Below are 72,089 nucleotides of genomic sequence, written 5' to 3' on the forward strand. Positions count from 1 at the left end.
TCACAGGAGCGGTTCAAATCATAGAAAGTTAGAGTGTCAGTCCTCTTGTACTAAAGTCTTCATTGTGACTTTTGTATTAAATTCGGATGCAATTTCTGTGTTTCATCGTCAATAAGAAAGTCCAAGGGATACAGTAAACCTGAAGTGAAGCATCGGAATCTAAAACTTGACTCAAAGGAGAGTTTCAAATCATAGAAAGTGAGAGTAGCCGCCCTCTTTTTCTTAAGTCGCCATTGTGCCTTTTGCATTAAATTCGGATGCAATTTCTGTGTTTCATCGTCAATAGGAAGGTCCAAGGGATACAGTAAACCTGAAGTGAAGCATCGGAATCTAAAAGTGGACTCACACGAAAGGTTCAATTATAGAAAGCTAGAGTGTTAGTATTCTTGAACTTAAGTCGGCATTGTGCCATTTGAATTCAGTTCCGATGCAATTTCAGTGTTCCATCGTCAAAAAGAAGGTCCAAGGTATATAGTAATCCTGAAGTGAAGCATCGGAATCTAAAACTGGACTCACAGGAGAGGTTCAAATTATAGAAAGTGAGAGTGCCAGTCCTCTTGTACTTAAGTCGGCATTGTGTCTTTTGAATTATATTCGTATGCAATTTCTGTGTTTCATCGTCAATAAGAAGGTGCAAGGTAAACAGTACACATGAAGTGAAGCATCGGAATCTATAACTTGACTCACAAGAGAGGTTCAAATCATAGAAAGTTAGAGTGTCAGTCCTCTTGTACTTAAGTCGGCATTGTGCCTTTTGTATTAAATTCGGATGCAATATCTGTGATTCATCGTCAAAAAGAAGGTCCGATGTATACAGTAAACCTGAAGTGAAGCATCGGAATCTAAAACTGGACTCACAGGAGTGGTTCAAATCATAGAAAGTTAGAGTGTCAGCCCTCTTGTACTTAAGTCGGCATTGTGCCTTTTGTATTAAATTCGGAAGCAATTTCTGTGTTTCATCGTCAAAAAGAAGGTCCGAGGTATACAGTAAGCCTAAAGTGAAGCATCGGAATCTAAAACTGGACTCACAGGAGCGGTTCAAATCATAGAAAGTTAGAGTGTCAGTCCTCTTGTACTTAAGTCGGCATTGTGGCTTTTGAATTTAATTCCGAAGCAAATTCTGTGTTTCATCGCCAATACGAAGGTCCAAGGTATACAGTAAACCTGAAGTGAAGCATCGGATTCTATAACAGGACTCACAGGAGAGTTTCAAATCATAGAAAATGTGAGTGTCAGTCCTCTTGTAATTAAGTCGGCATTGTGCCTTTTGTATTAAATTCGGATGCAATATCTGTGTTTCATCGTCAATAAGAAGGTCCGAGGGATAGAGTAAACCTGAAGTGAAGCATCGGAATGTAAAACTGGACTCACAGGAGAGTTTCAAATCATAGAAAGTGAGAGTGGCCGTCCTCTTTTTCTTAAGACGGCATTGTGCATTTGCATTAAATTCGAATGCAATTACTGTGTTTCATCGTCAATAAGAAGGTCCAAGGGATACAGCAAACCTGAAGTGAAGCATCGGAATCTCAAACTGGACTCACAGGAGGGGTTCAAATCATAGAAAGTTATAGTGTCAGTCCTCTTGTACTTAAGTTGGCATTGTGCCTTTTGTATTAATATCAGATGCAAACTCTGTGTTTCATCGTCAATAAGAAGGTCCACGTTATACAGTAAACCTGATGTGAAGCATCGGAATCTAAAACTGGACTCACAGGAGAGGTTGAAATATTAGAAAGTTAGAGTGTCAACTCGCTTGTACTTAAGTCGGCATTGTGCCTTTTGTATTAAATTCGGGTGCAATTTCTGTGTTTCATCGGCAATTAGAAGGTCCGAGGTATACAGTAAACCAGAAGGGAAGCATCGGAATCTAAAACTGGACTCACAGGAGCGGTTCAAATCATAGAAAGTTAGAGTGTCAGTCCTCTTGTACTTAAGTCTTCATTGTGACTTTTGTATTAAATTCGGATGCAATTTCTGTGTTTCATCGTCAATAAGAAAGTCCAAGGGATATAGTAAACCTGAAGTGAAGCATCGGAATCTAAAACTGGACTCACAGGAGAGGTTCATATCATTCAAACTTAGAGTGTCAGACCTCTTGTACTTAAGTCGGCATTGTCGCTTTTGTATTAAATTCGGATGCAATTTCTGTGTTTCATCGTCAAGAAGAAGGTCCAAGGGATACAGTAAACCTGAAGTGAAGCATCGGAATCTAAAACTGGAATCATAGGAGAGGTTCAAATCATAGAGAGTAAGAGTGTCACTCCTCTTGTACTTAAGTCGGTGTTGTGTCTTTTGTATTAAATTCGAATCTAATTTCTGTGGTTCATCGTCAATAAGAAGGTCCAAGGGATACAGTAAACGTGAAGTGAAGCATCGGAATCTAAAACTGGACTCACAGGAGAGGTTCAAATCATTGAGAGTTAGAGTGTCAGTCCTTTTGTTCTTAAGTCGGCATTGTGCCTTTTTGTATTAAATTCGGATGCAATTTCTGTGTTTCATCGTCAATAAGAAGGTCCAAGGGATACAGTAAACCTGAAGTGAAGCACCAGAATCTAAAACTGGACTCACAGGAGAGGTTCAAGTCATAAAAAGTTAGAGTGTCAGTCCTCTTGTACTTAAGTCGGCATTGTGCCTTTTGTATTAAATTCGGATGCAAACTCTGTGTTTCATCGTCAATAAGAAGGTCCAAAGGATACAGTAAACCTGAAGTGAAGCATCGGAATCTAAAACTGGACTCACTGGAGAGGATCAAATCATAGAAAGTGAGAGTGTCAGTCCTCTTGTACTTAAGTCGGCATTGTGTCTTTTGAATTATATTCGTATGCAATTTCTGTGTTTCATCGTCAATAAGAAGGTGCAAGGTAAACAGTACACATGAAGTGAAGCATCGGAATCTATAACTTGACTCACAAGAGAGGTTCAAATCATAGAAAGTTAGAGTGTCAGTCCTCTTGTACTTAAGTCGGCATTGTGCCTTTTGTATTAAATTCGGATGCAATATCTGTGATTCATCGTCAAAAAGAAGGTCCGAGGTATACAGTAAACCTGAAGTGAAGCATCAGAATCTAAAACTGGACTCACAGGAGTGGTTCAAATCATAGAAAGTTAGAGTGTCAGCCCTCTTGTACTTAAGTCGGCATTGTGCCTTTTGTATTAAATTCGAAAGCAATTTCTGTGTTTCATCGTCAAAAAGAAGGTCCGAGGTATACAGTAAGCCTGAAGTGAAGCATCGGAATCTAAAACTGGGCTCACAGGAGCGGTTCAAATCATAGAAAGTTAGAGTGTCAGTCCTCTTGTACTTAAGTCAGCATTGTGGCTTTTGAATTTAATTCCGAAGCAAATTCTGTGTTTCATCGCCAATAAGAAGGTCCAAGGTATACAGTGAACCTGAAGTGAAGCATCCGGTTCTATAACAGGACTCACAGGAGAGTTTCAAATCATAGAAAATGTGAGTGTCAGTCCTCTTGTAATTAAGTCGGCATTGTGCCTTTTGTATTAAATTCGGATGCAATATCTGTGTTTCATCGTCAATAAGAAGGTCCAAGGGATACAGTAAACCTGAAGTGAAGCATCGGAATCTAAAACTGGACTCACAGGAGAGGTTCAATTATAGAAAGTTAGAGTGTTAGTCCTCTTGAACTTAAGTCGGCATTGTGCCTTTTGAATTCAGTTCCGATGCAATTTCAGTGTTCCATCGTCAATAAGAAGGTCCAAGGTATACAGTAAACCTGAAGTGAAGCATCGGAATCGAAAACTGGACTCACAGGAGCGGTTCAAATCATAGAAAGTTAGAGTGTCAGTCCTCTTGTACTTAAGTCGGCATTGTTCCTTTTGTATTAAATACGGATGCAAACTCTGTGTTTCATCGTCAATAAGAAGGTCCGAGGGATAGAGTAAACCTGAAGTGAAGCATCGGAATCTAAAACTGGACTTACAGGAGAGTTTCAAATCATAGAAAGTGAGAGTGGCCGTCCTCTTTTTCTTAAGACGGCATTGTGCATTTGCATTAAATTCGGATGCAATTCCTCTGTTTCATCGTCAATAAGAAGGTCCAAGGGATACAGCAAACTTGAAGTGAAGCATCGGAATCTCAAACTGGACTCACAGGAGGGGTTCAAATCATAGAAAGTTAGAGTGTCAGTCCTCTTGTACTTAAGTCGGCATTGTGTCTTTTGTATTAATATCAGATGCGAACTCTGTGTTTCATCGTCAATAAGAAGGTCCACGTTATACAGTAAACCTGATGTGAAGCATCGGAATCTAAAACTGGACTCACAGGAGAGGTTGAAATCATAGTAAGTTAGAGTGTCAACTCGCTTGTACTTAAGTCGGCATTGTGCCTTTTGTATGAAATTCGGATGCAATTTCTGTGTTTCATCGGCAATTAGAAGGTCCGAGGTATACAGTAAACCAGAAGTGAAGCATCGGAATCTAAAACTGGGCTCACAGGAGCGGTTCAAATCATAGAAAGTTAGAGTGTTAGTCCTCTTGTACTAAAGTCTTCATTGTGACTTTTGTATTAAATTCGGATGCAATTTCTGTGTTTCATCGTCAATAAGAAAGTCCAAGGGATACAGTAAACCTGAAGTGAAGCATCGGAATCTAAAACTTGACTCAAAGGAGAGTTTCAAATCATAGAAAGTGAGAGTAGCCGCCCTCTTTTTCTTAAGTCGCCATTGTGCCTTTTGCATTAAATTCGGATGCAATTTCTGTGTTTCATCGTCAATAGGATGGTCCAAGGGATACAGTAAACCTGAAGTGAAGCATCGGAATCTAAAAGTGGACTCACACGAAAGGTTCAATTATAGAAAGCTAGAGTGTTAGTATTCTTGAACTTAAGTCGGCATTGTGCCTTTTGAATTCAGTTCCGATGCAATTTCAGTGTTCCATCGTCAAAAAGAAGGTCCAAGGTATATAGTAATCCTGAAGTGAAGCATCGGAATCTAAAACTGGACTCACAGGAGAGGTTCAAATCATAGAAAGTTAGAGTGTCAGTCCTCTTGTACTTAAGTCGGCACTGTGCCTTTTGTATTAACTACGGATGCAAACTCTGTGTTTCATCGTCAATAAGAAGGTCCGAGGGATAGAGTAAACCTGAAGTGAAGCATCGGAATCTAAAACTGGACTCAGAGGAGAGTTTCAAATCATAGAAAGTGAGAAGGGCTGTCCCCTTTTTCTTAAGACGGCATTGTGCCTTTTGCATTAAATTCGGATGCAATTTCTGTATTTCATCGTCAATAAGAAGGTCCAAGGGATACAGTAAACCTGAAGTGAAGCATCGGAATCTAAAACTGGACTCACACAAAAGGTTCAATTATAGAAAGTTAGAGTGTTAGTATTCTTGAACTTAAGTCGGCATTGTGCCTTTTGAATTCAGTTCCGATGCAATTTCAGTGTTCCATCGTCAAAAAGAAGGTCCAAGGTATATAGTAAACCTGAAGTGAAGCATCGGAATCTAAAACTGGACTGACAGGAGAGGCTCAAATCATAGAAAGTTAGAGTGTCAGTCCTCTTGTACATAAGTCGGCATTGTGCCTTTTGTATTAAAATCAGATGCAAACTCTGTGTTTCATCGTCAATAAGAATGTCCACGTTATACAGTAAACCTGAAGTGAGGCATCGGATTCTAAAACTGGACTCACAGGAGAGGTTCAAATCATAGAAAGTTAGAGTGTCAACTCGCTTGTACTTAAGTCGGCATTGTGCCTTTTGTATTAAATTCGGATGCAATTTCTGTGTTTCATCGGCAATAAGAAGGTCCGAGGTATACAGTAAACCAGAAGTGAAGCATCGGAATCTAAAACTGGTCTCACAGGAGCGGATCAAATCATAGAAAATTAGAGTGTCAGTCCTCTTGAACTTAAGTCGTCATTGTGACTTTTGTATTAAATTCGGATGCAATTTCTGTGTTTCATCGTCAATAAGAAGGTCCAAGGGATACAGTAAACCTGAAGTGGAGCATCGGAATCTAAAACTGGACTCACAGGAGAGGTTCAAATCATAAAAAGTTAGAATGTCAGTCCTCTTGTACTTAAGTCGGCATTGTGCCTTTTGTATTAAATACGTATGCAAACTCTGTGTTTCATCGTCAATAAGAAGGTCCGAGGGATAGAGTAAACCTGAAGTGAAGCATCGGAAACTAAAACTTGACTCACAGGAGAGCTTCAAATCATAGGAAGTGAGAGTAGCCGTCCTCTTTTCCTTAAGTCGGCATTGTGCCTTTTGCATTAAATTCGGATGCAATTTCTGTGTTTCATCGTCAATAAGAAGGTCCAAGGTATACAGTAAATCTGAAGTGAAGCATCAGAATCTAAAACTGGACTGACAGGAGAGGCTCAAATCATAGAAAGTTAGAGTGTCAGTCCTCTTGTACTTAAGTCGGCATTGTGCCTTTTGTATTAAAATCAGATGCAAACTCTGTGTTTCATCGTCAATAAGAAGGTCCACGTTATACAGTTAACCTGAAGTGAGGCATCGGAATCTAAAACTGGACTCACAGGAGAGGTCAAATCATAGAAAGTTAGAGTGTCGGTCCTCTTGTACTTAAGTCGGCATTATGACTTTTGTATTAAATTCGGATGCAAATTCTGTGTTTCATCGTCAATAAGAAGGTCCAAGGGATACAGTAAACCTGAAGTGAAGCATCGGAATCTGAAACTGGACTCACAGGAGAGGTTCAAATCATAAAAAGTTAGAATGTCACTCCTCTTGTACTTAACTCGGCATTGTGCCTTTTGTATTAAATTCAGATGCAATTTCTGTGTTTCATCGTCTATAAGAAGGTCCAATGGATACAGTAAACCTGAAGTGAAGCATCGGAATCTAAAACTGGACTCACTGGAGATGTTCTAATCATAGAAAGTGAGAGTGTCAGTTCTCTTTTACTTAAGTCGGAATTGTGTATTGTGTATTAAATTCGGATGCCATTTCCGTGTTTCATCGTCAATAATAAGGTCCAAGGCATACAGTAAACCTGAAGTGAAGCATCGGAATCTAAAACTGGACTCACAGGAGAGGTTTAAATCATAGAAAGTTATGGTGTGAGGCCTCTTGTACTTAAATCGGCATTGTGCCTTTTGTAATTAATTCGGATGCAATTTCTGTGTTTCTTCGTCAATAAGAAGGTTCAAGTTATACAATAAACTTGATGTGAAGCATCGGAAACTAAAACTGGAGTCACCGGAGAGTTTCAAATCATAGAAAGTTAGAGTGTCAGTCCTCTTGCACTTAAGTCTGCATTGTGCCATTTGTATTAAATTCGGATGCAATTTCTGTGTTTCATCGTCAATAAGAAGGTCCAAGGGATACAGTAAACCAGAAGTGAAGAATCGGAATCTAAAACTGGAGTCACCGGAGAGGTACAAATCATAGAAAGTTAGTGTGTCAGTCCTCTTGTACGTAAGTCGGCATTGTGCCTTTTGTATTAATTTCGCATGCAATTTCTGTGTTTCATCGTCAATAAGAAGGTCCAAGGGATACAGTAAACCTGAAGTGAAGCATCGGAATCTATAACTGGACTCACAGGAGAGGTTCTGATCATAGAAAATGAGAGTGTCAGTCTTCTTTTACTTAAGTCGGCATTGTGCGTTTTGTATTAAATTTGGATGCCATTTCTAAGTGTTATCGTCAATAAGAAGGTCCAAAGGATACAGTAAACCTGAAGTGAAGCATCGGAATCTAAAACTGGACTCACAGGAGAGGATCAAATCATAGAAAGTGAGAGTTTCAGTCCAATTTTACTTCAGTCGGCATTGTGCCTTTTGTATCAAATTCGGATGCAAACTCCATGTTTCATCGTCAATAAGATGGTCCAAGTTATACAGTAAACCTGAAGTGAAGCATCGGAATCTAAAACTGGACTCAACGGAGAGGTTCAAATCATAGAAAGTTAGAGTGTCAGCCCTCTTGTACTTAAGTCGGCATTGTGCTTTTGTATTAAATTCGGATGCAATGACTGTGTTTCATCGTCAATAAGAAGGTCCGAGGTATACAGTACACCAGAAGTGAAGCATCGGAATCTAAAACTGGACTCACAGCAGAGGTCCAAATCATGGAAAGTTAGAGTGTCAGTCCTCTTGTACTTAAGTCTTCATTGTGACTTTTGTATTAAATTCGGATGCAATTTCTGTGTTTCATCGTCAATAAGAAGGTCCACGGGATACAGTAAACCTGAAGTGAAGCATAGGAATCTAAAACTGGACTCCCAGGAGAGCTTCAAATCATAGAAAGTTAGAGTGTCAGTCCTCTTGTACTTAACTCGGCATTGTGCCTTTTGAATTTAATTCGGATGGAATTTCTGTGTTTCATCGTCAAGAAGAAGGTCCAAGGTACACAGTAAACCTGAAGTGAAGCATCGGAATCTAAAACTGGACTCACAAGAGAGGTTCAAATCGTAGAGAATTAGAGTATAACTCCTCTTGTACTTAAGTCTTTATTGTGCGTTTTGTATTAAATTTGGATGCAATTTCTGTGTTTCATCGTCAATAAGAAGGTCCAAGGGATACAGTAAACCTGAAGTGTAGCATCGGAATCTAAAACTGGACTCCCAGGAGAGGTTCAAATCATAGGAAGTGAGAGTGTCAGTCCTCATTTACTTAAGTCGGCATTGTGCCTTTTGTATTACATTCGGATGCAATTTCTGTGTTTCGTCGTCAACAAGAAGGTTCAAGTTATACAATAAACCTGAAGTGAAGCATCGGAATCTAAAACTGGACTCACAGGAGAGGTTCAAATCATAGTGAGTTAGGGTGACACTCCTCTTGTACTTAAGTTGGTATTGTGCCTTTTGTATTAAATTCGGATGCAATTTCTGTGTTTCATCGTCAATAAGAAGGTCCAAGGGATACAATAAACCTGAAGTGAAGCATCGGAATCTAAAACTGGACTCAAAGGAGAGGTTCAAATCATAGAAAGTTAGAGTGTCAGTCCTCTTGTACTAAGTCGACATTGTGCCTTTTGTATTAAATTCCAATGCAATATCTGTGTTTCATCGTTAATAAGAAGTTGCAAGGTATACAGTAAACCTGAAGTGAAGCAACGGAATCTAAAACTGGGCTCAAAGGAGGCGTTCAAATCATAGAAAGTTAGAGTATCAGTCCTCTTGTACTTCAGTCGGCATTGTCTCTTTTGTATTAAATTCGGATGCTAACTCTGTGTTTCATCGTCAATAAGAAGGTCCAAGGGATACAGTAAACCTGAAGTGAAGCATCGTGATCTAAAACTGGACTCACAGAAGAGGTTCAAATCATAGAAAGTTAGAGTGTCAGTCCTCTTGTACTTAGGTCGGCATTGTTTCTTTTGTATTAAACTCGCATGCAATTTCTGTGTTTCATCCTCAATAAGAAGGTCCACGGGATACAGTAAAACTGAAGTGAAGCATTGGAATCTAAAACTGGACTCACAGGAGAGGTTCAAATCATAGAAAGTGATAGTGACAGTCCTCTTTTACTCGAGTCGGCATTGTGCCTTTTGTATTAAATTCCGATGCAATTTCTGTGTTTCATCGTCAATAAGATGGTGCAAGGTATACAGTAAACCGGAAGTGAAGCATCGGAATCTATAACTGGACTCACAGTAGAGTTTGAAATCATAGATAGTTAGAGTGTCAGTAATCTTGTACTTAAGTCGGCATTGTGCCTTTTGTATTAAATTCGGATGCAAACTCAGTGTTTCATCGTCAATAAGAAGGTCAAAGGAATACAGTAAACCTGAAGTGAAGCATCGGAATCTAAAACTGGACTCACAGGAGAGGTTCAAATCACAGAAAGTTAGAGTGTGAGCCCCTCTTGTACTTAAGTCGGCATTGTGCCTTTTGTATTACATTCGGATGCAATTTCTGTGTTTCATCGTCAACAAGAAGGTTCAAGTTATACAATAAACCTGAAGTGAAGCATCGGAATCTATAACTGGACTCACAGGAGAGGTTCAAATCATAGTGAGTTAGAGTGACACTCCTCTTGTACTTAAGTTGGTATTGTGCCTTTTGTATTAAATTCGGATGCAATTTCTGTGTTTCATCGTCAATAAGAAGGTCCAAGGGATACAGTAAACCTGAAGTGAAGCATCGGAATCTAAAACTGGACTCAAAGGAGAGGTTCAAATCATAGAAGGTTAGAGTGACACTCCTCTTGTACTTAAGTTGGTATTGTGCCTTTTGTATTAAATTCGGATGCAAACTCTGTGTTCCATCGTCAATAAGAAGGTCAAAGTAATACAGTAAACCTTAAGTGAAGCATCGGAATCTAAAACTGGACTCACAGGAGAGGTTCAAATCATAGAAAGTGAGAGTGTCAGTACTCTTGTACTTAAGTCGGCATTGTGCCATTTGTATTAAATTCGGATGCAAACTCTGTGTTTCATCGTCAATAAGAAGGTCAAAGGAATACAGTAAACCTGAAGTGAAGCATCGGAATCTAAAACTGGACTCACAGGAGAGGTTCAAATCACAGAAAGTTAGAGTGTGAGCCCCTCTTGTACTTAAGTCGGCATTGTGCCCTTTGGATTACATTCGGATGCAATTTCTGTGTTTCATCGTCAATAAGAAGGTCCGAGGCATACAGTAAACCTGAAGTGAAGCATCGGAATCTAAAACTGGACTAACACGAGAGGATAAAATCATAGAAAGCGAGAGTGTCAGTCCTCTTGTCCTTAAGTCGGCATTGTGCCTTTGGTATTAAATTCAGATGAAATATCTGTGTTTCATCGTCAATAAGAAGGTCCAAACGTTACAGTAAACTTGAATTGAAGCATCGGAACCTAAAACTGGACTCACAGGAGCGGTTCAAATCATAGAAACTGAGAGTGTCAGTCCTCTTTTACTCAAGTCGGCATTGTGCCTATTGTATAAAATTCGGATGCAATTTCTGTGTTTCATCGTCAATAAGAAGGTCTAAGGTATACAGTAAACCTGAAGTGATCATCGCAATCTAAAACTGGACTCACAGGAGAGGTTGAAATCAAAGAAAGTTAGAGTGACAGTACTCTTGTACCTAAGTCGGCATTGTGCCTTTTGTATTAAATTTGGATGCTAACTCTGTGCTTCATCGTCAATAAGAAGGTCCAAGTTAACAGTAAACCTGAAGTGAAGCATCGGAATCTAACACTGGACTCACAGGAGAGGTTCAAATCATAGAAAGTTGTTAGAGTGTCAGCCCTCTTGTACTTAAGTCGGCATTGTGCCTTTAGTATTAAATTCGGAAGCAATTTCTGTGTTTCATCGTCAATAAGAAGGTCCAAGGGATGCAGTAAACCTGAAGTGAAGCATCGATATCTAAAACTGGACTCACAGGAGTGCTTCAAATCATAGAAAGTTAGACTGTCAGTTCTCTTGTACTTAAGTCGGCATTGTGCCTTTTTTATTAAATTCCGATGCAATTTCTGTGTTTCATTGTCAATAAGAAAGTCCAAGGTATACAGTAACCCTGAAGTGAAGCATCGGAATCTAAAACCTTACTCACAGGAGAGGTTCAAATCATAGAAGGTGAGAGTGTCAGCCCTCTTGTCCTTAACTCGGCATTGTGCCTTTTGTATTAAATTCAGATGCAATTTCTGTTCTTCATCGTCAATAAGAAGGTACAAAGGATACAGTAAACATGAAGTGAAGCATCGGAAACTAAAACTGGACTCACAGGAGAGCTTCAAATCATAGAAAGTTAGAGTGTCAGTCCTCTTTTACTTATGTCGGCATTGCGCCATTTGTATTAATTTCGGTTGCAATTTCTGTGTTTCATCGTCAATAGGAAGGTCCAAGGGGTACAGTTAACCTGAAATGAAGCATCGGAACCTAAAACTGGACTCACAGGAGAGGTACAAATCATAGAAAGTGAGACTGTCAGTCCTCTTGTACTTAAGTCGGCATTATGCCTTTTGTATTAAATACCGATGCAATTTCTGTGTTTCATCGTCAATAAGAAGGTCCAAGGTATACAGTAATCCTGAAGTGAAGCATCAGAATCTAAAAGTTGACTCACAGGAGAGTTTCAAATCATAGAAAGTGAGAGTGTCAGTCCTCTTGTACTTAAGTCGGCATTGTGCCTTTGTATTAAATTCGGATGCAATTTCTGTGTTTCATCGTCAATAACAAGGTCCAAGGGATACAGTTAACCTGAAATGAAGCATCGGAATCTAAAATTGGACTCACAGGAGAGGTACAAATCATAGAAAGTGAGAGTGTCAGTCCTCTTGTACTTAAGTCGGCATTGTGCCTTTTGTATTAAATACCAATGCAATTTCTGTGTTTCATCGTCAATAAGAAGGTCCAAGGTATACAGTAATCATGAAGTGAAGCATCAGATTCTAAAAGTGGACTCACAGGATAGGTTCAAATCATAGAAAGTGAGAGTGTCAGTCCTCTTGTACTTAAGTCGGTATTGTGCTTTTTGTATTAAATTCGGATGCAATTTCTGTGTTTCATCGTCAATAACAAGGTCCAAGGGATACAGTAAACCTGAAGTGAAACATCGGAATCTAAAACTGGACTCACACTAGAGTTTCAAATCATTGATAGTTTGAGTGTCAGTCCTCTTGTACTTAAGTCGGTAATGTGCCTTTTGTATTAAATTCGGATGCAATTTCTGTGTTTCATCGTCAATAAGATGGTGTAAGGGATACAGTAAACCTGAAGTGAAGCATCGGAATCTAAAACTGGACTCACACGAGAGGTTCAAATGATAGAAAGTGAGAGTGTCGGTCCTCTTGTCCTTAACTCGGCATTGTGCCTTTTGTATTAAATTCAGATGCAATTTCTGTGTTTCATCATCAAGAAGAAAGTCCAAAGGATATAGTAAACCTGAAGTAAAGCATCGGAATCTAAAACTGGACTCATACGAGAGGATCAAATCATAGAAACCGAGAGTGTCAGTCCTCTTGTCCTTAAGTTGGCATTGTCCTTTTTGTATTAAATTCAGATGAAATTTCTGTTTTTCATCGTCAATAAGAAGGTCCAAAGGTTATAGTAAACTTGAAGTGAAGCATCGGAACCTAAAACTGGACTCACAGGAGCGGTTCAAATCACAGAAAGTTAGAGTGTGAGCCCCCTTGTACTTAAGTTGGCATTGTGCCTTTTGTATTAAATTCGGATCCAATTTCTGTGTTTCATCGTCAATAAGGAGGTTCGAGGGATACAGTAAACCTGAAGTGAAGCATCGGATTCTAAAACTGGACTCACACGAGAGGATCAAATCATAGAAAGCGAGAGTGTCAGTCCTCTTGTCCTTAAGTCGGCATTGTGCTTTATTTATTAAATTCAGATGAAATTTCTGTGTTTCATCGTCAATAAGAAGGTCCGAGGTATACAGTAAACCTGAAGAGAAGCATCGGAATCTAAAACTGGACTCACAGGAGAGGTTCAAATCATAGAAAGTTAGAGTGTCAGTCCTCTTGTACTTAAGTCGGCATTGTGCCTTTAGTATTAAATTCGAATGCAATATCTGTGTATCATCGTCAATATGAAGGTCCAAGGGATACAGTAAACCTGAAATGAAGTGCCGGAATCTAAAACTGGACTCACAGGAGAGGTTCAAATCATAGAAAGTGAGAGTGTCAGTCCTCTTGTACTTAACTCGGCATTGTGCCTTTTGAATTTAATTCGGATGCAATTTCTGTGTTTCATCGTCAAGAAGAAGGTACACAGTAAACCTGAAGTGAAGCATCGGAATCTAAAACTGGACTCACAGGCGAGGTTCAAATCGTAGAGAGGTAGAGTATAACTCCTCTTGTACTTAAGTCTTTATTGTGCCTTTTGTATTAAATTTGGATGCAATTTCTGTGTTTCATCGTCAATAAGAAGGTCCAAGGTATACAATAAACCGGAAGTGAAGCATCGGAATCTAAAACTGGACTCACAGGAGAGGTTGACATCATAGAATGTGAGAGTGTCAGTACTCTTGTACTTAAGTCGGCATTGTGCCATTTGTATTAAATTCGGATGCAAACTCTGTGTTTCATCGTCAATAAGAAGGTCAAAGGAATACAGTAAACCTGAAGTGAAGCATCGGAATCTAAAACTGGACTCACAGGAGAGGTTCAAATCACAGAAAGTTAGAGTGTGAGCCCCTCTTGTACTTAAGTCGGCATTGTGCCTTTTGTATTAAATTCGGATGCAATTGCTGTGTTTCATCGTCAATAAGAAGGTCCGAGGTATACAGTAAACCTGAAGTGAAGCATCGGAATCTAAAACTGGACTCACACGAGAGGATAAAATCATAGAAAGCAAGAGTGTCAGTCCTCTTGTCCTTAAGTCGGCATTGTGCCTTTGGTATTAAATTCGAATGCAATTTCTGTATTTCATCCTCAATATGAAGGTCCAAGGGATACAGTAAACCTGAAATGAAGTGCCGGAATCTAAAACTGGACTCACAGGAGAGGTTCAAATCATAGAAAGTGAGAGTGTCAGTCCTCTTGTACTTAACTCAGCATTGTGCCTTTTGAATTTAATTCGGATGCAATTTCTGTGTTTCATCGTCAAGAAGAAGGTCCAAGGTACACAGTAAACCTGAAGTGAAGCATCGGAATCTAAAACTGGACTCACAGGAGAGGTTCAAATCGTAGAGAGTTAGAGTATAACTCCTCTTGTACTTAAGTCTTTATTGTGCCTTTTGTATTAAATTTGGATGCAATTTCTGTGTTTCATCGTCAATAAGAAGGTCCAAGGGATACAGTAAACCTGAAGTGTAGCATCGGAATCTAAAACTAGACTCCCAGGAGAGGTTCGAATCATAGGAAGTGAGAGTGTCAGTCCTCTTTTACTTAAGTCGGCATTGTGCCTTTTGTATTACATTCGGATGCAATTTCTGTGTATCATCGTCAACAAGAAGGTTCAAGTTATACAATAAACCGGAAGTGAAGCATCGGAATCTAAAACTGGACTCACAGGAGAGGTTCAAATCATAGAAAGTGAGAGTGTCTGTACTCTTGTACTTAAGTCGGCATTGTGCCATTTGTATTACATTCGGATGGAAACTCTGTGTTTCATCGTCAATGAGAGGGTCAAAGGAATACAGTAAACCTGAAGTGAAGCATCGGAATCAAAAACTGGACTCACAGGAGAGGTTCAAATCACAGAAAGTTAGAGTGTGAGCCCCTCTTGCACTTAAGTCGGCATTGTGCCTTTTGTATTAAATTCGGATGCAATTTCTGTGTTTCATCGTCAATAAGAAGGTCCGAGGTATACAGTAAACCTGAAGTGAAGCATCGGAATCTGATACTGGACTCACACGAGAGGATAAAATCATAGAAAGCGAGAGTGTCAGTCCTCTTGTCCTTAAGTCGGCATTGTGCCTTTGGTATTAAATTCAGATGTAATTTCTGTGTTTCATCGTCAATAAGAAGGTCCAAAAGTTATAGTAAACTTGAATTGAAGCATCGGAATCTAACACAGCCCTCACAGGAGAGGTTTAAATCATAGAAAGTTAGAGTGTCAGCCCTCTTGTACTTAAGTCGGCATTGTGCCTTTAGTATTAAATTCGGATGCAATTTCTGTGTCTCATCGTCAATAAGAAGGTCCGAGGTATACAGTAAACCTGAAGAGAAGCATCGGAATCTAAAACTGGACTCACAGGAGAGATTCAAATCATAGAAAGTTAGAGTGTCAGTCCTCTTGTACTTAAGTCGGCATTGTGCCTTTAGTATTAAATTCAGATGCAATTTCTGTGTTTCATCGTCAATATGACGGTCCAAGGGATACAGTAAACCTGAAATGAAGTGTCGGAATCTGAAACTGGACTCACAGGAGAGGTTCAAATCATAGAAAGTGAGAGTGTCAGTCCTCTTGTACTTAAGTCGGCAGTGTGCCTTTTGTATTAAATTCGGAAGCAATTTCTGTGTTTCATCGTCAATAAGAAGGTCCAAGGGATACAGTAAACCTGAAGTGAAGCATCGAAATCTAAAACTGGACTCACAGGAGAGCTTCAAATCATAGAAAGTTAGACTGTCAGTTCTCTTGTACTTAAGTCGGCATTGTGCCTTTTTTATTAAATTCCGATGGAATTTCTGTGTTTCATCGTCAATAAGAGAGTCCAAGGTATACAGTAACCCTGAAGTGAAGCATCGGAATCTAAAACCTTACTCGCAGGAGAGGTTCAAATCATAGAAAGTGAGAGTGTCAGCCCTCTTGTCCTTAACTCGGCATTGTGCCTTTTGTATTAAATTCAGATGCAATTTCTGTGTTCAATAAGAAGGTCCAAGGGATACAGAAAACCTGAAGTGAATCATCGGAATCTAAAACTGGACTCACAGGAGAGGTTCAAATCATAGAAAGTCAGAGTGTCAGTCCTCTTGTACTTAAGTCGGCATTGCGCCTTTTGTATTAAATACCAATGCAATTTCTGTGTTTCATCGTCAATAAGAAGGTCCAAGGTATACAGTAATCCTGAAGTGAAGCATCAGAATCTAAAAGTGGACTCACAGGAGAGATTCAAATCATAGAAAGTGAGAGTGTCAGTCCTCTTGTACTTAAGTCGGTATTGTGCCTTTTGTATTAAATTCGGATGCAATTTCTGTGTTTCATCGTCAATAAGATGGTGTAAGGGATACAGTAAACCTGAAGTGAAGCATCGGAATCTAAAACTGGACTCACACGAGAGGTTCAAATGATAGAAAGTGAGAGTGTCGGTCCTCTTGTCCTTAACTCGGCATTGTGCCTTTTGTATTAAATTCAGATGCAATTTCTGTGTTTCATCGTCAATAAGAAAGTCCAAAGGTTACAGTAATCTTGAAGTGAAGCATCGGAACCTAAAACTGGACTCACAGGAGCGGTTCAAATCACAGAAAGTTAGAGTGTGAGCCCCTCTTGTACTTAACTTGGCATTGTGCATTTTGTATTAAATTCGGATCCAATTTCTGTGTTTCATCGTCAATAAGAAGGTCCGAGGGATACAGTAAACCTGAAGTGAAGCATCGGAATCTAAAACTGGAGTCACACGAGAGGATCAAATGATAGAAAGCGAGAGTTTCAGTCCTCTTGTCCTTAAGTCGGCATTGTGCTTTATTTATTAAATTCAGATGAAATTTCTGTGTTTCATCGTCAATAAGAAGGTCCAAGGTATACAGTAAACCTGAAGTGAAGCATCGGAATCTAAAACTGGACTCACAGGAGAGGTTGAAATCATAGAAAGTTAGAGTGTCAGTACTCTTGTACTTAAGTCGGGATTGTGCCTTTTGTATTAAATTCGGGTGCTAACTCTGTGTAACATCGTCAATAAGAAGGTCCAAATTATACTGTAAACCTGAAGTGAAGCATCAGAATCAAACACTGGACTCACAGGAGTGGTTCAAATCATAGAAAGTTAGAGTGTCAGTCCTCTTGCACTTAAGTCGGCATTGTGCCTATAGTATTAAATTCGGATGCAATTTCTGTGTTTAATCGTCAATAAGAAGGTCCGAGGTATACAGTAAACCTGAAGAGAAGCATCGGAATCTAAAACTGGACTCACAGGAGAGGTTCAAATCATAGAAAGCTAAAGTGTCAGTCCTCTTGTACTTAAGTCGGCATTGTGCCTTTAGTATTAAATTCGAATGCAATTTCTGTGTTTCATCGTCAATATGAAGGTCCAAGGGATACAGTAAACCTGAAATGAAGTGCCAGAATCTAAAACTGGACTCACAGGAGAGGTTCAAATCATAGAAAGTGAGAGTGTCAGTCCTCTTGTACTTAAGTCGGCATTGTGCCTTTTGTATTAAATTCCGATTCAACATCTGTGTTTCATCGTCATTGAGAAGGTCCAAGGTATACAGTAAGCCTGAAATGAAGCATCGGAATCTAAAACTGGACTCACAGGAGAGGTTCAAATCATAGAAAGTGAGAGTGTCAGTCCTCATGTACTTAAGTCGGCATTGTGCCTTTTGTATTAAATTTGGTTGCAATTTCTGTGTTTCGTCGTCAATAAGAAGGTCCAAGGGATACAGTAAACCTGAAGTGAAGCATCGGAATCTAAAACTGGACTCACAGGAGAGGTTCAAATCATAGAAAGTGAGAGTGTCAGTCCTCTTGTACTTAAGTCGGCATTGTGCCTTTTGTATTAAATTCGGATGCAATTTCTGTGTTTCATCGTCAATAACAAGGTCCAAGGGATACAGTAAACCTGAAGTGAAGCATCGGTATCTAAAACTGGACTCACAGGAGAGTTTCAAATCATAGAAAGTTTGAGTGTCAGTCCTCTTGTACTTATGTCGGCATTGTGCCTTTTGTATTAAATTCGGATGAAATTTCTGTGTTTCATCGTCAATAAGTAGGCCCAAGGGATAAAGTAAACCTGAAGTGAAGCATCGGAATCTAAAACTGAACTCACAGGAGAGGTTCAAATCATAGAAACTGAGAGTGTCAGTCCTCTTTTACTTAAGTCGGCATTGTGCCTTTTGTATTAAATTCGGATGCAATTTCTGTGTTTCATCGTCAATAAGAAGGTCCAAGGTATACAGTAAACCTGAAGTGAAGTATCGGAATATAAAACTGGACTCATAGGAGAGGTTGAAATCATAGGAAGTTAGAGTGTCAGTACTTTTGACCCTAAGTAATCCTTATGCCTTTTGTATTAAATTCGGATGCAAACTCTGTGTTTCATCGTCAATAAGAAGGTCCAAGGAATACAGCAAACCTGAAGTGAAGCATGTGAATCTAAAACTGGAATCACAGGAGAGGTTCAAATCATAGAACGTGAGAGTGTCAGTCCTCTTGTACTTAAGTCGGCATTGTGCCTTTTGTATTAAATTCGGATGCAATTTCTGTGTATCATCGTCAATAAGAAGGTCCAAGGGATACAGGAAACCTGAAGTGAAGCATCGGAATCTAAAACTGGACTCACAGGAGAGTTTCAAATCATAGAAAGTTAGAGTGTCAGTCCTCTTGTACTTATGTCGGCATTGTGCCTTTTGTATTAAATTCGGATGCAATTTCTGTGTTTCATCGTCAATAAGTAGGCCCAAGGGATACAGTAAACCAGAAGTGAAGCATCGGAATCTAAAACTGAACTCACAGGAGAGGTTCAAATCATAGAAAGTGAGAGTGTCAGTCCTCTTTTACTTAAGTCGGCATTGTGCCTTTTGTATTAAATTCGGATGCAATTTCTGTGTTTCATCGTCAATAAGAAGGTCCAAGGTATACAGTAAACCTGAAGTGAAGCATCGGAATCTAAAACTGGACTCACAGGAGAGTTTCAAATCATAGAAAGTTAGAGTGTCACTCCTCTTGTACTTATGTCGGCATTGTGCCTTTTGTATTTAATTCGGATGCAATTTCTGTGTTTCTTCGTCAATAAGAAGGTCCAAGGTATACAGTAAACCTGAAGTGAGGTATCGGAATATAAAACTGGACTCACAGGAGAGGTTGAAATCATAGAAAGTTAGAGTGTCAGTACTCTTGTACTTAAGTAATCCTTATGCCTTTTGTATTAAATTCGGATGCAAACTCTGTGTTTCATCGTCAATACGAAGGTCCAAGGGATACAGTTAACCTGAAATGAAGCATCGGAATCTAAAACTGGACTCACAGGAGAGGTATAAATCATAGAAAGTAAGAGTGGCAGTCCTCTTGTACTTAAGTCGGCATTGTGCTTTTGTATTAAATTCAGATGCAATTTCTGTGTTTCATCGTCAATAAGAAGGTCCAAGGTATACAGTAATCCTGAAGTGAAGCATCAGAATCTAAAAGTGGACTCACAGGAGAGGTTCAAATCATAGAAAGTGAGAGTGTCAGTCCTCTTGTACTTAAGTCGGCATTGTGCCTTTTGTATTAAATTCGTATTCAAACTCTGTGTTTCATCGTCAATAAGAAGGTCCAAGGTATACAGTAAACGTAAAGTGAAGCATCACAATCTAAAACTGGACTCACAGGAGAGGTTCAAATCATAGATAGTTGGACTGTCAGTCCTCTTGTACTTAACTCAGCATTGTGCCTTTCGAATTTAATTCGGATGCGATTTCTATGTTTCATCGTCAATAAGAAGGTCCTAGGTATACAGTAAACCTGAAAAGAAGCATCGAAATCTAAAACTGGACTCATAGGGGAGGTTCAAATCATAGAAAGTGAGAGTGTCAGTCCTCTTGTACTTAAGTCGGCATTGTGCCTTTTGTATTAAATTCGGATGCAATTTCTGTGTTTCATCGTCAATAAGAAGGTCCAAGGGATACAGTAAACCTGAAGTGAAGCATCGGAATCTAAAACTGGACTCACAGGAGAGTTTCAAATCATAGAAAGTTAGAGTGTGAGTCCTCTTGTACTTATGTCGGCATTGTGCCTTTTGTATTAAATTCGGATGCAAACTCTGTGTTTCATCGTCAATAAGAAGGACCATGGAATACAGCAAACCTGAAGTGAAGCATGTGAATCTAAAACTGGACTCACAGGAGAGGTTCAAATCATAGAACGTGAGAGTGTCAGTCCTCTTGTACTTAAGTCGGCATTGTGCCTTTTGTATTAAAATCGGTTGCAATTTCTGTGTTTCGTCGTCAATACGAAGGTCCAAGGGATACAGTTAACCTGAAATGAAGCATCGGAATCTAAAACTGGACTCACAGGAGAGGTATAAATCATAGAAAGTGAGAGTGTCAGTCCTCTTGTACTTAAGTCGGCATTGTGCCTTTTGTATTAAATTCGGATGCAATTTCTATGTATCATCGTCAATAAGAAGATACAAGGTATACAGTAAACATGAAGTGAAGCATCGGAATATAAAACTGGACTCACAGGAGAGGTTGAAATCATAGAAAGTTAAAGTGTCAGTACTCTTGTACTTAAGTCGGCATTGTGGCTTTTGTATTAAATTCGTATGCAAACTCTGTGTTTCATCGTCAATAAGAAGGTCCAAGGTATACAGTAAACGTGAAGTGAAGCATCGGAATCTAAAACTGGACTCACAGGAGAGGTTCAAATCATAGATAGTTAGACTGTCAGTCCTCTTGTACTTAACTCAGCATTGTGCCTTTCGAATTTAATTCGGATGCAATTTCTATGTTTCATCGTCAATAAGAAGGTCCTAGGTATACAGTAAACCTGAAAAGAAGCATCGGAATCTAAAACTGGACTTATAGGAGAAGTTCAAATCATAGAAAGTGGGAGTGTCAGTCTTCTTGTACTTAAGTCGGCATTGTGCTTTTGTATTAAATTCCGATGCAATTTCTGTGTTTCATCGTCAATAAGAAAGTCCAAGGTATACAGTAATCCTGAAGTGAAGCATCAGAATCTAAAAGTGGACTCACAGGAGAGGTTCAAATCATAGAAAGTGACAGTGTCAGTCCTCTTGTATTTAAGTCGACATTGTGCCTTTTGTATTAAATTCGGATGCAATATCTGTGTTTCATCGTCAATAAGAAGGTCCAAGGGATACAGTAAACCTGAAGTGAAGCATCGGAATCTAAAACTGGACTCACACTAGAGTTTCAAATCATAGAAAGTTTGAGTGTCAGTCCTCTTGTACTTAAGTCGGCATTGTGCCTTTTGTATTACATTCGGATGCAATTTCTGTGTTTCATCGTCAATACGAACGTCCAAGGGATACAGTAAACCTGAAATGAAGCATCAGAATCTAAAACTGGACTCACAGGAGAGGTTCAAATCGTAGAAAGTGAGAGTGTCAGTCCTCTTGTCCTTAACTCGGCATTGTGAATTTTGTCTTAAATTCAGATGCAATTTCTGTGTTTCATCGTGAATAACAAGGTCCAAAGGATACAGTAAACCTGAAGTGAAGCATCGGAATCTAAAACTGGACTCACAGGAGATGTTCAAATCATAGAAAGTGAGTGTGTCAGTCTTCTTTTACTTAAGTCGGCATTGTGCCTTTTGTATTAAATTCGGATGCAATTTCTGTGTTTCATCGTCAATAAGAAGGTCCAAGGTATACAGTAAACATGAAGTGAAGCATCGGAATATAAAACTGGACTCACAGGAGAGGTTGAAATCATAGACAGTTAAAGTGTCAGTACTCTTGTACTTAAGTCGGCATTGTGCCTTTTGTATTAAATTCGTATGCAAACTCTGTGTTTCATCGTCAATAAGAAGGTCCAAGGTATACAGTAAACGTCAAGTGAAGGATCGGAATCTAAAACTGGACTCACAAGGAGAGGTTCAAATCATAGATAGTTAGACTGTCAGTCCTCTTGTACTTAACTCAGCATTGTGCCTTTCGAATTTAATTCGGATGCAATTTCTATGTTTCATCGCCAATAAGAAGGTCCTAGGTATACAGTAAACCTGAAAAGAAGCATCGGAATCTAAAACTGGACTCATAGGAGAGGTTCAAATCATAGAAAGTGAGAGTGTCAGTCCTCTTGTACTTAAGTCGGCATTTTGCCTTTTGTATTAAATTCGGATGCAATTTCTGTGTTTCATTGTCAATATGAAGGTCCAATGGATACAGTAAACCTGAAGTGAAGTATTCGAATCTAAAACTGGACTCACAGGAGAGGCTCATATCATAGAGTTTTAGAGTGTCACTCCTCTTTTACTTAAGTCAGCATTGTGCCTTTTGTATTAAATTCGGATGCAATTTCTGTGTTTCATCGTCATTAAGACGGTCCAAGGGATACAGTAAACCTGAAGTGAGGCATCGGAATCTAAAACTGGACTCACAGGAGAGGTTCAAATCATAGATAGTTAGAGTGTCAGTCCTCTTGTCCTTAAGTCGGCATTATGCCTTTTGTATTAAATTCGGATGCAATTTCTGTGTTTCATCGTCAATAAGGAGGTCCGAGGTGTACAGTTAACCTGAAGTGAAGCATCGGAATCTAAAACTGGATTCACAGGACAGATTCAAATCATGGAAAGTTAGACTGTCAGTCCTCTTGTACTTAACTCGGCATTGTGCCTTCGAAATTAATTCGGATGCAATTTCTGTGTTTCGTCGTCAATAAGAAGGTCCAAGGTAATCAGTAAACCTGAAATGAAGCATCAGAATCTAAAAGTGGACTCACAGGAGAGGTTCAAATCATAGAAAGTGAGAGTGTCAGTCCTCTTGTACTTAAGTCCGTATTGTGCCTTTTGTATTAAATTCGGATGCAATTTCTGTGTTTCATCGTCAATAAGAAAGTGCAAGGTATACAGTAAACCTGAAGTGAAGCATCGGAATCTAAAATTGGACTCACAGGAGAGGTTCAAATCGTAGAAAGTGAGAATGTCAGTCCTCTTGTACTTAAGTCGGCATTGTGCCTTTTGTATTAAATTCGGATGCAATTTCTGTGTTTCATCGTCAATAAGAAGGTCCAAGGGATACAGTAAACCTGAAGTGAAGCATCGGAATCTAAAACTGGACTCACAGGAGAGTTTCAAATCATAGAAAGTTAGAGTGTCAGTCCTCTTGTACTTATGTCGGCATTGTGCCTTTTGTATTAAATTCGGATGCAATTTCTGTGTTTCATCGTCAATAAGAAGGTCCAAAGGACACAGTAAACCTGAAGTGTAGCATCGGAATCTAAAACTGGACTCACAGGAGAGGTTCAAATCATAGAAAGTGAGAGTGTAAGTCTTCTTTTACTTAAGTCGGCATTGTGCCTTTTGTATTAAATTCGGATGCAATTTCTGTGTTTCATCGTCAATATGAAGGTGCAATGTATACAGTAAACCTGAAGTGAAGCATCGGAATCTAAAACTGGACTCACAGGAGAGGTTGAAATCATAGACAGTTAAAGTGTCAGTACTCTTGTACTTAAGTCGGCATTGTGCCTTTTGTATGAAACTCGGATGCAATTTCTGTGTTTCATCGTCAATAAGAAGGTCCGAGGGATACAGTAAACCTGAAGTGAAGCATCGGAATCTAAAACTGGACTCACAGGAGTGTTTCAAATCATTGAAAGTTAGAGTGTCAGTACTCTTGTACTTAAGTAATCATTATGCCTTTTGTATTAAATTCGGATGCAAACTCTGTGTTTCATCGTCAATAAGAAGGTCCATGGAATACAGCAAACCTGAAGTGAAGCATGTGAATCTAAAACTGGACTCACAGGAGAGGTTCAAATCATAGAACGTGAGAGTGTCAGTCCTCTTGTACTTAAGTCGGCATTGTGCCTTTTGTATTAAAATCGGTTGCAATTTCTGTGTTTCGTCGTCAATACGAAGGTCCAAGGGATACAGTTAACCTGAAATGAAGCATCGGAATCTAAAACTGGACTCACAGGAGTGGTATAAATCATAGAAAGTGAGAGTGTCAGTCCTCTTGTACTTAAGTCGGCATTGTGCCTTTTGTATTAAATTCGGATGCAATTTCAGTGTATCATCGTCACTAAGAAGGTCCAAGGTATACAGTAAACGTGAAGTGAAGCATCGGAATATAAAACTGGACTCACAGAAGAGGTTGAAGTCATAGAAAGTTAAAGTGTCAGTACTCTTGTACTTAAGTCGGCATTGTGGCTTTTGTATTAAATTCGTATTCAAACTCTGTGTTTCATCGTCAATAAGACGGTCCAAGGTATACAGTAAACGTGAAGTGAAGCATCGGAATCTCAAACTGGACTCACAGGAGAGGTTCAAATCATAGATAGTTAGACTGTCAGTCCTCTTGTACTTAACTCAGCATTGTGCCTTTCGAATTTAATTCGGATGCAATTTCTATGTTTCATCGTCAATAAGAAGGTCCTAGGTATACAGTAAACCTGAAAAGAAGCATCGGAATCTAAAACTGGACTTATAGGAGAGGTTCAAATCATAGAATGTGAGAGTGTCAGTCTTCTTGTACTTAAGTCGGCATTGTGCTTTTGTATTAAATTCCGATGCAATTTCTGTGTTTCATCGTCAATAAGAAGGTCCAAGGTATACAGTAATCCTGAAGTGAAGCATCAGAATCTAAAAGTGGACTCACAGGAGAGGTTCAAATCATAGAAAGTGAGAGTGTCAGTCCTCTTGTACTGCAGTCGACATTGTGCCTTTTGTATTAAATTCGGATGCAATATCTGTGTTTCATCGTCAATAAGAAGGTCCAAGGGATACAGTAAACCTGAAGTGAAGCATCGGAATCTAAAACTGGACTCACACTAGAGTTTCAAATCATAGAAAGTTTGAGTGTCAGTCCTCTTGTACATAAGTCGGCATTGTGCCTTTTGTATTAAATTCGGATGCAATTTCTGTGTTTCATCGTCAATACGAACGTCCAAGGGATACAGTAAACCTGAAATGAAGCATCAGAATCTAAAACTGGACTCACAGGAGAGGTTCAAATCATGGAAAGTGAGAGTGTCAGTCCTCTTGTCCTTAACTCGGCATTGTGAATTTTGTATTAAATTCAGATGCAATTTCTGTGTTTCATCGTGAATAACAAGGTCCAAAGGATACAGTAAACCTGAAGTGAAGCATCGGAATCTAAAACTGGACTCACAGGAGAGGTTCAAATCATCGAAAGTGAGTGTGTCAGTCTTCTTTTACTTAAGTCGGCATTGTGCCTTTTGTATTAAATTCGGATGCAATTTCTGTGTTTCATCGTCAATAAGAAGGTCCAAGGTATACAGTAAACATGAAGTGAAGCTTCGGAATATAAAACTGGAGTCACAGGAGAGGTTGAAATCATAGACAGTTAAAGTGTCAGTACTCTTGTACTTAAGTCGGCATTGTGCCTTTTGTATTAAATTCGTATGCAAACTCTGTGTTTCATCGTCAATAAGAAGGTCCAAGGTATACAGTAAACGTGAAGTGAAGGATCGGAATCTAAAACTGGACTCACAAGGAGAGGTTCAAATCATAGATAGTTAGACTGTCAGTCCTCTTGTACTTAACTCAGCATTGTGCCTTTCGAATTTAATTCGGATGCAATTTCTATGTTTCATCGCCAATAAGAAGGTCCTAGGTATACAGTAAACCTGAAAAGAAGCATCGGAATCTAAAACTGGACTCATAGGAGAGGTTCAAATCACAGAAAGTGAGAGTGTCTGTCCTCTTGTACTTAAGTCGGCATTTTGCCTTTTGTATTAAATTCGGATGCAATTTCTGTGTTTCATCGTCAATACGAAGGTGCAAGTTATACAGTAAACCAGAAGTCAAGCATCGGAATGTAAAACTGGACTCACAGGAGAGGTTCAAATCATAGAAAGTGAGAGTGTCAGTCCTTTTGTACTTAAGTCGGCATTGTGCCTTTTGTATTAAATTCGGATGCAATTTCTGTGTTTCATTGTCAATATGAAGGTCCAATGGATACAGTAAACCTGAAGTGAAGTATTCGAATCTAAAACTGGACTCACAGGAGAGGCTCATATCATAGAGTTTTAGAGTGTCACTCCTCTTTTACTTAAGTCAGCATTGTGCCTTTTGTATTAAATTCGGATGCAATTTCTGTGTTTCATCGTCATTAAGACGGTCCAAGGGATACAGTAAACCTGAAGTGAGGCATCGGAATCTAAAACTGGACTCACAGGAGAGGTTCAAATCATAGAAAGTTAGAGTGTCAGTCCTCTTGTACTTAAGTCGGCATTGTGCCTTTTGTATTAAATTCGTATTCAAACTCTATGTTTCATCGTCAATAAGAAGGCCCAAGGTATACAGTAAACGTAAAGTGAAGCATCACAATCTAAAACTGGACTCACAGGAGAGGTTCAAATCGTAGAAAGTGAGAGTGTCAGTCCTCTTGTACTTAAGTCGGCATTGTGCCTTTTGTATTAAATTCGGATGCAATTTCTGTGTTTCATCGTCAATAAGAAGGTCCAAGGGATACAGTAAACCTGAAGTGAAGCATCGGAATCTAAAACTGGACTCACAGGAGAGTTTCAAATCATAGAAAGTTAGAGTGTCAGTCCTCTTGTACTTATGTCGGCATTGTGCCTTTTGTATTAAATTCGGATGCAAACTCTGTGTTTCATCGTCAATAAGAAGGTCCATGGAATACAGCAAACCTGAAGTGAAGCATGTGAATCTAAAACTGGACTCACAGGAGAGGTTCAAATCATAGAACGTGAGAGTGTCAGTCCTCTTGTACTTAAGTCGGCATTGTGCCTTTTGTATTAAAATCGGTTGCAATTTCTGTGTTTCGTCGTCAATACGAAGGTCCAAGGGATGCAGTTAACCTGAAATGAAGCATCGGAATCTAAAACTGGACTCACAGGAGAGGTATAAATCATAGAAAGTGAGAGTGTCAGTCCTCTTGTACTTAAGTCGGCATTGTGGCTTTTGTATTAAATTCGTATGCATACTCTGTGTTTCATCGTCAATAAGAAGGTCCAAGGTATACAGTAAACGTGAAGTGAAGCATCGGAATCTAAAACTGGACTCACAGGAGAGGTCCAAATCATAGATAGTTAGACTGTCAGTCCTCTTGTACTTAACTCAGCATTGTGCCTTTCGAATTTAATTCGGATGCAATTTCTATGTTTCATCGTCAATAAGAAGGTCCTAGGTATACAGTAAACCTGAAAAGAAGCATCGGAATCTTAAACTGGACTTATGGGAGAGGTTCAAATCATAGAAAGTGAGAGTGTCAGTCTTCTTGTACTTAAGTCGGCATTGTGCTTTTGTATTAAATTCCGATGCAATTTCTGTGTTTCATCGTCAATAAGAAGGTCCAAGGTATACAGTAATCCTGAAGTGAAGCATCAGAATCTAAAAGTGGACTCACAGGAGAGGTTCAAATCATAGAAAGTGACAGTGTCAGTCCTCTTGTATTTAAGTCGACATTGTGCCTTTTGTATTAAATTCGGATGCAATATCTGTGTTTCATCGTCAATAAGAAGGTCCAAGGGATACAGTAAACCTGAAGTGAAGCATCGGAATCTAAAACTGGACTCACACTAGAGTTTCAAATCATAGAAAGTTTGAGTGTCAGTCCTCTTGTACTTAAGTCGGCATTGTGCCTTTTGTATTAAATTCGGATGCAATTTCTGTGTTTCATCGTCAATACGAACGTCCAAGGGATACAGTAAACCTGAAATGAAGCATCAGAATCTAAAACTGGACTCACAGGAGAGGTTCAAATCATAGAAAGTGAGAGTGTCAGTCCTCTTGTCCTTAACTCGGCATTGTGAATTTTGTATTAAATTCAGATGCAATTTCTGTGTTTCATCGTGAATAACAAGGTCCAAAGGATACAGTAAACCTGAAGTGAAGCATCGGAATCTAAAACTGGACTCACAGGAGAGGTTCAAATCATAGAAAGTGAGTGTGTCAGTCTTCTTTTACTTAAGTCGGCATTGTGCCTTTTGTATTAAATTCGGATGCAATTTCTGTGTTTCATCGTCAATAAGAGGGTCCAAGGTATACAGTAAACATGAAGTGAAGCATCGGAATATAAAACTGGACTCACAGAAGAGGTTGAAATCATAGACAGTTAAAGTGTCAGTACTCTTGTACTTAAGTCGGCATTGTGCCTTTTGTATTAAATTCGTATGCAAACTCTGTGTTTCATCGTCAATAAGAAGGTCCAAGGTATACAGTAAATGTGAAGTGAAGGATCGGAATCTAAAACTGGACTCACAAGGAGAGGTTCAAATCATAGATAGTTAGACTGTCAGTCCTCTTGTACTTAACTCAGCATTGTGCCTTTCGAATTTAATTCGGATGCAATTTCTATGTTTCATCGCCAATAAGAAGGTCCTAGGTATACAGTAAACCTGAAAAGAAGCATCGGAATCTAAAACTGGACTCATAGGAGAGGTTCAAATCATAGAAAGTGAGAGTGTCAGTCCTCTTGTACTTAAGTCGGCATTTTGCCTTTTGTATTAAATTCGGATGCAATTTCTGTGTTTCATCGTCAATACGAAGGTGCAGGTTATACAGTAAACCAGAAGTCAAGCATCGGAATGTAAAACTGGACTCACAGGAGAGGTTCAAATCATAGAAAGTGAGAGTGTCAGTCCTTTTGTACTTAAGTCGGCATTGTGCCTTTTGTATTAAATTCGGATGCAATTTCTGTGTTTCATTGTCAATATGAAGGTCCAATGGATACAGTAAACCTGAAGTGAAGTATTCGAATCTAAAACTGGACTCACAGGAGAGGCTCATATCATAGAGTTTTAGAGTGTCACTCCTCTTTTACTTAAGTCAGCATTGTGCCTTTTGTATTAAATTCGGATGCAATTTCTGTGTTTCATCGTCATTAAGACGGTCCAAGGGATACAGTAAACCTGAAGTGAGGCATCGGAATCTAAAACTGGACTCACAGGAGAGGTTCAAATCATAGAAAGTTAGAGTGTCAGTCCTCTTGTCCTTAAGTCGGCATTATGCCTTTTGTATTAAATTCGGATGCAATTTCTGTGTTTCATCGTCAATAAGGAGGTCCGAGGTGTACAGTAAACCTGAAGTGAAGCATCGGAATCTAAAACTGGATTCACAGGACAGATTCAAATCATGGAAAGTTAGACTGTCAGTCCTCTTGTACTTAACTCGGCATTGTGCCTTCGAAATTAATTCGGATGCAATTTCTGTGTGTCGTCGTCAATAAGAAGGTCCAAGGTAATCAGTAAACCTGAAATGAAGCATCAGAATCTAAAAGTGGACTCACAGGAGAGGTTCAAATCATAGAAAGTGAGAGTGTCAGTCCTCTTGTACTTAAGTCCGTATTGTGCCTTTTGTATTAAATTCGGATGCAATTTCTGTGTTTCATCGTCAATAAGAAAGTGCAAGGTATACAGTAAACCTGAAGTGAAGCATCGGAATCTAAAACTGGACTCACAGGAGAGGTTCAAATCGTAGAAAGTGAGAATGTCAGTCCTCTTGTACTTAAGTCGGCATTGTGCCTTTTGTATTAAATTCGGATGCAATTTCTGTGTTTCATCGTCAATAAGAAGGTCCAAGGGATACAGTAAACCTGAAGTGAAGCATCGGAATCTAAAACTGGACTCACAGGAGAGTTTCAAATCATAGAAAGTTAGAGTGTCAGTCCTCTTGTACTTATGTCGGCATTGTGCCTTTTGTATTAAATTCCGATGCAATTTCTGTGTTTCATCGTCAATAAGAAGGGCCAAAGAATACAGTAAACCTGAAGTGAAGCATCGGAATCTAAAACTGGACTCACAGGAGTGGTTCAAATCATAGAATGTGAGACTGTCAGTCCTCTTTTACTTAAGTCGGCATTGTGCCTTTTGTATTAACTTCGGATGCAATTTCTGTGTTTCATCGTCAATACGAAGGTCCAAGGGATACAGTTAACCTGAAATGAAGCATCGGAATGTAAAACTGGACTCACAGGATAGGTATAAATCATAGAAAGTGAGAGTGTCAGTCCTCTTGTACTTAAGTCGGCATTGTGCCTTTTGTATTAAATTCGGATGCAATTTCTGTGTATCATCGTCAATAAGAAGGTCCAAGGTATACAGTAAACATGAAGTGAAGCATCGGAATATAAAACTGGACTCACAGGAGAGGTTGAAATCATAGAAAGTTAAAGTGTCAGTACTCTTGTACTTAAGTCGGCATTGTGGCTTTTGTATTAAATTCGTATGCAAACTCTGTGTTTCATCGTCAGTAAGAAGGTCCAAGGTATACAGTAAACGTGAAGTCAGCATCGGAATCTAAAACTGGACTCACAGGAGAGGTTCAAATCATAGATAGTTAGACTGTCAGTCCACTTGTACTTAACTCAGCATTGTGCCTTTCGAATTTAATTCGGATGCAATTTCTATGTTTCATCGTCAATAAGAAGGTCCTAGGTATACAGTAAACCTGAAAAGAAGCATCGGAATCTAAAACTGGACTCATAGGAGAGGTTCAAATTATAGAAAGTGAGAGTGTCAGTCTTCTTGTACTTAAGTCGGCATTGTGCTTTTGTATTAAATTCCGATGCAATTTCTGTGTTTCATCGTCAATAAGAAGGTCCAAGGTATACAGTAATCCTGAAGTGAAGCATCAGAATCTAAAAGTGGACTCACAGGAGAGGTTCAAATCATAGAAAGTGAGAGTGTCAGTCCTCTTGTATTTAAGTCGACATTGTGCCTTTTGTATTAAATTCGGATGCAATATCTGTGTTTCATCGTCAATAAGAAGGTCCTAGGGATACAGTAAATCTGAAGTGAAGCATCGGAATCTAAAACTGGTCTCACACTAGAGTTTCAAATCATAGAAAGTTTGAGTGTCAGTTCTCTTGTACTTAAGTCGGCATTGTGCCTTTTGTATTAAATTCGGATGCAATTTCTGTGTTTCATCGTCAATCAGAAGGTCCAAGGTATACAGTAAACATGAAGTGAAGCATCGGAATATAAAACTGGACTCACAGGAGAGGTTGAAATCATAGACAGTAAAAGTGTCAGTACTCTTGTACTTAAGTCGGCATTGTGCCTTTTGTATTAAATTCGTATGCAAACTCTGTGTTTCATCGTCAATAAGAAGGTCCAAGGTATACAGTAAACGTGAAGTGAAGGATCGGAATCCAAAACTGGACTCACAGGAGAGGTTCAAATCATAGAAAGTGAGAGTGTCAGTCCTCTTGTACTTAAGTCGGCATTATGCCTTTTGTATTAAATTCGGACGCAATTTCTGTGTTTCATCGTCAATAAGATGGTCCGAGGTGTACAGTAAACCTGAAGTGAAGCATCGGAATCTAAAACTGGATTCACAGGATAGATTCAAATCATGGAAAGTTAGACTGTCAGTCCTCTTGTACTTAACTCGGCATTGTGCCTTCGAAATTAATTCGGATGCAATTTCTGTGTTTCGTCGTCAATAAGAAGGTCCAAGGTAATCAGTAAACCTGAAATGAAGCATGAGAATCTAAAAGTGGACTCACAGGAGAGGTTCAAATCATAGAAAGTGAGAGTGTCAGTCCTCTTATACTTAAGTCCGTATTGTGCCTTTTGTATTATATTCGGATGCAATTTCTGTGTTTCATCGTCAATAAGAAGGTCCAAGGGATACAGTAAACCTGAAGTGAAGCATCGGAATCTAAAACTGAACTCACACTAGAGTTTCAAATCATAGATAGTTTGAGTGTCAGTCCTCTTGTACTTAAGTCGGCATTGTGCCTTTTGTATTAAATTCGGATGCAATTGCTGTGTTTCATCGTCAATAAGAAGGGCCAAAGAATACAGTAAACCTGAAGTGAAGCATCGGAATCTAAAACTGGACTCACCGGAGTGGTTCATATCATAGAAATTGAGAGTGTCAGTCCTCTTTTACTTAAGTCGGCATTGTGCCTTTTGTATTAAATTCGAATGCAATTTCTGTGTTTCATCGTCAATCAGAAGGTCCAAGGTATACAGTAAACATGAAGTGAAGCATCGGAATATAAAACTGGACTCACAGGAGAGGTTGAAATCATAGACAGTAAAAGTGTCAGTACTCTTGTACTTAAGTCGGCATTGTGCCTTTTGTATTAAATTCGTATGCAAACTCTGTGTTTCATCGTCAATAAGAAGGTCCAAGGTATACAGTAAACGTGAAGTGAAGGATCGGAATCCAAAACTGGACTCACAGGAGAGGTTCAAATCATAGAAAGTGAGAGTGTCAGTCCTCTTGTACTTAAGTCGGCATTTTGCCTTTTGTATTAAATTCGAATGCAATTTCTGTGTTTCATTGTCAATATGAAGGTCCAATGGATACAGTAAACCTGAAGTGAAGTATTCGAATCTAACACTGGACTCACAGGAAAGGCTCATATCATAGAGTTTTAGAGTGTCACTCCTCTTGTACTTACGTCAGTATTGTGCCTTTTGTATTAAATTCGGATGCAATTTCTGTGTTTCATCGTCAATAAGAAGGTCCAAGGTAATCAGTAAACCTGAAATGAAGCATCAGAATCTAAAAGTGGACTCACAGGAGAGGTTCAAATCATAGAAAGTGAGAGTGTCAGTCCTCTTGTACATAAGTCCGTATTGTGCCTTTTGTATTATATTCGGATGCAATTTCTGTGTTTCATCGTCAATAAGAAGGTCCAAGGGATACAGTAAACCTGAAGTGAAGCATCGGAATCTAAAACTGAACTCACACTAGAGTTTCAAATCATAGATAGTTTGAGTGTCAGTCCTCTTGTACTTAAGTCGGCATTGTGCCTTTTGTATTAAATTCGGATGCAATTTCTGTGTTTCATCGTCAATAAGAAGGGCCAAAGAATACAGTAAACCTGAAGTGAAGCATCGGAATCTAAAACTGGACTCACAGGAGTGGTTCAAATCATAGAAAGTGAGAGTGTCAGTCCTCTTTTACTTAAGTCGGCATTGTGCCTTTTGTATTAACTTCGGATGCAATTTCTGTGTTTCATCGTCAATAAGATGGTCCAAGGTATACAGTAGACCTGAAGTGAAGCATCGGAATCTAAAACTGGACTCACAGGAGAGGTTGAAATCATAGAAAGTTAGAGTGTCAGTACTCTTGTAGTTAAGTCGGCATTCTGCCTTTTGTATTAAAATCGGATGCAAACTCTGTATTTCATCGTCAATAAGAAGGTCCAAGGTATACAGTAAACCTGAAGTGAGGCATCGGAATCTAAAACTGGACTCACAGGAGAGGTTCAAATCATAGAAAGTTAGAGTGTCAGCCCTCTTGTACTTAAGTCGGCATTATGCCTTTTGTATTAAATTCGGATGCAATTTCTGTGTTTCATCGTCAATAAGATGGTCCGAGGTGTACAGTAAACCTGAAGTGAAGCATCGGAATCTAAAACTGGATTCACAGGACAGATTCAAATCATGGAAAGTTAGACTGTCAGTCCTCTTGTACTTAACTCGGCATTGTGCCTTCGAAATTAATTCGGATGCAATTTCTGTGTTTCGTCGTCAATAAGAAGGTCCAAGGTAATCAGTAAACCTGAAATGAAGCCTGAGAATCTAAAAGTGGACTCACAGGAGAGGTTCAAATCTTAGAAAGTGAGAGTGTCAGTCCTCTTATACTTAAGTCCGTATTGTGCCTTTTGTATTATATTCGGATGCAATTTCTGTGTTTCATCGTCAATAAGAAGGTCCAAGGGATACAGTAAACCTGAAGTGAAGCATCGGAATCTAAAACTGAACTCACACTAGAGTTTCAAATCATAGATAGTTTGAGTGTCAATCCTCTTGTACTTAAGTCGGCATTGTGCCTTTTGTATTAAATTCGGATGCAATTGCTGTGTTTCATCGTCAATAAGAAGGGCCAAAGAATACAGTAAACCTGAAGTGAAGCATCGGAATCTAAAACTGGACTCACCGGAGTGGTTCATATCATAGAAATTGAGAGTGTCAGTCCTCTTTTACTTAAGTCGGCATTGTGCCTTTTGTATTAAATTCGAATGCAATTTCTGTGTTTCATCGTCAATCAGAAGGTCCAAGGTATACAGTAAACCTGAAGTGGAGCATCGGAATCTAAAACTGGACTCACAGGAGAGGTTTATATCATAGAAAGTTACGGGCTGAGTCCTTTTGTACTTAAGTCGGCATTGTGCCTTTTGTATTAAATTCGGATGCTATTTCTGTGTTTCATCGTCAATAAAAAGGTTCAAGGCATACAGTAAACCTGAAGTGAAGCATTGGAATCTAAAACTGGTCTCATAGGAGACGTTGAATCATGGAAAGTTAGAATGTCAGTCCTCTTGTACTTAAGTCGCAATTGTGACTTTTGTATTAAATTTGGACGCAAACTCTGTGTTTCATCGTCAATAAGAAGGTCCAAGTTATTTAGTGAACCTGAAGTGAAGCATCGGAATCAAAAACTGGACTCACAGGAGAGGTTCAAATCATAGAACGTTAGTGTGTCAGCCCTCTTGTACTTAAGTCGGCATTGTGCCTTTTGTATTAAATTCGGATGCAATTTCTGTGTTTCTTCGTCAATAAGAAGGTCCGAGGGATACAGTAAACCTGAAGTGAAGCATCTGAATCTAAAACTGGACTCACAGGAGAGGATCAAATCATAGAAAGTAAGAGTGTCAGTCCTCTTGTACTTCAGTCGGCATTGTGACTTTTGTATTAAGTGCGGATGCAAATTCTGTGTTTCATCGTCAATAAGAAGGTCCAAGAGATACAGTAAACCTGAAGTGAAGCTTCGGAATCTAAAACTGGACTCACAGGAGGGGTTCAAATCATAGAAAGTTAGAGTGTCAGTCCTCTTGTACTTGAGTCGGCATTGTGCCTTTTGTATTAAATTCGGATGCAATTTCTGTGTTTCATCGTCATTAAGACGGTCCAAGGGATACAGTAAACCTGAAGTGAAGCATCGGAATCCAAAACTGGACTCACAGGAGAGGTTCAATTCATAGAAAGTGAGAGTGTCAGTCCCCTTGTCCTTAAATCGGCATTGTGCCTTTTGTATTAAATTCAGATGCAATTTTTGTGTTTCATCGTCAATAAGAAGGTCCAAAGGATACAGTAAACCTGAAGTGAAGCATCGGAATCTATAACTAGACACACAGGAGTGGTTCAAATCATAGAAGGTGAGAGTGTCAGTCCTCTTTTACTTAAGTCGGCATTGTGCCTTTTGTATTAAATTCGGATGCAATTTCTGTGTTTCATCGTCAATAAGATGGTCCAAGGTATACAGTAGTCCTGAAGTGAAGCATCGGAATCTAAAGCTGGTCTCACAGGAGAGGTTCAAATCATAGAAAGTGAGAGTGTCATTCCTCTTGTACTTAAGTCGGCATTGTGCCTTTCGTATCAAATTCGGATGCAATTTCTGTGTTTCATCGTCAATAAGAAGGTGCAATGTATACAGTAAACCTGAAGTCAAGCATCGGAATCTAAAACTGGACTCACAGGAGATGTTCAAATCACAGAAAGTGAGAGTGTCAGTCCTCTTGTACTTAAGTCGGCATTGTGCCTTTTGTATTAAATTCGGATGCAATTTCTGTGTTTCATCGTCAATATGAAGGTCCAAGGGATACAGTTAACCTGAAGTGAAGTATCGGAATCTAAAACTGGACTCACAGGAGAGGTTCAAATCATAGAGTTTTAGAGTGTCACTCCTCTTGTACTTAAGTCGGCATTGTGCCTTTTGTATTAAATTCGGATGCAATTTCCGTGTTTCATCGTCAATAAGTAGGTCCAAGGGATACAGTAAACCTGAAGTGAAGCATCAGAATCTAAAACTGGACTCACAGGAGAGGTTCAAATCATAGAAAGTGGGAGTGTCAGTCCTCTTTTACTTAAGTCGGCATTGTGCCTTTTGTATTAAATTCGGATGCAATTTCTGTGTTTCATCGTCAATAAGAAGGTCCAAGGTGTACAGTAAACCTGAAGTGAAGTATCGGAATAAAAAACTGGACTCACAGGAGAGGTTGAAATCATAGAAAGTTAGAGTGTCAGTACTCTTGTACTTAAGTAATCATTATGCCTTTTTAATTAAATTCTGATGCTAACTCTGTGTTTCATCGTCAATAAGAAGGTCCAAGGAATATAGCAAACCTGAAGTGAAGCATGTGAATCTAAAACTGGACTCACAGGACAGGTTCAAATCATAGAACGTGAGAGAGTCAGTCCTCTTGTACTTAAGTCGGCATTGTGCCTTTTGTACTCCATTCCGATGCAATTTCTGTGTTTCATCGTCAATAAGAGTGTCCAAGGTATACAGTAATCCTGAAGTGAAGCATCAGAATCCAAAAGTGGACTCACAGGAGAGGTTAAAATCATAGAAAGTGAGAGTGTCAGTCCTCTTGTACTTAAGTCGGCATTGTGCCTTTTGTATTAAATTCGGATGCAATTTCTGTGTTTCATCGTCAATACGAAGGTCCAAGGGATACAGTTAACCTGAAGTGAAGCATCGGAATCCAATACTGGACTCACACGAGAGGTTTAATTCATAGAAAGTGAGAGTGTCAGTCCTCTTGTCCTTAAATCGGCATTGTGCCTTTTGTATTAAATTCAGATGCAATTTCTGTGTTTCATCGTCAATAAGAAGGTCCAAAGGATAGAGTCAACCTGAAGTGAAGCATCGCAATCTATAACTAGACACACAGGAGTGGTTCAAATCATAGAAAGTGAGAGTGTCAGTCCTCTTTTACTTAAGTCGGCATTGTGCTTTTGTATTAAATTCGGATGCAATTTCTGTGTTTCATCGTCAATAAGAAGGTGCAAGGTATTCAGTAAACCTGAAGTCAAGCATCGGAATCTAAAACTGGACTCACTGGAGAGGTTCAAATCATAGAAAGTGAGAGTGTCAGTCCTCTTGTACTTAAGTCGGCATTGTTCCTTTTGTATTAAATTCCGATGCAATTTCTGTGTTTCATCGTCAATAAGAAGGTCCAAGGTATACAGTAATCCTGAAGTGAAGCATCAGAATCCAAAAGTGGACTCACAGGAGAGGTTCAAATCATAGAAAGTGAGAGTGTCAGTCCTGTTGTACTTAAGTCAGCATTGTGCCTTTTGTATTAAATTCGGATGCAATTTCTGTGTTTCATCGTCAATACGAAGGTCCAAGGGATACAGTTAACCTGAAATGAAGTATCGGTATCTAAAACTGGACTCACAGGAGAGGTATAAATCATAGAAAGTGAGAGTGTCAGTCCTCTTGTACTTAAGTCGGCATTGTGGTTTTGTATTAAATTCCGATGCAATTTCTGTGTTTCATCGTCAATAAGAAGGTCCAAGGTATACAGTAATCCTGAAGTGAAGCATCAGAATCTAAAAGTGGACTCACAGGAGAGGTTGAAATCATAGAAAGTTAAAGTGTCAGTACTCTTGTACTTAAGTCGGCATTGTGCCTTTTGTATTAAATTCGTATGCAAACTCTGTGTTTCATCGTCAATATGAAGGTCCAAGGTATACAGTAAACGTGAAGTGAAGCATCGGAATCTAAAACTGGATTCACAGGAGAGGTTCAAATCATAGATAGTTAGACTGTCAGTCCTCTTGTACTTAACTCAGCATTGTGCCATTCGAATTTAATTCGGATGCAAATTCTATGTTTCATCGTCAGTAAGAAGGTCCTAGGTATACAGTAAACCTGAAAAGAAGCATCGGTATCTAAAACTGGACTCATAGGAGAGGTTCAAATCATAGAAAGTGAGAGTGTCAGTCCTCTTGTACTTAAGTCGGCATTGTGCCTTTTGTATTAAATTCGGATGCAATTTCTGTGTTTCATCGTCAATAAGAAGGTGCAAGGTATACAGTAAACCTGAAGTCAAGCATCGGAATCTAAAACTGGACTCACAGGAGAGGTTCAAATCATAGAAAGTGAGAGTGTCAGTCCTCTTGTACTTAAGTCGGCATTGTGCCTTTTGTATTAAATTCGGATGCAATTTCTGTGTTTCATCGTCAATTTGAAGGTCCAAGGGATACAGTTAACCTGAAGTGAAGAATCGGAATCTAAAACTGGACTCACAGGAGAGGTTCAAATCATAGAGTTTTAGAGTGTCACTCCTCTTGTACTTACGTCAGTATTGTGCCTTTTGTATTAAATTCGGATGCAATTTCTGTGTTTCATCGTCATTAAGACGGTCCAAGGGATACAGTAAACCTGAAGTGAAGCATCGGAATCCAAAACTGGACTCACACGAGAGGTCCAATTCATAGAAAGTGAGAGTGTCAGTCCTCTTGTCCTTAAATCGGCATTGTGCCTTTTGTATTAATTCAGATGCAATTTCTGTGTTTCATCGTCAATAAGAAGGTCCAAAGGATACAGTAAACCTGAAGTGAAGCATCGGAATCTATAACTAGAGACACAGGAGTGGTTCAAATCATAGAAAGTGAGAGCGTCAGTCCTCTTTTACTTAAGTCGTCATTGAGCCTTTTGTATTAAATTCGTATGCAATTTCTGTGTTTCATCGTCAATAAGATGGTCCAAGGTATACAGTACACCTGAAGTGAAGCATCGGAATCTAAAGCTGGACTCACAGGAGAGGTTGAAATCATAGAAAGTAAGATTGTCAGTACTCTTGTGGTTAAGTCGGCGTTGTGCCTTTTGTATTAAAATCGGATGCAAACTCTGTGTTTCAACGTCAATAAGAAGGTCCAAGGTATACAGTAAACCTGAAGTGAAGCATCGGAATCTAAAACTGGACTCACAGGAGAGGTTCAAATCATAGAGAGTTAGAGTGTCAGCCCTCTTGTACTAAAGTCGGCATTATGCCTTTTGTATTAAATTCGGATGCAATTTCTGTGTTTCATCGTCAATAAGAAGGTCCGAGGTGTACAGTAAACCTGAAGTGAAGCATCGGAATCTAAAACTGGATTCACAGGACAGATTGAAGTCATGGAAAGTTAGACTGTCAGTCCTCTTGTACTTAACTCGGCAATGTGCCTTCGAAATTAATTCGGATGCAATATCTGTGTTTCATCGTCAATAAGAAGATCCAAGGTAAACAGTAAACCTGAAATGAAGCATCAGAATCTAAAAGTGGACTCACAGGAGAGGTTCAAATCATAGAAAGAGAGAGTGACAGTCCTCTTTTACTTAACTCGGCATTGTGTCTTTTGTACTAAATTTGGGGGCAATTTCTGTGTTTCATCGTTAATAAGAAGGTCCAAGGGATATTGTAAACCTCAAGTGAAGCATCGGAATCTAAAACTGGACTCACAGGAGAGGTTCAAATCATAGAAAGTGAGAGTGTCTGTCCTCATGTACTTAAGTCGGCATTGTGCTTTTTGTATTATATTTGGATGCAATTTCTGTGTTTCATCGTCAATACGAAGGTCCAAAGGATACAGTAAACCTGAAGTGAAGCATCGGAATATAAAAGTGGACTCACAGGAGAGGTTTAAATCATAGAAAGTTAGAGTGTCAGTCCTCTTGTACTTAAGTCGGCATTGTGCCTTTTGTATTAAATTCGGATGCAATTTCTGTGTTTCATCGTCAATAAGAAGATGCAATTGATACAGTAAACCTGAAGTGAAGCATCGGAATCTAAAACTGGACTCACAGGAGCGATTCAAATCATAGAAAGTGAAAGTGTCAGTCCTCTTGTACTAAAGTCGGCATTGTGCCTTTTGTATTAAATTCAGATGGAATTTCAGTGTTTCATCGTCAATAAGACGGTCCAAAGGATACAGTAAACCTGAAGTGAAGCATCGGAATCTAAAACTGGACTCACAGGAGAGGTTCAAATCATAGAAAGTGAGAGTGTCAGTCCTCTTTTACTTAAGTCGGCACCTTGCCTTTTTTATTAAATTCGGATGCAATATCTGTGTTTCATCGTCAATAAGATGGCCCAAGGGATACAGTAAACCTGAAGTGAAGCATCGGAATCTAAAACTGGACTCACAGGAGAGGTTTAAATCATAGAAAGTTACGGTGTGGGTCCTCTTGTACTTAAGTCGGCATTGTGCCTTTTGTATTAAATTCGGAATCAATTTCTGTGTTTCATCGTCAATAAGAAGGTTCAAGGTATACAGTAAACGTGAAGTGAAGCATCCGAATCTAAAACAGGACTCACATAAAAGGTTGAATTCATGGAAATTTAGAGTGTCAGTCCTCTTGTACTTAAGTCGGCATTGTGCCTTTTATATTACATTCGGACGCAAACTCTCTGTTTCATCGTCAATAAGAAGGTCCAAGTTATACAGTAAACCTGAAGTGAAGCATCGGAATCCAAAACTGGACTCACAGGGAATGTTCAAATCATAGAAAGTTAGACTGTCAGCCCTCTTGTACTTAAGTCAGCATTTTGCCTTTTGTATTAAATTCGGATGCAATTTCTGTGTTTCATCGTCAATAAGAATGTCCGAGGTATACAGTAAACCTGAAGTGAAGCATCTGAATCTAAAACTGGACTCACAGGAGAGGTTCAAATCATAGAAAGTTAGAGCGTCAGCCCTCTTGTACTTCAGTCGGCGTTGTGAATTTTGTATTAAATTCGGATGCAATTTCTGTGTTTCTTCGTCAATAAGAAGGTCCGAGGAATACAGTAAACCTGAAGTGAAGCATTTGAATCTCAAACTGGACCCACAGGAGAGGATCAAATCATAGAATGTTAGAGTGTCAGTCCTCTTGTTTTCAGTCGGCATTGTGACTTTTGTATTAATTTCGGATGCAATATCTGTGTTTCATCGTCAATAAGATGGTCCAAGGGATACAGTAAACCTGAAGTGAAGCTTCGGAATCTAAAACTGGACTCACAGGAGAGGTTCAAATCATAGAAAGTGAGAGTGTCAGTCCTCTTGATCTTAAGTCGGCATTGTGCCTTTTGTATTAAATTCAGATGCAATTTCTGTGTTTCATCGTCAACAAGAATATCCAAAGGATACAGTAAACCTGATGTGAAGCATAGGAATCTAAAACTGGACTCACAGGAGAGGTTCAAATCATAGAAAGTGAGAGTGTCAGTCCGCTTTAACTTAAGTCGGCATTGTGCCTTTTGTATTAAATTCGGATGCAATTTCTGTGTCTCATCGTCAATCAGAAGGTCCAAGGTATACAGTAAACCTGAAGTGGAGCATCGGAATCTAAAACTGGACTCACAGGAGAGGTTTATATCATAGAAAGTTACGGGGTGAGTCCTCTTGTACTTAAGTCTGCATTGTGCCTTTAGTATTAAATTCGGATGCCATTTCTGTGTTTCATCGTCAATAAGAAGGTCCGAGGTGTACAGTAAACCTGAAGTGAAGCATCTGAATCTAAAACTGGACTCACAGGAGAGGATCAAATCATAGAAAGTAAGAGTGTCAGTCCTCTTGTACTTCAGACGGCATTGTGACTTTTGTATTAAATTCGGATGCAAATTCTGTGTCTCATCGTCAATAAAAAGGTCCAAGGGATACAGTAAACCTGAAGTGAAGCTTCGGAATCTAAAACTGGACTCACAGGAGAGGTTCATATCATAGAAAGTGAGAGTGTCAGTCCTTTAGTACTTAAGTCGGCATTGCGCCCTTTGTATTAAATTCGGATGCAATTTCTGTGTTTCATCGTCAATAAGAAGGTCCAAGGTATACAGTAAACCTGAAGTGAAGCATCGGATTCTGAAACTGGACTCACAGGAGAGGTTTAAATCATAGAAAGTTACGGTGTGAGTCCTCTTGTACTTAAGTCAGCATTGTGCCATTTGTATTAAATGCGGATGCAATTTCTGTGTTTCATCGTCAATATAAGTGTTCAAGGTTATACAGTAAACCTAAAGTGAAGCATCGGAATCTAAAACTGGTCACACAGGAGAGGATCTAATCATAGAGAGTTGGAGTATAACTCCTCTTGTACTTAAGTCGGTATTGTGCCTTTTGTATTAAATTCGGATGCAATTTCTGTGTTTCATCGTCAATAAGAAGTTCCAAGGGATACAGTAAACCTGCAGTGAAGCATCGTAATCTAAAACTGGACTCACAGGAGAGGTTCAAATCATAGAAAGTGAGAGTGTCAGTCCTCTTTTACTTAACTCGGCATTGTGTCTTTTGTGTTAAATTTGGAGGCAATTTCTGTGTTTCATCGTTAATAAGAAGGTCCAAGGGATACAGTAAACCTGAAGTGAAGCATCGGAATATAAAAGTGGACTCACAGGAGAGGTTCAAATCATAGAAAGTTAGAGTGTCAGTCCTCTTGTACTTAAGTCGGCATTGTGCTTTTTGTATTAAATTAGGATGCAATTTCTGTGTTTCATCGTCAATAAGAAGATGCAATTGATACAGTAAACCTGAAGTGAAGCATTGGAATCTAAAACTGGACTCACAGGAGCGGTTCAAATCATAGAAAGTGAGAGTGTCAGTCCTCTTGTACTTAAGTCGGCATTGTGCCTTTTGTATTAAATTCGGATGCAATTTCTGTGTTTCATCGTCAATATGAAGGTCCAAGGGATACAGTTAACCTGAAGTGAAGTATCGGAATCTAAAACTGGACTCACAGGAGAGGTTCAAATCATAGAGTTTTAGAGTGTCACTCCTCTTGTACTTAAGTCGGCATTGTGCCTTTTGTATTAAATTCGGATGCAATTTCCGTGTTTCATCGTCAATAAGTAGGTCCAAGGGATACAGTAAACCTGAAGTGAAGCATCAGAATCTAAAACTGGACTCACAGGAGAGGTTCAAATCATAGAAAGTGGGAGTGTCAGCCCTCTTTTACTTAAGTCGGCATTGTGCCTTTTGTATTAAATTCGGATGCAATTTCTGTGTTTCATCGTCAATAAGAAGGTCCAAGGTATACAGTAAACCTGAAGTGAAGTATCGGAATATAAAACTGGACTCACAGGAGAGGTTGAAATCATAGAAAGTTAGAGTGTCAGTACTCTTGTACTTAAGTAATCATTATGCCTTTTTAATTAAATTCTGATGCTAACTCTGTGTTTCATCGTCAATAAGAAGGTCCAAGGAATATAGCAAACCTGAAGTGAAGCATGTGAATCTAAAACTGGACTCACAGGACAGGTTCAAATCATAGAACGTGAGAGTGTCAGTCCTCTTGTACTTAAGTCGGCATTGTGCCTTTTGTACTCCATTCCGATGCAATTTCTGTGTTTCATCGTCAATAAGAGTGTCCAAGGTATACAGTAATCCTGAAGTGAAGCATCAGAATCCAAAAGTGGACTCACAGGAGAGGTTCAAATCATAGAAAGTGAGAGTGTCAGTCCTCTTGTACTTAAGTCGGCATTGTGCCTTTTGTATTAAATTCGGATGCAATTTCTGTGTTTCATCGTCAATACGAAGGTCCAAGGGATACAGTTAACCTGAAGAGAAGCATCGGAATCCAATACTGGACTCACACGAGAGGTTTAATTCATAGAAAGTGAGAGTGTCAGTCCTCTTGTCCTTAAATCGGCATTGTGCCTTTTGTATTAAATTCAGATGCAATTTCTGTGTTTCATCGTCAATAAGAAGGTCCAAAGGATAGAGTCAACCTGAAGTGAAGCATCGCAATCTATAACTAGACACACAGGAGTGGTTCAAATCATAGAAAGTGAGAGTGTCAGTCCTCTTTTACTTAAGTCGGCATTGTGCCTTTTGTATTAAATTCGGATGCAATTTCTGTGTTTCATCGTCAATAAGAAGGTGCAAGGTATTCAGTAAACCTGAAGTCAAGCATCGGAATCTAAAACTGGACTCACAGGAGAGGTTCAAATCATAGAAAGTGAGAGTGTCAGTCCTCTTGTACTTAAGTCGGCATTGTTCCTTTTGTATTAAATTCCGATGCAATTTCTGTGAATCATCGTCAATAAGAAGGTCCAAGGTATACAGTAATCCTGAAGTGAAGCATCAGAATCTAAAAGTGGACTCACAGGAGAGGTTCAAATCATAGAAAGTGAGAGTGTCAGTCCTGTTGTACTTAAGTCAGCATTGTGCCTTTTGTATTAAATTCGGATGCAATTTCTGTGTTTCATCGTCAATACGAAGGTCCAAGGGATACAGTTAACCTGAAATGAAGTATCGGTATCTAAAACTGGACTCACAGGAGAGGTATAAATCATAGAAAGTGAGAGTGTCAGTCCTCTTGTACTTAAGTCGGCATTGTGCTTTTGTATTAAATTCCGATGCAATTTCTGTGTTTCATCGTCAATAAGAAGGTCCAAGGTATACAGTAATCCTGAAGTGAAGCATCAGAATCTAAAAGTGGACTCACAGGAGAGGTTGAAATCATAGAAAGTTAAAGTGTCAGTACTCTTGTACTTAAGTCGGCATTGTGCCTTTTGTATTAAATTCGTATGCAAACTCTGTGTTTCATCGTCAATATGAAGGTCCAAGGTATACAGTAAACGTGAAGTGAAGCATCGGAATCTAAAACTGGATTCACAGGAGAGGTTCAAATCATAGATAGTTAGACTGTCAGTCCTCTTGTACTTAACTCAGCATTGTGCCTTTCGAATTTAATTCGGATGCAAATTCTATGTTTCATCGTCAGTAAGAAGGTCCTAGGTATACAGTAAACCTGAAAAGAAGCATCGGTATCTAAAACTGGACTCATAGGAGAGGTTCAAATCATAGAAAGTGAGAGTGTCAGTCCTCTTGTACTTAAGTCGGCATTGTGCCTTTTGTATTAAATTCGGATGCAATTTCTGTGTTTCATCGTCAATAAGAAGGTGCAAGGTATACAGTAAACCTGAAGTCAAGCATCGGAATCTAAAACTGGACTCACAGGAGAGGTTCAAATCATAGAAAGTGAGAGTGTCAGTCCTCTTGTACTTAAGTCGGCATTGTGCCTTTTGTATTAAATTCGGATGCAATTTCTGTGTTTCATCGTCAATTTGAAGGTCCAAGGGATACAGTTAACCTGAAGTGAAGAATCGGAATCTAAAACTGGACTCACAGGAGAGGTTCAAATCATAGAGTTTTAGAGTGTCACTCCTCTTGTACTTACGTCAGTATTGTGCCTTTTGTATTAAATTCTTATGCAATTTCTGTGTTTCATCGTCAATAAGAAGGTGCAAGGTATACAGTAAACCTGAAGTCAAGCATCGGAATCTAAAACTGGACTCACACGAGAGGTTCAATTCATAGAAAGTGAGAGTGTCAGTCCTCTTGTCCTTAAATCGGCATTGTGCGTTTTGTATTAAATTCAGATGCAATTTCTGTGTTTCATCGTCAATAAGAAGGTCCAAAAGATACAGTAAACCTGAAGTGAAGCATCGGAATCTATAACTAGACACACAGGAGTGGTTCTAATCATAGAAAGTGAGAGCGTCAGTCCTCTTTTACTTAAGTCGGCATTGAGCCTTTTGTATTTAATTCGTATGCAATTTCTGTGTTTCATCGTCAATAAGATGGTCCAAGGTATACAGTACACCTGAAGTGAAGCATCGGAATCTAAAGCTGGACTCACAGGAGAGGTTTAAATCATAGAAAGTAAGATTGACAGTACTCTTGTAGTTAAGTCGGCATTGTGCCTTTTGTATTAAAATCGGATGCAAACTCTGTGTTTCAACGTCAATAAGAAGGTCCAAGGTATACAGTAAACCTGAAGTGAAGCATCGGAATCTAAAACTGGACTCACAGGAGAGGTTCAAATCATAGAGAGTTAGAGTATCAGCCCTCTTGTACTAAAGTCGGCATTATGCCTTTTGTATTAAATTCGGATGCAATTTCTGTGTTTCATCGTCAATAAGAAGGTCCGAGGTGTACAGTAAACCTGAAGTGAAGCATCGGAATCTAAAACTGGATTCACAGGACAGATTCAAGTCATGGAAAGTTAGACTGTCAGTCCTCTTGTACTTAACTCGGCATTGTGCCTTCGAAATTAATTCGGATGCAATATCTGTGTTTCATCGTCAATAAGAAGGTCCAAGGTAAACAGTAAACCTGAAATGAAGCATCAGAATCTAAAAGTGGACTCACAGGAGAGGTTCAAATCATAGAAAGAGAGAGTGTCAGTCCTCTTGTACTTAAGTCGGTATTGTGCCTTTTGTATTATATTCGGATGCAATTTCTGTGTTTCATCGTCAATAAGACGGTCCAAGGGATACAGTAAACCTGAAGTGAAGCATCGGAATCTAAAACTGGACTCACACTAGAGTTTCAAATCGTAGATACTTTGAGTGTCAGTCCTCTTGTACTTAAGTCGGCATTGTGCCTTTTGTATTAAATTCTGATGCAATTTCTGTGTTTCATCGTCAATAAGAAGGGCCAAAGAATACAGTAAACCTGAAGTGAAGCATCGGAATCTAAAACTGGACTCACAGGAGAGGTTTATATCATAGAAAGTTACGGGCTGAGTCCTCTTGTACTTAAGTCGGCATTGTGCCTTTTGTATTAAATTCGGATGCAATATCTGTGTTTCATCGTCAATACGAAGGTCCAAGGGATACAGTAAACCTGAAGTGAAGCATCGGAATGTAAAAGTGGACTCACAGGAGAGGTTCAAATCATAGAAAGTTAGAGTGTCAGTCCTCATGTACTTAAGTCGGCATTGTGCCTTTTGTATTAAATTCGGATGCAGTTTCTGTGTTTCATCGTCAATACGAAGATCCAAGGGATACAAGAAACCTGAAGTGAAGCATCGGAATCTAAAACTGGACTCACAGGAGCGGTTCAAATCATAGAAAGTGAGGGTGTCAGTCCTCTTGTACTTAAGTCGGCATTGTGCCTTTTGTATTAAATTCAGATGCAATTTCTGTGTTTCATCGTCAATAAGAGGGTCCAAAGGATACAGTACAACTGAAATGAAGCATCGGAATGTAAAACTGGACTCACAGGAGAGGTTCAAATCATAGAAAGTGAGAGTGTCAGTCCTCTTTTACTTAAGTCGGTATTGTGCCTTTTGTATTAAATTCGGATGCAATTTCTGTGTTTCATCGTCAATAAGAAGATCCAAGGGATACAGTAAACCTGAAGTGAAGCATCGTAAACTAAAACTGGACTCACAGGAGAGGTTCAAATCATAGAAAGTGAGAGTGACAGTCCTCTTTTACTTAACTCGGCATTGTGTCTTTTGTACTAAATTTGGGGGCAATTTCTGTGTTTCATCGTTAATAAGAAGGTCCAAGGGATATTGTAAACCTCAAGTGAAGCATCGGAATCTAAAACTGGACTCACAGGAGAGGTTCAAATCATAGAAAGTGAGAGTGTCTGTCTCATGTACTTATGTCGGCATTGTGCTTTTTGTATTATATTTGGATGCAATTTCTGTGTTTCATCGTCAATACGAAGGTCCAAAGGATACAGTAAACCTGAAGTGAAGCATCGGAATATAAAAGTGGACTCACAGGAGAGGTTTAAATCATAGAAAGTTAGAGTGTCAGTCCTCTTGTACTTAAGTCGGCATTGTGCCTTTTGTATTAAATTCGGATGCAATTTCTGTGTTTCATCGTCAATAAGAAGATGCAATTGATACAGTAAACCTGAAGTGAAGCATCGGAATCTAAAACTGGACTCACAGGAGCGGTTCAAATCATAGAAAGTGAAAGTGTCAGTCCTCATGTACTAAAGTCGGCATTGTGCCTTTTGTATTAAATTCAGATGGAATTTCAGTGTTTCATCGTCAATAAGACGGTCCAAAGGATACAGTAAACCTGAAGTGAAGCATCGGAATCTAAAACTGGACTCACAGGAGAGGTTCAAATCATAGAAAGTGAGAGTGTCAGTCCTCTTTTACTTAAGTCGGCACCTCGCCTTTTTTATTAAATTCGGATGCAATATCTGTGTTTCATCGTCAATAAGATGGCCCAAGGGATACAGTAAACCTGAAGTGAAGCATCGGAATCTAAAACTGGACTCACAGGAGAGGTTTAAATCATAGAAAGTTACGGTGTGGGTCCTCTTGTACTTAAGTCGGCATTGTGCCTTTTGTATTAAATTCGGAATCAATTTCTGTGTTTCATCGTCAATAAGAAGGTTCAAGGTATACAGTAAACGTGAAGTGAAGCATCAGAATCTAAAACAGGACTCACATAAAAGGTTGATATCATGGAAATTTAGAGTGTCAGTCCTCTTGTACTTAAGTCGGCATTGTGCCTTTTATATTACATTCGGACGCAAACTCTCTGTTTCATCGTCAATAAGAAGGTCCAAGTTATACAGTAAACCTGAAGTGAAGCATCGGAATCCAAAACTGGACTCACAGGGAAGGTTCAAATCATAGTAAGTTAGACTGTCAGCCCTCTTGTACTTAAGTCAGCATTTTGCCTTTTGTATTAAATTCGGATGCAATTTCTGTGTTTCATCGTCAATAAGAATGTCCGAGGTATACAGTAAACCTGAAGTGAAGCATCTGAATCTAAAACTGGACTCACAGGAGAGGTTCAAATCATAGAAAGTTAGAGCGACAGCCCTCTTGTACTTCTGTCGGCGTTGTGAATTTTGTATTAAATTCGGATGCAATTTCTGTGTTTCTTCGTCAATAAGAAGGTCCGAGGAATACAGTAAACCTGAAGTGAAGCATTTGAATCTCAAACTGGACCCACAGGAGAGGATCAAATCATAGAATGTTAGAGTGTCAGTCCTCTTGTTTTCAGTCGGCATTGTGACTTTTGTATTAATTTCGGATGCAATATCTGTGTTTCATCGTCAATAAGATGGTCCAAGGGATACAGTAAACCTGAAGTGAAGCTTCGGAATCTAAAACTGGACTCACAGGAGAGGTTCAAATCATAGAAAGTGAGAGTGTCAGTCCGCTTTAACTTAAGTCGGCATTGTGCCTTTTGTATTAAATTCGGATGCAATTTCTGTGTCTCATCGTCAATCAGAAGGTCCAAGGTATACAGTAAACCTGAAGTGGAGCATCGGAATCTAAAACTGGACTCACAGGAGAGGTTTATATCATAGAAAATTACGGGGTGAGTCCTCTTGTACTTAAGTCTGCATTGTGCCTTTAGTATTAAATTCGGATGCCACTTCTGTGTTTCATCGTCAATAAGAAGGTCCGAGGTGTACAGTAAACCTGAAGTGAAGCATCTGAATCTAAAACTGGACTCACAGGAGAGGATCAAATCATAGAAAGTAAGAGTGTCAGTCCTCTTGTACTTCAGTCGGCATTGTGACTTTTGTATTAAATTCGGATGCAAATTCTGTGTTTCATCGTCAATAAAAAGGTCCAAGGGATACAGTAAACCTGAAGTGAAGCTTCGGAATCTAAAACTGGACTCACAGGAGAGGTTCATATCATAGAAAGTGAGAGTGTCAGTCCTTTAGTACTTAAGTCGGCATTGCGCCCTTTGTATTAAATTCGGATGCAATGTCTGTGTTTCATCGTCAATAAGAAGGTCCAAGGTATACAGTAAACCGGAAGTGAAGCATCGGATTCTAAAACTGGACTCACAGGAGAGGTTTAAATCATAGAAAGTTACGGTGTGAGTCCTCTTGTACTTAAGTCGGCATTGTGCCATTTGTATTAAATGCGGATGCAATTTCTGTGTTTCATCGTCAATATAAGTGTTCAAGGTTATACAGTAAACCTAAAGTGAAGCATCGGAATCTAAAACTGGTCACACAGGAGAGGATCTAATCATAGAGAGTTGGAGTATAACTCCTCTTGTACTTAAGTCGGTATTGTGCCTTTTGTATTAAATTCGGATGCAATTTCTGTGTTTCATCGTCAATAAGAAGTTCCAAGGGATACAGTAAACCTGCAGTGAAGCATCGTAATCTAAAACTGGACTCACAGGAGAGGTTCAAATCATAGAAAGTGAGAGTGTCAGTCCTCTTTTACTTAACTCGGCATTGTGTCTTTTGTATTAAATTTGGAGGCAATTTCTGTGTTTCATCGTTAATAAGAAGGTCCAAGGGATACAGAAAACCTGAAGTGAAGCATCGGAATATAAAAGTGGACTCACAGGAGAGGTTCAAATCATAGAAAGTTAGAGTGTCAGTCCTCTTGTACTTAAGTCGGCATTGTGCCTTTTATATTAAATTCGGACGCAAACTCTGTGTTTCATCGTCAATAAGAAGGTCCAAGTTATACAGTAAACCTGAAGTTAAGCATCGGAATCTAAAACTGGACTCACAGGGAAGGTTCAAATCATAGAAACTTAGACTGTCAGCCCTCTTGTACTTATGTCAGCATTGTGCCTTTTGTATTAAATTCGGATGCAATTTCTGTGTTTCATCGTCAATAAGAATGTCCGAGGTATACAGTAAACCTGAAGTGAAGCATCTGAATCTAAAACTGGACTCACAGGAGAGGTTCAAATCATAGAAAGTTAGTGTGTCAGCCTTCTTGTACATAAGTCGGCATTGTGAATTTTGTATTAAATTCGGATGCAATTTCTGTGTTTCTTCGTCAATAAGAAGGTCCGAGGAATACAGTAAACCTGAAGTGAAGCATCTGAATCTAAAACTGGACTCACAGGAGAGGATTAAATCATAGAAAGTTAGAGTGTCAGTCCTCTTGTACTTCAGTCGGCATTGTGACTTTTGTATTACTTTCGGATGCAATATCTGTGTTTCATCGTCAATAAGATGGTCCAAGGGATACAGTAAACCTGAAGTGAAGCTTCGGAATCTAAAACGGGAACCACAGGAGAGGTTCAAATCATAGAAAGTTAGAGTGTCAGTCCTCTTGTACTTAAGTCGGCATTGTGCCTTTTGTATTAAATTCGGATGCAATTTCTGTGTTTCATCGTCAATACGAAGGTCCAAGGGATACAGTAAACCTGAAGTGAAGCATCGGAATTTAAAAGTGGACTCACAGGAGAGGTTAATATCATAGAAAGTTAGAGTGTCAGTCCTCATGTACTTAAGTCGGCATTGTGCTTTTTGTATTAAATTCGGATGCAGTTTCTGTGTTTCATCGTCAATACGAAGGTCCAAGGGATACAGGAAACCTGAAGTGAAGCATCTGAATCTAAAACTGGACTAACAGGAGCGGTTCAATTCATAGAAAGTGAGTGTGTCAGTCCTCTTGTACATAACTCGGCATTGTGCCTTTTGTATTAAATTCAGAGCCAATTTCTGTGTTCCATCGTCAACAAGAAGGTCCAAAGGATACAGTAAACCTGAAGTGAAGCATCGGAATCTAAAACTGGACTCACAGGAGAGGTTCAAATCATAGAAAGTGAGAGTGTCAGTCCTCTTTTACTTAAGTCGGCATTGCGCCTTTTGTACTAAATTCCGATGCAATTTCTGTGTTTCATCGTCAATAAGAATGTCCAAGGTATACAGTATACCTGAAGTGAAGAATCGGAATCTAAAACTGGACTCACAGGAGAGGCTTAAATCATTGAAAGTTACGGTGTGAGTCCTGTTGTACTTAGGTCGGCAATGTGCCGTTTGTATTAAATTCGGATGCAATTTCTGTGTTTCATCGTCAATAAAGGGGTTCAAGGTATACAGTAAACCTGAAGTGAAGAATCGGAATCTAAAACTGGTCTCACTGGAGAGGATCTAATCATAGAGAGATGGAGTATCACTCCTCTTGTACTTAAGTCGGTATTGTGATTTTTCTATGAAATTCGGATGCAATTTCTGTGTTTCATCGTCAATAAGAAGATCCAAGGGATACAGTAAACCTGAAGTGAAGCATCGTAATCTAAAACTGGACTCACAGGAGAGGTTCAAATCATAGAAAGTGAGAAGTTCAGTCCTCTTTTACTTAACTCGGCATTGTGTCTTTTGTATTAAATTTGGAGGCAATTTCTGTGTTTCATCGTTAATAAGAAGGTCCAAGGGATACAGTAAACCTGAAGTGAAGCATCGGAATCTAAAACTGGACTCACAGGAGAGGTTCAAATCATAGAAAGTGTAAGGGTCAGCCCTCTTTTACTTAAGTCGGCATTGTGCATTTTGTATTAAATTCGGATGCAATTTCTGTGTTTCATCGTCAATACGAAGGTCCAAGGTATACAGTAAACCTGAAGTGAAGCATCGGAATCTAAAACTGGACTCACAGGAGAGGTTGAAATCATAGAAAGTTAGAATGTCAGTCCTCTTGTACTTAAGTCGGCATTGAGCCTTTTGTATTAAATTCGGACGCAAACTCTGTGTTTCATCGTCAATAAGAACGTCCCAGTTATACAGTAAACCTGAAGTGAAGCATCGGAATCTACAACTGGACTCACAGGAGAGGTTGTAATCATAGAAAGTTAGATTGTCTGTCCTCTTGTACTGAAGTCGGCATTGTGCCTTTTGTATTAAATTCGGATGCAATTTCTGTGTTTCATCGTTAATACGAAGGTCCAAGGGATACAGTAAACCTGAAGTGAAGCATCTGAATATAAAAGTGGACTCACAGGAGAGGTTCAAATCATAGAAAGTTAGAGTGTCAGTCCTCTTGTACTTAAGTCGGCATTGTGCCTTTTGTATTAAATTCTGATGCAATTTCTGTGTTTCATCGTCAATACGAAGGTCCAATTGATACAGTAAACCTGAAGTGAAGCATCGGAATCTAAAACTGGACTCACAGGTGGGGTTAAAATCATCGAAAGTTACGGTGTGAGTCCTCTTGTACTTAAGTCGGCATTGTGCCTTTTGTATTAAATTCGGATGCAATTTCTGTGTTTCGCCGTCAATAAGAAGGTTCAAGGTATACATAAACGTGAAGTGAAGCATCAGAATCTAAAACGGGACTCACATAAAAGGTTGAAATCATGGAAAGTTAGAGTGTTATTCCGCTTGTACTTAAGTCGGCATTGTGCCTTTTGTATTAAATTCGGACGCAAACTCTGTGTTTCATCGTCAATAAGAAGGTCCGAGGTATATTGTAAACCTGAAGTGAAGCATCTGAATCTAAAACTGAACTCACAGGAGAGGTTCAAATCATAGAAAGTTAGTGTGTCAGCCCTCTTGTACTCAAGTCGGCATTGTGCCTTTTGTATTAAATTCGGATGCAATTTCTGTGTTTCTTCGTCAATAAGAAGGTCCGAGGAATACAGTAAACCTGAAGTGAAGCATCTGAATCTAAAACTGCACTCACAGGCGAGGATCAAATCATAGAAAGTTAGAGTGTCAGTCCTCTTGTACTGCAGTCGGCATTGTGACTTTTGTATTAATTTCGGATGCAATATCTGTGTTTCATCGTCAATAAGATGGTCCAAGGGATACAGTAAACCTGAAGTGAAGCTTCGGAATCTAAAACTGGACTCACAGGAGAGGTTCAAATCACAGAAAGTTAGAGTGTCAATCCTCTCGTACTTAAGTCGGCATTGTGCCTTTTGTATTAAATTCGGATGCAATTTCTGTGTTTTATCGTCAATACGAAGGTCCAAGGGATACAGTAAACCTGAAGTGAAGCATCGGAAACTAAAAGTGGACTCACAGGAGAGGTTCATCACATAGAAAGTTAGTGTGTCAGTCCTCATGTACTTAAATCGGCATTGCGCCTTTTGTATTAAATTCGGATGCAATTTCTGTGTTTCATCGTCGATAGGAAGGTCCATGGTATATAGTAAACCTGAAGTGAAGCATCGGAATCTAAAACTGGACTCACAGGAGAGGTTTAAATCATAGAAAGTTACGGTGTGAGTCCTCTTGTACTTAAGTCGGCATTGTGCCATTTGTATTAAATTCGGATGCAATTTCTGTGTTTCATCGTCAATAAAAGGGTTCAAGGTATACAGTAGACCTGAAGTGAAGCATCGGAATCTAAAGCTGGTCTCACAGGAGAGGATCTAATCATAGAAAGTTGGAGTATCACTCCTCTTGTACTTAAGTCGGTATTGTGCCTTTTCTATGAAATTCGGATGCAATATCTATGTTTCATCGTCAATAAGACGATCCAAGTGATACAGTAAACACGAAGTGAAGCATCATAATCTAAAACTGGACTCTCAGGAGAGGTTCAAATCATAGAAAGTGAGAGTGTCAGTCCTCTTTTACTTAACTCGGCATTGTCTCTTTTGTATTAAATTTGGAGGCAATTTCTGTGTTTCGTTGTTAATAAGAAGGTCCAAGGGATACAGTAAATCTGAAGTGAAGCATCGGAATCAAAAACTGGACTCACACGAGAGGTTCAAATCATAGAAAGTGAAAGTGTCAGCCCTCTTTTACTTAAGTCGGCATTGTGCCTTTTGTATTAAATTCGGATGCAATTTCTGTGTTTCATCGTCAATACGAAGGCCCAAGGTATACAGTAAAAATGAAGTGAAGCATCGGAATCAAATACTGGACTTACAGGAGAGGTTGAAATCATGGAAAGTTAGAATGTCAGTCCTCTTGTACATAAGTTGGCATTGAGCCCTTTGTATTAAATTCGGACGCAATCTCTGTGTTTCATCGTCAATAAGAACGTCCAAGTTATACAGTGAACCTGAAGTGAAGCATCGGAATCTAAAACTGGACTCACAGGAGAGGTTCTAATCATAGAAAGTTAGAGTGTCTGTTTTCTTGTACTTAAGTCGGCATTGTGCCTTTGTATTAAATTCGGATGCAATTTCTGTGTTTCATCGTCAATAAGAACGTCCAAGTTATACAGTGAACCTGAAGTGAAGCATCGGAATTTAAAACTGGACTCACAGGAGAGGTTCAAATCATTGAAAGTGAGAGTGTAAGTCCCCTTTTACTTAAGTCGGCATTTTGCCTTTTGTATTAAATTAGGATGCAATTTCTGTGTTTCATCTTCAATAAGATGGCCAAAGGTATACAGTAAACCTGAAGTGTAGCATCGGAATCTAAAACTGAACTCACAGTAGGTGTTTGAATCATAGAAAGTTACGGTGTGAGTCCTCTTGTACTTAAGTCGGCATTGTGCCTTTTGTATTAAATTCGGATGCAATTTATGTGTTTCATCGTCAATAAAAAGGTTCACGGTATACAGTAAACGTGAAGTGAAGCATCGGAATCTAAAACTGGACTCACATAAAAGGTTGAAATCATGGAAAGTTAGAGTGTCAGTCCTCTTCTACTTAAGTCGGCATTGTGACTTTTGTATTAAATTCGGACGCAAACTCTGTGTTTCATCGTTAATAGGAAGGTCTAAGTTATACAGTAAAGCTGAAGTGAAGCATCGGAACCTAAAACTGGACTCACAGGAGAGGTTCAAATCATAGAAAGTTAGAGTGTCAGCCCTCTTGTACTTAAGTCGGCATTGTGACTTTTGTATTAAATTGGGATGCAATTTCTGTGTTTCATCGTCAATAAAAAGGTCCAAGGGATACAGTAAACCTGAATTGAAGCATCGGAATCTAAAAGTGGACCCACAGGAGAGGTTCGAATCGTAGAAAGTTAGAGTGTCAGTGCTCTTGTACTTAAGTCGGCATTGTACCTTTTGTATTAAATTCGGATGCAATTTCTGTGTTTCATCGTCAATACGAAGGTCCAAGAGATACAGTTAACCTGAAGTGAAGCATCGGAATCTACAACTGGACTCACAGGAGAGGATTAAATCACAGAATGTTACGGTGTGAGTCATCTTGTACTTAAGTCGGCATTGTGCCATTTGTATTAAATTCGGATGCAATTTTTTTGTTTCATCGTCAATAAAAACTTTCAAGGTATACAGTAAACCTGAAGTGAAGCATCGGAATCTAAAACTGGACTCACAGGAGAGGAGCGAATCATAGAGAGTTGGATTATCACTCCTCTTGTACTTAAGTCGGTATTGTGCTTTTTCTATGAAATTCGGATGCAATTCCTGTGTTTCATCGTCAATACGAAGGTCCAAGGGATACAGTTAACCTGAAGTGAAGCATCGGAATCTAAAAGTGGACTCACAGGAGAGGTTGAAATCATGGAAAGTTAGAATGTCAGTCCTCTTGTACTTAAGTCGGCATTGAGCCTTTTGTATTAAATTCGGACGCACACTCTGTGTTTCATCGTCAATAAGAATGTTCAAGTTATACAGTAAACCTGAAGTGAAGCTACTGAATCTATAACTGGAATCACAGGAGAGGTTCAAATCATAGAAAGTTAGAGTGTCAGCCCTCTTGTACTTAAGTCGGCATTGTGCATTTTGTATTAAATTCGGATGCAATTTCTGTGTTTCATCGTCAATAAGAAGGTCCGCGGTATACAGTAAACCAGAAGTGAAGCATCCGAATCTAAAACTGGACTCACTGGAGCGGTTCAAATCATAGAAAGTGAGAGTGTCCGTCCTCTTGTACTTAAGTCGTCATTGTGCCTCTTGTATTAAATTCGGAAGCAATTTCTGTGTTTCATCGTCAATACGAAGGTCCAAGGGATACAGTTAATCTGAAGTGAAGCATCGGAATCTAAAACTGGACTCACAGGAGAGGTTTAAATCACAGAAATTTACAGTGTGAGTCCTCTTGTACTTAGGTCGGCATTGTGCCATTTGTATTAAATTCCTATGCAATTTCTTTGTTTCATCGTCAATACGAAGGTCCAAGGGATACAGTTAACCTGAAGTGAAGCATCGGAATATAAAATTGGACTCACAGGAGAGGTTCAAATCATAGAAAGTTAGAGTGTCAGTCCTCTTGTACTTAAGTCGGCATTGTGCATTTTGTATTAAATTCGGATGCTATTTCTGTGTTTCATCGTCAATAAGAAGGTGCAAGGGATACAATAGACCTGAAGTGAAGCATCGGAATCTAAAACTGGACTCACAGGAGCGGTTCAAATCATAGAAAGCGAGAGTGTCAGTCCTCTTGTACTAAAGCCATCATTGTGCCTTTTGTATTAAATTCAGATGCTATTTCTGTGTTTCATCGTCAATAAGACCGTCCAAAGGATACAGTAAACCTGAATTGCAGCATCAGAATCTAAAACTGGACTCACAGGATAGGTTCAAATCATAGAAAGTTAGAGTGCCAGCCCTCTTGAACTTAAGTCGGAATTTTGCCTTTTGTATTAAATTCGTATGCAATTTCTGTGTTTCATCGTCAATAAGATGGCCCAAGGTATACAGTAAACCTGAAGTGAAGCATCGGAATCTATAACTGGACTCACTGGAGTGGTTTGAATCATAGAATGTTACGGTGTGAGTCCTCTTGTACTTAAGTCGGCATTGTGCCTTTTGTATTAAATTCGGATGCAATTTCTATGTTTCATCGTCAATAAGAAGGTTCAAGGTATACAGTAAACGTGAAGTGAAGCATCGGAATCTAAAACTGGACTCACATGAGAGGTTGAAATCATGGAAAGTTAGAGTGTCAGTCCTCTTGTACTTAAGTCGGCATTGTGCCTTTTGTATTAAATTCGGACGCAAACTCTGTGTTTCATCGTCAATAAGAAGGTCCAATTGATACAGTAAACCTGAAGTGAAGCATCGGAATCTAAAACTGGACTCACAGGAGCGGTTCAAATCATAGAAAGTTAGTGTGTCAGCCCTCTTGTACTCAAGTCGGCATTGTGCCTTTTGTATTAAATTCGGATGCAATTTCTGTGTTTCTTCGTCAATAAGAAGGTCCGAGGAATTCAGTAAACCTGAAGTGAAGCATCTGAATCTAAAACTGGACTCACAGGAGAGGATCAAATCATAGAAAGTTAGAGTGTCGGTCCTCTTGTACTGCAGTCGGCATTGTGACTTTTGTATTAATTTCGGATGCAATATCTGTGTTTCATCGTCAATAAGAAGGTCCAATTGATACAGTAAACCTGAAGTGAAGCATCGGAATCTAAAACTGGACTCACAGGAGCGGATCAAATCATAGAAAGTTAGTGTGTCAGCCCTCTTGTACTCAAGTCGGCATTGTGCCTTTTGTATTAAATTCGGATGCAATTTCTGTGTTTCTTCGTCAATAAGAAGGTCCGAGGAATACAGTAAACCTGAAGTGAAGCATCTGAATCTAAAACTGGACTCACAGGAGAGGATCAAATCATAGAAAAATAGAGTGTCAGTACTCTTGTACTGCAGTCGGCATTGTGAATTTTGTATTAATTTCGGATGCAATATCTGTGTTTCATCGTCAATAAGATGGTCCAAGGGATACAGTAAACCTAGAGTGAAGCTTCGGAATCTAAAACTGGACTCACAGGAGAGGTTTAAATCATAGAAAGTTACGGTGTGAGTCCTCTTGTACTTAAGTCGGCATTGTGCCATTTGTATTAAATTCGGATGCAATTTCTGTGTTTCATCGTCAATAAAAGGGTTCAAGGTATACAGTAGACCTGAAGTGAAGCATCGGAATCTAAAGCTGGTCTCACAGGAGAGGATCTAATCATAGAAAGTTGGAGTATCACTCCTCTTGTACTTAAGTCGGTATTGTGCCTTTTCTATGATATTCGGATGCAATATCTGTGTTTCATCGTCAATAAGACGATCCAAGTGATACAGTAAACCCGAAGTGAAGCATCGTAATCTAAAACTGGACTCACAGGAGAGGTTCTAATCATAGAAAGTTAGAGTGTCTGTTTTCTTGTACTTAAGTCGGCATTGTGCCTTTGTATTAAATTCGGATGCAATTTGTGTGTTTCATCGTCAATAAGAACGTCCAAGTTATACAGTGAACCTGAAGTGAAGCATCGGAATCTAAAACTGGACTCACAGGAGAGGTTCAAATCATAGAAAGTGAGAGTGTCAGTCCCCTTTTACTTAAGTCGGCATTTTGCCTTTTGTATTAAATTCGGATGCAATTTCTGTGTTTCATCTTCAATAAGATGGCCAAAGGTATACAGTAAACCTGAAGTGTAGCATCGGAATCTAAAACTGAACTCACAGTAGGTGTTTAAATCATAGAAAGTTACGGTGTGAGTCCTCTTGTACTTAAGTCGGCATTGTGCCTTTTGTATTAAATTCGGATGCAATTTATGTGTTTCATCGTCAATAAAAAGGTTCACGGTATACAGTAAACGTGAAGTGAAGCATCGGATTCTAAAACTGGACTCACATAAAAGGTTGAAATCATGGAAAGTGAGAGTGTCAGTCCTCTTCTACTTAAGTCGGCATTGTGCCTTTTGTATTAAATTCGGACGCAAACTCTGTGTTTCATCGTCAATAAGAAGGTCTAAGTTATACAGTAAACCTGAAGTGAAGCATCGGAATCTAAAACTGGACTCACAGGAGAGGTTCAAATCATAGAAAGTTAGAGTGTCAGTCCTCTTGTACTTCAGTCGGCATTGTGACTTTTGTATTAAATTCGGATGCAATTTCTGTGTTTCATCGTCAATAAAAAGGTCCAAGGGATACAGTAAACCTGAAGTGAAGCATCGGAATCTAAAAGTGGACCCACAGGAGAGGTTCAAATCGTAGAAAGTTAGAGTGTCAGTGCTCTTGTACTTAAGTCGGCATTGTACCTTTTGTATTAAATTCGGATGCAATTTCTGTGTTTCATCGTCAATACGAAGGTCCAAGAGATACAGTTAACCTGAAGTGAAGCATCGGAATCTAAAACTGGACTCACAGGAGAGGATTAAATCACAGAATGTTACGGTGTGAATCATCTTGTACTTAAGTCGGCATTGTGCCATTTGTATTAATTTCGGATGCAATTTTTTTGTTTCATCGTCAATAAAAACTTTCAAGGTATACAGTATACCTGAAGTGAAGCATCGGAATCTAAAACTGGACTCACAGGAGAGGAGCGAATCATAGAGAGTTGGAGTATCACTCCTCTTGTACTTAAGTCGGTATTGTGCCTTTTCTATGAAATTCGGATGCAATTCCTGTGTTTCATCGTCAATACGAAGGTCCAAGGGATACAGTTAACCTGAAGTGAAGCATCGGAATCTAAAAGTGGACTCACAGGAGAGGTTGAAATCATGGAAAGTTAGAATGTCAGTCCTCTTGTACTTAAGTCGGCATTGAGCCTTTTGTTTTAAATTCGGACGCAAACTCTGTGTTTCATCGTCAATAAGAATGTCCAAGTTATACTGTAAACCTGAAGTGAAGCTACTGAATCTATAACTGGAATCACAGGAGAGGTTCAAATCATAGAAAGTTAGAGTGTCAGCCCTCTTGTACTTAAGTCGGCATTGTGCATTTTGTATTAAATTCGGATGCAATTTCTGTGTTTCATCGTCAATAAGAAGGTCCGCGGTATACTGTAAACCAGAAGTGAAGCAACTGAATCTAAAACTGGACTCACTGGAGCGGTTCAAATCATGGAAAGTGAGAGTGTCCATCCTCTTGTACTTAAGTCGTCATTGTGCCTCTTGTATTAAATTCGGAAGCAATTTCTGTGTTTCATCGTCAATACGAAGGTCCAAGGGATACAGTTAATCTGAAGTGAAGCATCGGAATCTAAAACTGGACTCACAGGAGAGGTTTAAATCACAGAAATTTACAGTGTGAGTCCTCTTGTACTTAAGTCGGCATTGTGCCATCTGTATTAAATTCGGATGCAATTTCTTTGTTTCATCGTCAATACAAAGGTCCAAGGGATACAGTTAACCTGAAGTGAAGCATCGGAATATAAAAGTGGACTCACAGGAGAGGTTCAAATCATAGAAAGTTAGAGTGTCAGTCCTCTTGTACTTAAGTCGGCATTGTGCATTTTGTATTAAATTCGGATGCTATTTCTGTGTTTCATCGTCAATAAGAAGGTGCAAGGGATACAATAGACCTGAAGTGAAGCATCGGAATCTAAAACTGGACGTACAGGAGCGGTTCAAATCATAGAAAGTGAGAGTGTCAGTCCTCTTGTACTAAAGCCATCTTTGTGCCTTTTGTATTAAATTCGGACGCAAACTCTGTGTTTCATCGTCAATAAGAAGGTCCAATTGATACAGTAAACCTGAAGTGAAGCATCGGAATCTAAAACTGGACTCACAGGAGCGGTTCAAATCATAGAAAGTTAGTGTGTCAGCCCTCTTGTACTCAAGTCGGCATTGTGCCTTTTGTATTAAATTCGGATGCAATTTCTGTGTTTCTTCGTCAACAAGGAGGTCCGAGGAATACAGTAAACCTGAAGTGAAGCATCTGAATCTAAAACTGGACTCACAGGAGAGGATCAAATCATAGAAAGTTAGAGTGTCAGTCCTCTTGTACTGCAGTCGGCATTGTGACTTTTGTATTAATTTCGTATGCAATATCTGTGTTTCATCGTCAATAAGATGGTCCAAGGGATACAGTAAACCTGAAGTGAAGCTTCGGAATCTAAAACTGGACTCACAGGAGAGGTTCAAATCATAGAAAGTTAGAGTGTCAATCCTCTTGAACTTAAGTCGGCATTGTGCCTTTTGTATTAAATTCGGATGCAATTTCTGTGTTTTATCGTCAATACGAAGGTCCAAAGGATACAGTAAACCTGAAGTGAAGCATCGGAATCTAAAAGTGGACTCACAGGAGAGGTTCATCACATAGAAAGTTAGTGTGTCAGTCCTCATGTACTTAAGTCGGCATTGCGCCTTTTGTATTAATTTCCGATGCAATTTCTGTGTTTCATCGTCAATAAGAAGGTCCAAGGTATATAGTAAACCTGAAGTGAAGCATCGGAACCTAAACTGGACTCACAGGAGAGGTTTAAATCATAGAAAGTTACGGTGTGAGTCCTCTTGTACTTAAGTCGGCATTGTGCCATTTGTATTAAATTCGGATGCAATTTCTGTGTTTCATCGTCAATAAAAGGGTTCAAGGTATACAGTAGACCTGAAGTGAAGCATCGGAATCTAAAACTGGTCTCACAGGAGAGGATCTAATCATAAAAAGTTTGAGTACCACTCCTCTTGTACTTAAGTCGGTATTGTGCCTTTTCTATGAAATTCGGATGCAATTTCTCTGTTTCATCGTCACTAAGACGATCCAAGTGATAGAGTAAACCCGAAGTGAAGCATCGTAATCTAAAACTGGACTCACAGGAGAGGTTCAAATCATAGAAAGTGAGAGTGTCAGTCCTCTTTTACTTAACTCGGCATTGTGTCTTTTGAATTAAATTCGGACGCAAACTCTGTGTTTCATCGTCAATAAGAAGGTCCAATTGTTACAGTAAACCTGAAGTGAAGCATCGGAATCTAAAACTGGACTCACAGGAGCGGATCAAATCATAGAAAGTTAGTGTGTCAGCCCTCTTGTACTCAAGTCGGCATTGTGCCTTTTGTATTAAATTCGGATGCAATTTCTGTGTTTCTTCGTCAATAAGAAGGTCCGAGGAATACAGTAAACCTGAAGTGAAGCATCTGAATCTAAAACTGGACTCACAGGAGAGGATCAAATCATAGAAAGTTAGAGCGTCAGTCCTCTTGTACTGCAGTCAGCATTGTGACTTTTGTATTAATTTCGGATGCAATATCTGTGTTTCATCGTCAATAAGATGGTCCAAGGGATACAGTAAACCTTAAGTGAAGCTTCGGAATCTAAAACTGGACTCACAGGAGAGGTTCATATCATAGAAAGTTAGAGTGTCAATCCTCTTGTACTTAAGTCGGCATTGTGCCTTTTGTATTAAATTCGGATGCAATTTCTGTGTTTTATCGTCAATACGAAGGTCCAAGGGATACAGTAAACTTGAAGTGAAGCATCGGAATCTAAAAGTGGACTCACAGGAGAGGTTCATCACATAGAAAGTTAGTGTGTCAGTCCTCATGTACTTAAGTCGGCATTGCGCCTTTTGTATTAAATTCGGATGCAATTTCTGCGTTTCATCGTCAATAAGAAGGTCCTAGGTATATAGTAAACCTGAAGTGGAGCATCGGAATCTAAAACTGGACTCACAGGAGAGGTTTAATTCATAGAAAGTTACGGTGTGAGTCCTCTTGTACATAAGTTGGCATTGAGCCTTTTGTATTAAATTCGGACGCAATCTCTGTGTTTCATCGTCAATACGAACGTCCAAGTTATACAGTAAACCTGAAGTGAAGCATCGGAATCTAAAACTGGACTCACAGGAGAGGTTCAAATCATAGCAAGTTAGAGTGTCTGTTCTCTTGTACTTAAGTCGGCATTGTGCCTTTGTATTAATTTCGGATGCAATTTCTATGTTTCATCGACAATACGAAGGTCCATGGGATACAGTAAACCTGAAGTGAAGCATCGGAATATAAAAGTGGACTCACAGGAGAGGTTCAAATCATAGAAAGTTAGAGTGTCAGTCCACTTGCACTTACGTCGGCATTGTGCCTTTTGTATTAAATTCTGATGCAATTTCTGTGTTTCATCGTCAATAAGAAGGTCCAATTCATACAGTAAACCTGAATTGAAGCATCGGAATCTAAAACTCGACTCACAGGAGCGGTTCAAATCATAGAAAGTGAGAGTGTCAGTCCTCTTGTACTAAAGTCGGCATTGTGCCTTTTGTATTAAATTCAGATGGAATTTCTGTGTCTCATCGTCAATAAGACGGTCCAAAGGATACAGTAAACCTGAAGTGAAGCACCTGAATCTAAAACTGGACTCACAGGAGAGGTTCAAATCATAGAAAGTGAGAGTGTCAGTCCCCTTTTACTTAAGTCGGCATTTTGCCTTTTGTATTAAATTCGGATGCAATTTCTGTGTTTCATCGTCAATAAGATGGCCAAAGGTATACAGTAAACCTGAAGTGTAGCATCGGAATCTAAAACTGAACTCACAGTAGGTGTTTAAATCATAGAAAGTTACGGTGTGAGTCCTCTTGTACTTAAGTCGGCATTGTGCCTTTTGTATTAAATTCGGATGCAATTTATGTGTTTCATTGTCAATAAAAAGGTTCACGGTATACAGTAAACGTGAAGTGAAGCATCGGAATCTAAAACTGGACTCACATAAAAGGTTGAAATCATGGAAAGTTAGAGTGTCAGTCCTCTTGTACTTAAGTCGGCATTGTGCCTTTTGTATTAAATTCGGACGCAAACTCTGTGTTTCATCGTCAATAAGAAGGTCTAAGTTATACAGTAAACCTGAAGTGAAGCATCGGAATCTAAAACTGGACTCACAGGAGAGGTTCAAATCATAGAAAGTTAGAGTGTCAGCCCTCTTGTACTTAAGTCGGCATTGTGCCTTTTGTATTAAATTCGGATGCAATTTCTGTGTTTCATCGTCTATAAGAATGTCCGAGGTATACAGTAAACCTGAAGTGAAGCATCTGAATCTAAACCTGGTCTCACAGGAGAGGTTCAAATCGTAGACAGTTAGAGTGTCAGTCCTCTTGTACTTCAGTCGGCATTGTGACTTTTGTATTAAATTAGGATGCAATTTCTGTGTTTCATCGTCAATAAGAAGGTCCAAGGGATACAGTAAACCTGAAGTGAAGCATCGGATTCTAAAAGTGGACCCACAGCAGATTTTCAAATCGTAGAAAGTTAGAGTGTCAGTCCTCTTGTACTTAAGTCGGCATTGTACGTTTTGTATTAAATTCGGATGCAATTTCTGTGTTTCATTGTCAATACAAAGGTCCAAGGGATACAGTTAACCTGAAGTGAAGCATCGGAATCTAAAACTGGACTCACAGGAGCGGTTCAAATCATAGAAAGTGCGAGTGTCAGTCCTCTTGCACTTAAGTCGTCATTGTGCCCTTTGTATAAAATTCGGATGCAATTCCTGTGTTTCATCGTCAATACGAAGGTCCAAGGGATACAGTTAACTTAAAGTGAAGCATCGGAATCTAAAACTGGACTCACAGGCGAGATTCAAATCATAGAAAGTGAGAGTGTCAGTCCTCTTTTACATAAGTCGGCATTGTGCCTTTTGTATTAAATTTGGATGCAATTTCTGTGTTTCATCGTCAATAAGAAGGTCCAAGGGATACAGTAAAATTGAAGTGAAGCATCGGAATCTAAAACTGGACTCACATAAAAGGTTGAAATCATGGAAAGTTAGAGTGTCAGTCCTCTTGTACTTAAGTCGGCATTGTGCCTTTTGTATTAAATTCGGACGCGAACTCTGTGTTTCATCGTCAATAAGAAGGTCTAAGTTATACAGTAAACCTGAAGTGAAGCATCGGAATCTAAAACTGGACTCACAGGAGAGGTTCAAATCATAGAAAGTTAGAGTGTCAGCCCTCTTGTACTTAAGTCGGCATTGTGCCTTTTGTATTAAATTCGGATGCAATTTCTGTGTTTCATCGTCAATAAGAATGTCCGAGGTATACAGTAAACCTGAAGTGAAGCATCTGAATCTAAACCTGGTCTCACAGGAGAGGTTCAAATCGTAGACAGTTAGAGTGTCAGTCCTCTTGTACTTCAGTCGGCATTGTGACTTTTGTATTAAATTAGGATGCAATTTCTGTGTTTCATCGTCAATAAGAAGGTCCAAGGGATACAGTAAACCTGAAGTGAAGCATCGGATTCTAAAAGTGGACCCACAGCAGATTTTCAAATCGTAGAAAGTTAGAGTGTCAGTCCTCTTGTACTTAAGTCGGCATTGTACGTTTTGTATTAAATTCGGATGCAATTTCTGTGTTTCATCGTCAATACAAAGGTCCAAGGGATACAGTTAACCTGAAGTGAAGCATCGGAATCTAAAACTGGACTCACAGGAGCGGTTCAAATCATAGAAAGTGAGAGTGTCAGTCCTCTTGCACTTAAGTCGTCATTGTGCCCTTTGTATAAAATTCGGATGCAATTCCTGTGTTTCATCGTCAATACGAAGGTTCAAGGGATACAGTAAACCTGAAGTGAAGCATCGGAATCTAAAACTGGACTCACAGGAGAGGTTTAAATCACAGAATGTTACGGTGTGAGTCATCTTGTACTTAAGTCGGCATTGTGCCATTTGTATTAAATTCGGATGCAATTTTTTTGTTTCATCGTCAATAAAAACGTTCAAGGTATACAGTAAACCTGAAGTGAAGCATCGGAATCTAAAACTGGACTCACAGGAGAGGAGCTAATCATAGAGAGTTGGAGTATCACTCCTCTTGTACTTAAGTCGGTATTGTGCCTTTTCTATGACATTCGGATGCAATTCCTGTGTTTCATCGTCAATACGAAGGTCCAAGGGATACAGTTAACCTGAAGTGAAGCATCGGAATCTAAAACTGGACTCACAGGAGAGGTTGAAATCATGGAAAGTTAGAATGTCAGTCCTCTTGTACTTAAGTCGGCATTGAGCCTTTTGTATTAAATTCGGACGCAAACTCTGTGTTTCATCGTCAATAAGAATGTCCAAGTTATACAGTAAACCTGAAGTGAAGCTACTGAATCTAAAACTGGACTCACAGGAGAGGTTCGAATCATAGAAAGTTAGAGTGTCAGCCCTCTTGTACTTAAGTCGGCATTGTGCCTTTTGTATTAAATTCGGATGCAATTTCTATGTTTCATCGTCAATAAGAAGGTTCAAGGTATACAGTAGACGTGAAGTGAAGCATCGGAATCTAAAACTGGACTCACATGAGAGGTTGATATCATGGAAAGTTAGAGTGTCAGTCCTCTTGTACTTAAGTCGGCATTATGCCTTTTGTATTAAATTCGTATGCAATTTCTGTGTTTCATCGTCAATACGATGGCCCAAGGTATACAGTAAACCTGAAGTGAAGCATCGGAATCTACAACTGGACTCACAGGAGGGGTTTGAATCATGGAATGTTACGGTGTGAGTCCTCTTGTACTTAAGTCGGCATTGAGGCTTTTGTATTAAATTCGGATGCAATTTCTATGTTTCATCGTCAATAAGAAGGTTCAAGGTATACAGTAGACGTGAAGTGAAGCATCGGAATCTAAAACTGGACTCACATGAGAGGTTGATATCATGGAAAGTTAGAGTGTCAGTCCTCTTGTACTTAAGTCGGCATTATGCCTTTTGTATTAAATTCGGACGCATACTCTGTGTTTCATCGTCAATAAGAAGGTCCAATTGATACAGTTAACCTGAAGTGAAGCATCGGAATCTAAAACTGGACGCACAGGAGCGGTTCAAATCATAGTAAGTGAGAGTGTCAGTCCTCTTGTACTAAAGTCGGCATTGTGCCTTTTGTATTTATTCAGATGGAGTTTCTGTGTTTCATCGTCAATAAGACGGTCCAAAGGATACAGTAAACCTGAAGTGAAGCATCGTAATCTAAAACTGGACTCACAGGAGAGGTTCAAATCATAGAAAGTGAGAGTGTCAGTCCCCTTTTACTTAAGTCGGAATTTTGCCTTTTGTATTTAATTCGGATGCAATTTCTGTGTTTCATCGTCAATAAGATGGCCAAAGGTATACAGTAAACCTGAAGTGTAGCATCGGAATCTAAAACTGAACTCACAGTATGGGTTCAAATCATAGAAAAATACGGTGTGAGTCCTCTTGTACTTAAGTCGGCATTGTGCCTTTTATATTAAATTCGGATGCAATTTATGTGTTTCATCGTCAATAAAAAGGTTCAAGGTATACAGTAAACGTGAAGTGAAGCATCGGAATCTAAAACTGGACTCACATAAAAGGTTGAAATCATGGAAAGTTAGAGTGTCAGTCCTCTTGTACTTAAGTCGGCATTGTGCCTTTTGTATTAAATTAGGACGCAAACTCTGTGTTTCATCGTCAATAAGAAGGTGTAAGTTATACAGTAAACCTGAAGTGAAGCATCGGAATCTAAAACTGGACTCACAGGAGAGGTTCAAATCAAAGAAAGTTAGAGTGTCAGCCCTCTTGTACTTAAGTCGCCATTGTGCCTTTTGTATTAAATTCGGATGCAATTTCTGTGTTTCATCGTCAATAAGAGTGTCCGAGGTATACAGTAAACCTGAAGTGAAGAATCTGAATCTAAAACTGGTTTCACAGGAGAGGTTTAAATCATAGACGCTTAGAGTGTCAGTCCTCTTGTACTTCAGTCGGCATTGTGACTTTTGTATTAAATTCGGACGCAAACTCTGTGTTTCATCATCAATAAGAAGGTCCAAGGGATACAGTAAACCTGAAGTGAAGCATCGGAATCTAAAACTGGAATCACAGGAGAGGATCAATTCATAGAGAGTTGGAGTATCACTCCTCTTGTACTTAAGTCGTTATTGTGCCTTTTCTATGAAATTCGGAAGCAATTCCTGTGTTTCATCGTCAATACGAAGGTCCAAGGGATACAGTTAACCTGAAGTGAAGCATCGGAATCTAAAACTGGAATCACAGGAGAGGTTGAAATCATAGAAAGTTAGAATGTCAGTCCTCTTGTACTTAAGTCGGCATTGAGCCTTTTGTATTAAATTCGGACGCAAACTCTGTGTTTCATCGTCAATAAGAATGTCCAAGTTATACAGTAAACCTGAAGTGAAGCTACTGAATCTAAAACTGGACTCACAGGAGAGGTTCAAATCATAGAAAGTTAGAGTGTCAGCCCTCTGGTACTTAAGTCGGCATTGTGCATTTTGTATTAAATTCGGATGCAATTTCTGTGTTTCATCATCAATAAGAAGGTCCGCGGTATACAGTAAACCAGAAGTGAAGCATCTGAATCTAAAACTGGACTCACAGGAGCGGTTCAAATCATAGAAACTGAGAGTGTCAGTCCTCTTGTACTTAAGTCGTCATTGTGCGTCTTGTATTAAATTCGGATGCTATTTCTGTGTTTCATCGTCAATACGAAGGTCCAAGGGATACAGTTAACCTGAAGTGAAGCATCGGAATCTAAAACTGGACTCACAGGAGAGGTTTAAATCACAGAAATTTACGGTGTGAGTCCTCTTGTACTTAAGTCCGCATTGTGCCATTTGTATTAAATTCGGATGCAATTTCTTTGTTTCATCATCAATACGAAGGTCCAAGGGATAAAGTTAACCTGAAGTGAAGCATCGGAATATAAATGTGGACTCACAGGAGAGGTTCAAATCATAGAAACATAGAGTGTCAGTCCTCTTGTACTTAAGTCGGCATTGTGCATTTTGTATTAAATTCGGATGCAATTTCTGTGTTTCATCGTCAACAAGAATGTCCGAGGTATACAGTAAACCTGAAGTGAAGCATCTGAATCTAAAACTGGACTCACAGGAGTGGTTCAAATCATAGAAAGTTAGAGTGTCAGTCCTCTTCCACTTCAGTCGGCATTGTGACTTTTGTATTAAATTCGGATGCAATTTCTGTGTTTCATCGTCAATACGAAGGACCAAGGGATACAGTAAACCAGAAGTGAAGCATCGGAATCTAAAAGTGGACTCACAGGAGAGGTTCAAATCATAGAAAGTTAGAGTGTCAGTCCTCCTGTAGTTAAGTCGGCATTGTGCCTTTTGTATTAAATTCGGATGCAATTTCTGTGTTTCATCGTCAATACGAAGGTCCAAGGGATACAGTAAACCTGAAGTGAAGCATCGGAATCTAAAAGTGGACTCACAGGAGTGGTTCAAATCGTAGAAAGTTAGAGTGTCAGTCCTCTTGTACTTAAGTCGGCATTGTGCCTGTTGTATTAATTTCGGATGCAATTTCTGTGTTTCATCGTCAATACGAAGGTCCAAGGGATACAGTTAACCTGAAGTGAAGCATCGGAATCTAAAACTGGACTCACAGGAGAGGTTTAAATCACAGTAATTTACGGTGTGAGTCCTCTTGTACTTAAGTCGGCATTGGGCCATTTGTATTAAATTCGGATGCAATTTCTTTGTTTCATCGTCAATACGATGGTCCAAGGGATACAGTTAACCTGAAGTGAAGCATCGGAATATAAAAGTGGATTCACAGGAGAGGTTCAAATCATAGAGAGTTAGAGTGTCAGTCCTGTTGTACTTAAGTCGGCATTGTGCCTTTTGTATTAAATTCGGATGCTATTTCTGTGTTTCGTCGTCAATAAGAAGGTGCAAGGGATACAATAAACCTGAAGTGAAGCATCGGAATCTAAAACTAGACTCACAGGAGCGGTTCAAATCATAGAAGGTGAGAGTGTCAGTCCTCTTGTACTAAAGCCATCATTGTGCCTTTTGTATTAAATTCGGATGCTATTTCTGTGTTTCATCGTCAATACGAAGGTCCAAGGGATACAGTTAACCTGAAGTGAAGCATCGGAATCTAAAACTGGACTCACAGGAGAGGTTTAAATCACAGAAATTTACGGTGTGAGTCCTCTTGTACTTAAGTCCGCATTGTGCCATTTGTATTAAATTCGGATGCAATTTCTTTGTTTCATCGTCAATACGAAGGTCCAAGGGATACAGTTAACCTGAAGTGAAGCATCGGAATATAAAAGTGGACTCACAGGAGAGGTTCAAATCATAGAAAGTTAGAGTGTCAGTCCTCTTGTACTTAAGTCGGCATTGTGCATTTTGTATTAAATTCGGATGCAATTTCTGTGTTTCATCGTCAATAAGAATGTCCGAGGTATACAGTAAACCTGAAGTGAAGCATCTGAATCTAAAACTGGACTCACAGGAGTGGTTCAAATCATAGAAAGTTAGAGTGTCAGTCCTCTTCTACTTCAGTCGGCATTGTGACTTTTGTATTAAATTCGGATGCAATTTCTGTGTTTCATCGTCAATACGAAGGACCACGGGATACAGTAAACCAGAAGTGAAGCATCGGAATCTAAAAGTGGACTCACAGGAGAGGTTCAAATCATAGAAAGTTAGAGTGTCAGTCCTCCTGTAGTTAAGTCGGCATTGTGCCTTTTGTATTAAATTCGGATGCAATTTCTGTGTTTCATCGTCAATACGAAGGTCCAAGGGATACAGTAAACCTGAAGTGAAGCATCGGAATCTAAAAGTGGACTCACAGGAGTGGTTCAAATCGTAGAAAGTTAGAGTGTCAGTCCTCTTGTACTTAAGTCGGCATTGTGCCTGTTGTATTAATTTCGGATGCAATTTCTGTGTTTCATCGTCAATACGAAAGTCCAAGGGATACAGTTAACCTGAAGTGAAGCATCGGAATCTAAAACTGGACTCACAGGAGAGGTTTAAATCACAGTAATTTACGGTGTGAGTCCTCTTGTACTTAAGTCGGCATTGGGCCATTTGTATTAAATTCGGATGCAATTTCTTTGTCTCATCGTCAATACGAAGGTCCAAGGGATACAGTTAACCTGAAGTGAAGCATCGGAATATAAAAGTGGACTCACAGGAGAGGTTCAAATCATAGAGAGTTAGAGTGTCAGTCCTGTTGTACTTAAGTCGGCATTGTGCCTTTTGTATTAAATTCGGATGCTATTTCTGTGTTTCGTCGTCAATAAGAAGGTGCAAGGGATACAATAAACCTGAAGTGAAGCATCGGAATCTAAAACTAGACTCACAGGAGCGGTTCAAATCATAGAAAGTGAGAGTGTCAGTCCTCTTGTACTAAAGCCATCATTGTGCCTTTTGTATTAAATTCAGATGCAATTTCTGTGTTTCATCGTCAATAAGATGGCCCAAGGTATACAGTAAACCTGAAGTGAAGCATCGGAATCTAAAACTGGACTCTCAGGAGGTGTTTGAATCATAGAAAGTTACGGTGTGAGTCCTCTTGTACTGAAGTCGGCATTGTGCCCTTTGTATTAAATTCAGATGCAATTTCTGTGTGTCATCGTCAATAAGAAGGTCCAAAGGATACAGTAAACCTGAAGTGAAGCATCGGAATCTAAAACTGGACTCACAGGAGAGGTTCAAATCATAGAAAGTGAGAGTGTCAGTCCTCTTTTACTTAAGTCGGCATTGTGCCTTTTGTATTAATTTCGGATGCAATTTCTGTGTTTCATGGTCAATAAGAATGTCCAAGGTGTACAGTAAACCTGAGGTGAAGCATGAATCTAAAACTGGACTCACAGGAGAGGTTTAAATCATAGAAAGTTAGGGTGTGAGTCCTCTTGTAATTAAGTCGGCATTGTGCCTTTTGTATTAAAATCGGATGCAATATCTGTGTTTCATCGTCAATAAGGAGGTTCAAGGTATACAGTAAACCTAAAGAGAAGCATCGGAATCTAAAACTTGACCCAGAGGAGAGGTTCAAATCATAGAAAGTGAGAGTGTCAGTCCTCTTGTACTTAAGTCGGCATTCTGGATTTTGTATTAAATTTGGATGCAATTTCTGTGTTTCATCGTCAATAAGAAGGTCCAAGGCATACAGTAAACCTGAAGTGAAGCATCGGAATCTAAAACTGGACTCACAGGAGAGGTTTAAATCACAGAAATTTACGGTGTGAGTCCTCTTGTACTTAAGTCCGCATTGTGCCATTTGTATTAAATTCGGATGCAATATCTATGTTTCATCGTCAATACGAAGGTCCAAGGGATACAGTTAACCTGAAGTGAAGCATCGGAATATAAATGTGGACTCACAGGAGAGGTTCAAATCATAGAAACATAGAGTGTCAGTCCTCTTGTACTTAAGTCGGCATTGTGCATTTTGTATTAAATTCGGATGCAATTTCTGTGTTTCATCGTCAATAAGAATGTCCGAGGTATACAGTAAA

The sequence above is a fragment of the Schistocerca americana genome, chromosome 5, assembly GCF_021461395.2.
Source record: "Schistocerca americana isolate TAMUIC-IGC-003095 chromosome 5, iqSchAmer2.1, whole genome shotgun sequence".
NCBI classification, from domain to species: Eukaryota; Metazoa; Arthropoda; class Insecta; order Orthoptera; family Acrididae; genus Schistocerca; species Schistocerca americana.